This window comes from Apium graveolens, chromosome 6 (assembly GCF_009905375.1).
Source record: "Apium graveolens cultivar Ventura chromosome 6, ASM990537v1, whole genome shotgun sequence".
In the NCBI taxonomy this organism is placed as follows: Eukaryota; Viridiplantae; Streptophyta; class Magnoliopsida; order Apiales; family Apiaceae; genus Apium; species Apium graveolens.
This window is the reverse complement of record NC_133652.1, coordinates 292,455,038-292,520,823: the sequence shown is the minus strand read 5'-3', so window position 1 is coordinate 292,520,823 and position 65,786 is coordinate 292,455,038. Positions and strand designations below refer to the sequence as shown.

Sequence of the window (65,786 nt, the reverse complement as noted above, 5' to 3'; positions counted from 1 at the left end):
AATAAAGTTTATTTTTTTAATTAAAAATGACCAAATTAAAATAACAACTACTATTAAGTATTTCATTATTTATTATATGAATTTGTAACTTTTGTTTATTTCTGCAATTTTTAAAAACGTGTGTGTGAATTTTAGAAAAAAAAAAAGAAAAACATGACATTCATTGAATAGTCACACCTGTTAGATACCGTGTATTGGTGAACGAACAGACAGACCATTGCATGTGTTACAACTGGACTATTCATCTACCTCAATACCTCTATTAAAGCAAACTGCATTAGACTGAAAACTGTTCATTCATCATCTCCTCTCACTCAAATTTCTTCTTCTCTTCCAAAACATCCATCAACAGAGCAATCATAGCAATGACATCCGCTTCTAAGAACAGGTGAATATCTTGACTTGTGCGTGTATATACATATGTAAATAATCATGTTTTCCTGAACTTTTAGTCCATTTATATGTTTATTTAGCGTTTGCAACATGTTTTATGATTTGGTTTCCATGTCTTCTTCTTACTTCTTTGCCTGTCTTGTACACCCTTTGCCATCCTCTTCACTTATGCATGTTGATAAATATATAACTTTTCCAATTCCTCTGAACTTTTAGTCCATTTGTATGGTTATTACAATTTTGATTCATGTCTTGTAAGTGCTAAATCGGTTGGTAAAAGTCCGTAGTTTTACATTGTTCGGTTCTTTTTCAATACATGTCATATGCTTCATTTCCCTATTCTTTGAAATGACTTTTGGCCTTCTAATCATTTCATTTCCTGGTGTGACATTATTGTTGCACTTAGTTTTTTCTTTATTTTACTCCTATGATATTGCCTAACCTAATGTCTCCTCCAGTGCTAGCAGTTCGGATGAGTGCCAAAGTGCAAGATGTGAGAACCGCAGTTTTGTGAGATCGGAGAATATGGAAAAGAGCATGACCGATCTCAATGTTAACCTAGCTGCTGTCTCGAGGATGGTTGAGGCGCAGGGGGAGAGGCACATGCAGTTCAGTGAGCACATGACAGTGAAGCAGAAAGAGTTTAACGCGGTGTTCAAGGCACAACAGCAGCTTCTGCTTGAGAAGATTAGGCTACTGAGGATTGAGCATGGTGAGATTCGCAGGAAGATGAATCAGTGGTTCTGAATGGCTAACAGTTGGGATGGTTTGAAGTCAGTTTATGTTTAATTATGTTCTAATTTTGTTTAATATATTAATGAACAATGGGGTTTTATTTGCATGTTAAGAATGTTTCCCTTATGTAAGGAAGTTTCATGGTTATTATGCTGCTTACATTTCTGTTTTTTTAATGTGAATTTTGTTATTTTTTTCAATTTCTCTGCCAAGTGATTCAATCGTCTATTACCACCATAAAAGTTATGCTTACTTGACTATGATTACAGTAAACGGAACTTTAAAAAACTGTAAATGGAAACAGAGTTTGTACAGCCGTGTCAGTGTGCATGTAACTATCAGTAAGGGGAAGTCCAACACAGTGACGTAAGAAGTAATTGTACTTGGTAGGTAAAGATACTCAAGGTTCTGTACTCTGCATGATTTATTTCTTCATTAAAACTTACCAGTTGTGCTAAAGATACATGATGTGAATAGGCCATTAATACTCTGCAGCATCGAGCCACTCAAAGGAATGATGGTTGATGTACTGCTAAACGCGCTTGACGTCTCGGTACTCTTCTGCAGCTGCTGCTTCTGAAACTGCTGTTGTCTTCCACTCACAACTCAACCTTCAAGATGATGTATATATATTTTTTGTTATACATGTACTTGTATACATATATTTGTTAAAAACTTAGTTTGGGAGTTAAAAAAAAAATTAAAATGAAATACTAAGGTCATATTACATCTAACAATTCAGTACTCTTATTCATCTATTTAGTTTCCTTGAAATATTGTTTATGAAGTACAATTCTAACATGAAATTGTAACTTTTGAAAAAAAAATTAAGTTCTGCCATAAATGGCCTCATTTTTTTTCTCTTTTTAATTTCATACTAAATTGTATTTGATTTTCTTTTTTAGTTGAATTTATAATATTTAGCAAACTTACACATTTTATTTAGTACATCAAAATTAAAAAATTTGAGGAACGAATATGTATTTTAGACACCGTTATTCAAATATAGGCAATTTAGTTTATCCATGATGAATGTTACATTAATAAATTAGTGGTTCTGTCACTTTAGATGACAATATATTACACCCACTTAATTTTATATGATTACATTTTTTTTAATTATTATCTTAATGTATTTATAATAAAAGGGATGGGTTAATGAACTAAGTTGTAGGACCAAATGGCCAAAATCCAATTTCGATAACTTATTACATATATGTCATCATCATAAATTAATAACTTCTCACGAAATATATATTCTTTACATTTTTTGCTAAATGTTATTATGTATATGATATATTTTTTTAACAAATTAAAATTTAGTTTTCACCTAAATATGATACAGTTCTTTAAGAAAACTATTTTCTAAATTCAAATGAATAATATGTTTGGCTAAAGATTAACATATGATGTGAGTGCTCAAGTTGAAGAGCTAGTCAAAATTCGTAAGGCCAAAGTTTAGACACGTGAAATTACATGCGTAACAATTTCTATGGTTACATTTCCTTTTACTCCCTCCATCCCTATTTAGTTGTCACATTTCCTTTTATAGAAGTCAAATTGTCCAATTTTTTACCGAAGATTAAACATTACTCTTATATTACTTAAAAAACTATAAATTATATATTAACGTAGATTAAATCTACTTTTTGGTGATGTAATTTTTTCAATTTTGTTCAATTATAAAATATTAATAAATTTCAGTCAAACTTTAGTCAATTTGACTTGGTCAAAGTCAAATGTGACAACTAAATAGGGACATAGGGAGTATTTATTATCTTGATGTATTTAAAATAAAAGGGTGGGTTAGTGAAGTAAGTTGTAGGACCAATTGTCCAAAACCAAAATTTGATAAGTTAATAGATATATTTAATCATCATAAAATAATAACTTCTCAGTAAATATATTTTGTTTATATTTTTTATTAAATGTAATTATATATATAAAATAGTTTTTTAACAGATCTAATTTTTGAGTTCGAATGAATAATATGTTTGGCTGCACATTAACATATGTCAGTGCTCCATATTAATGACAGTACTCCATATGAACAATTTATTTGAATATATTAAAAATTTAAATTATTGACAAACTTATTTTGCCCTTTAAGATGCATTAACCGACCTTCTTTGGGATAAAAATACTAATTCAAAGTAGTTCAAAAATTGTCAAATAATTGAATATTTTTTAGCGGGTTACAGTTCGAGATTCTTATAATATGATATATTGTTAGGTTTTTATTTAATATAAATAGGTAAATGAATTAGTATCAACGAATTATAATAACATTATATTATTTATCGAAATAATATAAATTGATATAAGATTTGGGACGTAGATTTAGACCAAATGGAAGGTCATCTCGAGGATTGGCCTATTGGCCTAAATTTGGACCGATTTCGGTCCAAATCTACCCAGATGTGGCCTATTTCCCTGTTCCAATTTAGGCCAATGAATAGTGTCGTCCTAAATTTAGGGCGGTACTATTCACCGGCCTAAATCTTTTTAATAATAAAATATTATCTTTTTATGTTTATATATTCGTTAGTTTGTTGATTGAATGTAATTATATATATATATATTAAATAGTTTTTAATTATATTTTTTAATTTTCAGTTCTATATATAATAGTTACTTAATAAAAATATATAATACAATATTATAATTATAGAATTTTAGAATCTAGTATTTGCGGTAAAAAAATTATACACTCCTTCAAATCGATATGATGAGGGATTGAAATAATGTCTGGCCGAATATATGAGTTAGTTAAATTCAATAAGTGCATAACATAATTTATAGTTATAAAAGAGCTCTACATTTTAATTAAAAAAAAGTTGAACTGAACCACATACGACCCAATTACAGTTGCAAGTTACAGTTATTGAACACGCATGGGGAGAGCCGAGGGAAAGGGGTTGTAGAGTATTTCACAAACTGAGAAAGGGGATTCTTAGGTTCTGATTGGTTCATTGCACATTGTTAGAGGTAAGAAGTTCTTTTCTTCAATCTTCAGTATTTGTTCATGTCTGCAATATATATCATCAATTAAACTATTAGACATATATGTACTAATGGTGGCTAACTATGACGCAGGAGGAGTGTGTTATTCAGAATGAAAGGAATGCAATTGCTATGTCCTATTTTTGTAGAAGCATATAACAAAGGAGAGCTGGTATGTTATTTACTACAAATCTTTATATTATGGCATGTACTTGTACTTCAGTTCTATTCAAATTTGCTTAGTCAGTACAATTAATCTATTTATATTTTCCCGAATCAGCCTTTGTCTGATGAGTTTATAAAAAATGTGGGTAATCAATTGACCGGAACAGTGTATCTCCGGGTTAGAAATGGTGATGCATGGCAATGTTCATTGTATAGTTCCAATGCATGCATAGGAAATGTTAGGAAAATTATAGATTTCTATGCAATGAAACCATACCGTGTCTTCCTTCTTGATTACAAAGACCATGGACGTTTTCATGTTCAAATATTTGATGGCAATACAGTAGAGATTGATTACCCACTAAGGCCTATTCAGTATCATAAAGTGTGTGGTACAGGATATGATCGAGAAATTTTTACTCCGGCTGAAATTGAGAAACTGGCAGCAAGGTTCTTCTACAATGCAATGGGTGACAGCCGCCTAAGTGACAGAGTTTACATTGACAAAAAACACCTTCAACAAAATGCTTACACTCAGGTTACATTTTTCTCAATCGAATGTCAGTTTTGCTTGCTATTTCTACTATTAAGTTCAATTTTAATTCTGTATTGGTTAGGTGCTGCCCAATGATGTAATCGCCCGATTAAATGTACATGAACAAATGACCTGGGTTCAGTTATGCCTGAACAAAAGTACTTGGATTATAAACTTGAAATGGGAGAATGGGAATTTGCTCTTTAACAAAGAGTGGACAAAATTATAAAAATATGTGAACTTGAAAGAAGGGGATGTTTGTGTGTTTTCGCGTACAGAGCATTCGCAGAGGTTGAATATAAGTATCATTGACAATGATAATGACAATGAATAAAAAACTGAAGGTATATTTGCAGATCTTTATCAGACCTCAAAAAACTTTAACTGTATATGACAAAATTGTTAACCATGTTGTATTCTTCCCGGGAAGTTCATGGAAGTGGAATTTCAGCCAAAAAATGTTTCAAAATGGTTAGTCATGACATGCTGCATGACGGGAATCTGGTAACGTAATTGCATAACTTACATTTATTGCAACAATTTTAGGGAGTGGCTAATACATTTATGTTCTTCACATCTATATTTGTACTATATAGGAATTACCATCAAAGTTTATAGACACTTATGGTTCAATGCTGGGTGACAAAGTTAGGCTGTCATTTGGTGACGGGTGGCAATACATTGCTAAGTTCTCTGAGCTCAATAAAAGTTTGTTCGATTTGGATGAAGTTTTCAACAATTATTCTGTGAGGGAGAGTTTTTGGATTTTCTTCGATTGTGTTGGTCCATCAAGTCTATACTTAACAATATTTAGCACAAATTGTATGGATATTCTTAATTCTGCACCGGCTAAAGTGTCTTTGAAAGAGCTGGGGAAAATACTGTGTTTTGAGGTTACTGATATGTCTACGTCAGATTCAGATTCTTCAGGTACTTTTCAATTCAGTATGTAGTATATTACCAAAGAACCATACAGAATAACCAATTTTGTTTGCTTTATAACAGATGCTCATTTGGAGAGATCGCCAGGCCAAACAACAGGTACAACAGTACTCTGTCCATTTAGGTAGGGATATTTGTTGGCCTGTATGCATAATTAATAGTAATTATTTTTATTCCAGGATTGGTTAATCACATTTCATAAGGAGGAAGTCAATTACCTGTGATTTTGCATGATACGGCTGAGGCAAATGTCGAGGAAGGTACCTTTGAATTGATGCCTTAATGACTTGTTATAGTTTCATACGTATGTGTATATTTTGTGCGGGTGATTGTTGGGATGTATACAATATTATAACTAATTATCTGTATTCTATGATTGGTTAATGAGATATCATCGGGAGGAAGTCAAATACATGGGATTTTGCATGATGCGGCTCAGGCAAATGTGGACGAAGGTACATTTCAATTGATGGGTTAATGACTTGTTATAGTTACATAAGTAATTGTAAAATTTCATGCCGCTTCAGGAGCCACCCAAGCAAATCCAGAAGTATATTTTGGTGAAGAAGAAAATACCCTTTTCTTCACAGTAACTCTGTTGCCGTCACATGTTGATCAAAGAGGACACGGAGTGGTAAGATTACCTGTACCCAGTCCTTGTAAAAATTTGATCATGCTTAATCCGTACTTGTCCTCTTAACTTTTTTTTATCTTCCATATAGTATTTCCCAAGACACATGCTCCAAGTATTTCGAACATGGACCAAATCTACTCTCATCAGACTTCTATTTGGAGATGGTACTTGGTATGTCGCTGTTCAGCGAAAGAGGAAAACATGCCGATTTGGATTGTGTTGGAACGATTTCACCTACGATAATAACTTTGTTGCAGGCAACAGACTACGATTCAGAGTTGTTCTCCTTACTTAATTGCACTTCCAATCTGGCATGAAGGTTATTTGTACTTTAATTCGGTACTTATTTGTACTTTTGAAGTTTGTTACGTTTGATCAACTATTCACATTTTAATTAAACCCCCTTTTTTCACCTATTTCTACGGTCATAGGCGTAATTCTTCTTTATTATGTTACATGTAAGATGAAACAATTCAGAATACATTTGTAGAAGAATAAACTACTACCAATTCGTAACATAATTTATAATATATAATGGTTAAGAGCAAAGTATTTAACACAGTAAAACATTTTCCCATAATCAGATTTACAGAATTACTTAATAACAATAATGTATTCCTACACATTTATAAATTCAAACAAACTAAGCTTCTGGAAGGCCGTAAAAAACTTCTTTGTACACAACGTTCTGGGTGATATTTGTAGCTGCACCAGACTCATCATCAACAAATATAGTGAGGCCAGTGGGTGAGGTTACTCGACTAATAGCAACATAATACTGTCCATGAGTGAACACTGACTTAGGTAAGTATAGCCTAACTGTCTTCAGGAATTGACTTTGAGATTTGTTGATTGTCATGGCATAGCATATCTGTAAAGGCATTTGTTTCCGTACCAATTTGAATGACATCTTTGTATCTGAGGGAGAAAGCTCCATACGTGGAATGAAATGATTCGAACCAACAAACGTACCACAGATTACTTCACACTCCACACAGAATCTCAGGCATTTGGTCACAATCATCCTTGTACCATTACACAAACCTAGGGTTTGGTTCAAATTACGCATTAGCATAACAACAACCCCAACCTTCAGTTTCAGATCATGAGGTGGCATCCCAGCTACATTTAAGGAGTTCAAATACTCTATTGGGAAGGCTTCATTCAGATTCTCATCTGTCCCACCAAATTCCTCTGCAGCATCAACACTAAAATAGGACACAGATTCTCCGGGGAGCTTGTCTACAATAAGCGAATTGAGGTGGCCCACAGTCTGGTTGGTAGGGGTCAAAATAGCTCTCTCGCTCAAGTACTGTGTACTGTGCCCTTTGTGAGCAAAATTAGGATACGTGCTACAAATCATATTATCAACTGTGTTTTCAGTTTGTACGTCACAGAACTGAGACGGAATCAAAATTTGATTTTCAGTGACTGGCAAATTGCAGACTCGAGGTGGACTGACCGGGCCATTACCAATGTCAAGTACCCATTTTGTAAACTTTTTAAGCTTTTCACTTTCACTATCACTCTCACCTTGTTTCAAGCGCATGTTTTCTGTCAGCAAGAATACTTGGCAAATGGACCACAGCCATGACCTAGTGATACAGGCAGCTACAATATCAGCACGATCTGCATACGTAATTACTGGGAGGATTTGACGGAAATCACCACCCAGAACTACAGTAATACCGCCAAACGGCATGGTGTAACGTTCTGGATCAACAGCTTTTATGATATCCTTCAACGATCGGTCTAGGCATTCAAATGCGTACCTGTGCTGCATAGGCGCCTCGTCCCATATTATTAGTTGTGTCTGTTTTATGAGTTGCACAACATCTGAATCATGGGCAATATTACATGTTGAACATTCATCAAGAACTATTGGAATTTTAAATCTGGAGTGCGCAGTCCGACCACCGAACATTAATGTGGCAGCAATTGCTGAAGAAGCAACTGGAAGCACAATTTTACCTTGTGAACGTAACTTACATATAAGAGTTCTCCATAAGAATGTCTTTCCACAACCACCACTACCATAAACGAAGAAAATCCCTCCAACATTAGTGTCAATAGATTGTATTACTGCATCATATATTTTCCTCTGCTCCTCTGTACAGTCATGTAGTAGCTTGGCAGTTTCATACTCCGTCTTCCTGGTGTCATAGCTTGTCTCTTCAATTATCAAATTGTTTGTTCCATTGTTCAAATAGCTGCGAGGAGGTTGAGGCAACTGATCAAATTTCTTCAAGGATTTACCAACTGACCGGATCAACTCATCTATTTCTGTAATATTTGATATCTAAAACTATTTAACAGCATTCACCCAATTATAGAAAAAATGACGAACAATTAATGGACTGCATTTCCAGCCCACAAAAAATTTAAAATTTGTCTTACATTGTAATGTAAAAAGGTGTCATACCTCCTAAAGCATAGAACTGCAGTTGCATATCATTAAGAGTGAATAAGGTATTTGGACAACTTTGACGTCGTCTGAGTAAAATGTCATCAACCATGCTCTTCCAATGTGTACTCCATAAAGTCTTCAAATCAGTGACTTTACAATTGACAATAATATGGACAAAAAGCTGTCAAACCTGGGGAGGTAATCCACCTGCAGAAGCTTGAGTCAACACTTCATGCCATTCTTTATCATCGTCAAGTAAACCATACTCTTTACAGGCATCGCGAAATATACTGTAACATACTCCATTAACGGTACGTAAAGACTTAAAGGAGGTGGCACCATGTACCTTCGTAAGCAATAAACGAAGAAAACCAAGGCTCACCCGTACTGTGATGCACATAACATAATCTACCTATTTGAAACCCATGCTTCCTCATGGTCCATTTCCTCTCACCATCATTCCACACATAAAACCGTAGAATTTCATCATAAGTGTACTCCCGTGCATTAACATCAACAGAGTTTAAATAAAAAAAGGCTTCCAGTTTACTGAACTTGTTCTTCTTCCTGACATCAACTTTCCCTAGCGCTTCATTGGCATGGAAGGTGCAGTTTTTGTCACATGGTAAGTGAAATTGAAGTCTCTCAACAGATATACTTCTATGATAGATAGGGAAGCCAAAAATCCTATATGCTGATTCAGCACCACATAAATATCTTCCATCAAAATATGCATTTATCTCATCTATTCCCCCCTCATCAGTATCATTCGCTTGCCTTTTTCTCTTTCTCTGGACATGAACCGTAACACGATCATGGCCTTTCAAACAGTTATTAAATAAATACTTAAGACTGCGTGCATGACAACATATTTCCACATTCATATGGCATTGATACTTGACTAAAAGATCCCGGTTGTATGGTACTACCCACTGGTTGTCCAGCTGAGCCTTCCTTATTTCAACAGTAATGTTTGTCCTGCGTCGCATATACATCGGGAAGCCACTGTCATCAAAAGTAGTTCGAGCACAGTACCTGAAACCATTCAATTATTACAAAGTTTAGGTATTAGGGTAACTTACGGGATTCTAAAATGACACAAAAAGGGTATGCCTATATCTTACTTTTTCGTAAAATGACGTATGCAACGTAAATCTTTCATGCATGGAGACTTTACATTTTGCAAACCACATGGACCGTGGATCATAAATTCCTTCACGGCTGCATAACCAACCGGATCTAATAAATGATCTGGGATTTCTGCGGATACAAAATTATCCACATTCTGCTTGAGGTTTTTTTTGAATCAGCATCAAGCCATATTAATATATGTACATGTGGAAGGCCTCTTTTCTGAAACTCGACGACATACATAACTGCAAAACGGGAAAATTTAGATTATATTGGCAATATGCAAAACAAAAATCTAATTAGAAATTAAACTACGAAAGTCCTGGTAAACAATCTTACCTCGAATACAAACACCAAAGTTTTTTTTGTCCTTAATATCTACCATTAACTGATCAAGTTCTAGCCTAAACACCCTTGATATGATGTCGGGACAGTTTGGAGCAATGCAACCAGGCACATACTCCATCATCTTCTGAATTTCATCCCAAAGAGAATTACAGGTCATAGTCAGGAATATGTCAGGATGTCCGATGTAATAGCATACGGCCAGCGCATCTTGAAAATTTTGTTGCATGTATCGCTTCGAACCAATATAGCCAGCTGGCAGAACTATACCTTTACCGGTATTTGAACTGTCCACGTCACCTATGCTAGTAGATCTACAAATATTGTTGTATAATTCATTCCGTAAAGTTGTTTGGCGGATCCACCATAGTCGTGTTTATTCAATGGTAGAAAAAGCATCTACCATATATTGTTGAAATAGTCTTCCACCTAGCCGAGGAGTCAAACCTACAATACAACTTTCATTATTTATTTCTGGGGAACATAAAAAAACATATATTAATTTCTAAATATACCTTACCATCAGACTCTCTAATTTGGAAAGTATATGAGTAGTAATTCTCCAGAGATAAAAAGCCACGTGGTTTGCAAGAACTATCCGCAGTCTTTTGAAATTTAATCTTTGGGTGAAATCCATCTTCTCCACGTGGAAAGAGTAAAGGGTACTGTAAAGCCATCAACTTCGGATGAACATAAGAAACACGGACTAAACCTTTACCTTTTTCCTTAACAACTATATCACGGTCGCCACATGTTTCTTCAGTGTCACCAACCATAATGCCAACAACTTCATCAGTGCTAGAAATATGACATTCTCTTCCACTCTCAGATCTGATAACTTTTAGTGTAATCTGCAGCTCAACTATTTCATCGCTTTCATACAATTCAAGATGCTGCCTAAACTCACCAACCAATTGATTTGTTATCTAACATTATTATAAGACCTCGTACAACCTCTTTATCAACACTTTCTCGGTCATGAACACTAACCCACCGAAGACGATTATCAACTTCGTTAATGGTGTCATAAATGTAAAGTTGACAAAATTTGGGGGTTTCATTGTCATTCGGTATTAAAGATCCAAAAACATGGTGGTTCTGACCATTTAATTTGTATACATAAGGCGCCCTTCCATTGTTAATTGAATGATCTATGTTACCACCGGTAGAAGTAAAGGAAAAAATTGCATTGTAGAGCCGTATCAATCTATGAAAAGTAGGACCTCTTTTCTTGTCATTGTATAAATCCAGCAAATACTCAGGGGTAGGAGGGATTGGAGGCAATCTCACAGCACCTTTCATGCAACAAAGAGAAAATATAGGACAACCTTTAGTCACATTTTTATTTACCCTTTCTTCCTTCAACATCCGAGCATGACATTTCGAACATATGGCAGTAGGACCACCCAAAGAAGCATACTCCTCAGGAACGACACGTCGCGGTACATGTCTGCTCTGCATCAAATTACAATCCGAATTCATCCCATCAACAATGACTTCATCATCACCATCAAGCGACCAACTAAGACAATCTGCATCATCTGCATTTTTTTATTTTAGTTTGACAAAATTAATTGTGGATACTTTTTTAGGAGTACATCTTTGTTTTTCTTACCACTTGATTCACAATCACTTGCTTCATAATCTGATCCTTCAGAATCATCAGACAAAAATAAAGGAGCAACTACATTCGGACCTGCAAGAAAATATTAAATGGTAAATCATAATTACGTAAGACATAACAAAAACGCAATATCACATACATTTTACCTTCATTAAAGTCATTACTTTCTTCCTCATCATCACTAACAATCTCATCTGCGAATAATTCTCTACCAAATCCAAGATAATTTTCCTTCCCTTTCCGGTTCAAAGGTTCACGTTCATTTAAGGAAATATCATTAATATTTGATCGCGTTTCCTCTGTTTCATAATTAAAATAACTATTATTTAGTTATTCCTGTTACCTTAAGGATAGACAGACAAAAGCTTAACAATGCTAGAATCTAATATTTACCTCTCAACATATTTCTAGAAAATGAGGCGCTACCTGAATTTGTTACATCTGATAAAGGAGTTCTGTCCTGACTACCTTCAAGAGGAATTCATGTAGTTTACTCTGCTATTTGATCGGGGAGTAACAATAGGACTACTACATTCTACCAACCAAATATTAAACACATTATTGCTTCATAAACATAAAATAACAGTTGCTTTGCAAGAAAAACACAGAGTAAATTAAGAAAACAAACAGTACTTGCAGCTGTTTCATTCAAGTGGCCTGACCTAGGCAAGTCACCAAGTTTCCTCCTCTTTCCCACCAACCTAACAATATTTGACGTGGATTCCGTCAACATACCTGCATTACAGACAAAACAATGGGTAGTCAGAACATAAGCCTAAGTATGTTTGCGGTTTAAGTTTTGTAAGAATTAGAATTCGTACTTGTAGGTGTTTTCTTTTGGCTCCCACTACTAACTATTGTTGGGGTGAACAGAGGTGATCGGTTCGTCTTGGTTGACGGAGTATGAATGTTGGCCATTGATCCTGTTAACACGGGTGTTGAACAAACACAAACAAAAGTCTTACTTATATTCACACATACGAAGAGAAGGTATTCAATAACAACTTACTTACATTGTGGTCGTACTCCTTACCTGTGGAAGAAGATAAAGCACAACGATCAGCAACAGCAGAGTCGACAACCTACATTCTCTTTGTTACGATTCAATTGTTTTGTTCTTCTGTACTTCCGACCATAATCTGCATTCAAATCTTCCAGGTTAAAGAACTTGTCACCTTCTTCACCACCCATACCTTGCACAATGAATCAACCCGTAGTCAAATTAACAACATGAATTTGTATACACAATCTTCAAGTGGGTGAAGACACTATTCAAAAGAGGGGGAGAAGTCACTAATTAACCTAAAGAAACTAATTAGAATTTGAATTTCAAATTCAGAAGTGTATAGGGACACATTCTTACCTTCCAAGAGAAGCTTAAGAAGCTTTCAACATAAGCTTTCTTCTCATCCAATATAATCTTTATTCTCATCCAATATATAATTTTAAAAAACTAATCAGTGGCAACTTTAGTAATTTTTTACAACTTGGTGGGTACAATGCTAAAAAGGGGTTAAAGTTACTATTCAAAAGGGACAGTAGGAACTGTTATATACATAGATTGTCCGTCATACCTACCTACTATAAACATGTATACTATTAGCCATATAGCCTACATGTTTGGTTTATGGTTTAACGATTAGTATTGGATACGATTATCAGAATTACATACAACTGCAAACTCACATCACAAGTTTTTAGTTTATAACTCTGTTTAATACTAATTATTTAAATAAATAAATAGTATTAATATTAACCTAAACATATACAACTACAGGCCTAAACATATATTAACTTATAATATTTACCTAAACAAATAATCAAATAAGGTACTCATGATAACATAATAACTTATAAACTCTAAAGTCTATTATGGTCAAAGATAGATTGGGGAAGGCTTGTTCTGGAACCTAGACAAACCAGAGCATGAGAAGGGAATACTCCACAGTCCACATATACTCAAGAAAATCACTATGAGAGTCCTTGACTACCTCTGATCAATCGAATACAGGGCATATTTTATGTGTATACAGGGTAATATTAATATATAAACACAAATAAATCATATTTCAACTAATTACATATCATCGATAGTAGTCATAATTTACAAACCTATATGAGCATGAGCAGGGCATACTCCACATATACTATAATTTGAGGTCACAACATTGAAAGGATTATCCTCTTAATCCTAAATCTCATTAACAGCCGCAATGCATCCAACTCAAAATTAAAAAAATCACTAGACACAGACTTGACTTTGTCTTTACTAATTACAAAAATCCATCCAACTCAAAATTACAACTGAAAATTAAAAATACTCAGAAAACCAGAACATGCAAACATCGAAAAAACTCAAAATTATAACTGAAAAAACTCAGAATGACTCAAAAAACCTCAAAAACTTTACAAAATATTTTAACCCAAAATACTCATGAGTCTCATTCATCAAAATCATATACACATCAAAATATACAACATCGAAAGCATTCATATATAAAATCATATAAGCCCTAATTTCACATGAAAACCAGAACATGTAAACAGAAAAACAGAGAGAAACCACATATGCATATAAAATAAGAGAGAGGAGCATACCTAATTTCAGATTCAAGACTCGATTGAAACCCTAATTGAAGACTTGATTGAGAGTCCACACCTAATTATAGCCCCGATTGAGAGTTCGAGAGAGTGGTGAGAGGTGAGATTGACTGGGATATTTTGAGTGGTGAGGGGTGGTGAGGTGAGGTGAGAGTTCGATTTGAGAGAAATGAATGTGAGAGTGAGAGGGAGTTTCAGTGAGTGAGTGAGAAATGAATGTGAGTGTGTAATAATTCCCCCTTCTGTTTTTAATTACTTCTTCCACTCCCGCTCCTCTTTTTCATTAAAGCCGCGCCCAACATTTCAGGTTTTAGTTACACTTTTTTAAAAGCAACGGTAACACCAAATTTAGTATAACCATAGATGCCTCATTATACCTATGATTACACCAAATTATACCAATGGTTACACTAAAAAAATGTGTAGGCATATGTAGGCTAAATTTTTTTTAAAGCACGTATGGTAACACTTTACCTTGTAACACTAAAAACAAATATTACAATAGGTCATATATGGTGTAGTGTTACTACAACTGATAATCAATTATCTTCCAAATGGATGATTTTAGGTTAAATAAGAGTTATCTTAATTACACAAAAGAAAAATGGCACTCCCCTAATACATCCTAATAATGAATCAAGAACCGCGTGTTTATAATTTATTTAAGGGTTATTTATCTATTATACTCTGGCTTGTGGTCTGTAAAGCAAATAACACAAACAGATAGTTGGACTACAAAGGAAACTGGTACTAAAATGGGTCGGGCCTATATAGTAGAACCGAGTTGGGTTGGGGTAAAGTTTTATTTATTAAAACTTTGACCCAACCCATAATAAACGGTCCAATTAAAAAACAACACAATTAACCCACGATCCTGAATGGGTCGATTTGGTTGACCAAATTAAGGGTTGGGTTGGTTCGGTTTGAACGAGTTGGACAACCCATGAGCAGCCCTATCACTAGGGTATCCAAAAACCCTTAGATAACGGGTTTGAGGTACGAGTTTAAAATAAAAAAAATCAACCAAATACTAGGTATGAATTTAAAATAAATAAAACTCATATCTAAACTAAACAACCATTGATAAGTTACTTTTTAATTTAAGAAATATTCGAGTAAACACTATCTCTCTCATGCAAAATTTGAGAGTCTACTCCCAGATTCCATCGGTCACTTCTCTCCACCTTCGACCTCTGCATCCCCTCCTCCTTCGCTTTTTCATACTCGTTTATATTTAATTATTTTTCTAAATAAAACTGGGATTTTTTTTGGATGAGTTCTTGTTGAGTATTTTTATACTAAAATTGCTAGTCGTGCATAATTTTTTTGGAATGTTAACCTGTTATATTTTGATGTGTTTGTGTGTATTGTTAAGGAATTCAGAAATTTTTCTAAGAATGGTTTATGTGATATTTTGGGAAATCTGTAAGATTCGCACCGAATCTGGGACGGTGGTAGATATCGCAAGAGCTCACATTTTACAATAATTTTTTCATAGTTCTGAACATTGAGTTATAAATAATATTTATGTGAAGTTTAATATGATGCTACTAGTTTCAAAATATGTGTAGTTTGGATTACTCCAAATGTCATTATGATACTTTTTAGTTTAACTTTTTTGGATAGTTTATGTGTTAAGTAGTCTGAAAACAAAATAGCTATTTATCCACTTTATTTTTTGTTTCAAAATTAGATTGTAGTTGACAGTTGGAAGTTTGTTATGGGTGTATTAATATTTTTATAATTTTTTTGCTTGTTTGTAAAAAGTGATAAGTTTAATTTTAGAAAGTATTTTACTTAAACAAAATCAATATTTTGAATGTATCGGTTTTTTGTCAAATTATATACTTCAATTTAAACAAGAATGAGTATGTATAATTCTTAATTTATTTATTTAATAAGGTGTTCATCAAACTCCAAAATTGATATACATTACATCACATCGCATATATGGGTTTCTTGTTTGGAAAAAAATGATCAAATTGTATATGCCGAGTGATTTACGAGTTTAGTAAAAATATTCGCACTGCGGAGCATATAGTAGTGTTGGTATATTGAGAAAATAAATTTTAAGTAACCTACTATGTCATATGATAAATTTTCAATTTAATTGTGTATTTGTATATACGCGATGTCTCATTTGATTATACAAAGTTACCAATTACTAATTTTACTAGTCATTTAGGGGAACTTTTAAGATAATTTCTATTTTTTTGTATTTTTCTTCAATTTATATTAGTGATAAATTTAATGTAAATCCATTAAATTCTTAAAAATAAAGTTAATATCAAGAACGAAGACGATACAACATATTTCGTAAAAATACCTTATATTTTATTAAGGAGTCTGTCATGTTTGATAGTCAACGAGTGAGTAAATTTATAAGACGCAAGAAAACTGATTGGCGGAATTCCCATGTAAACACATCACCGACTAACCTTAATTTAATGAGGAGGTTCAAGTATGATCATTCTTATCAGAATCAGAAAGATAATGAAATATGTCTTGACGGGGCGAAGTCAGAGAAAATTCTAATATGGCCCCCAACGATACTAACATGCAAATTGTTCATCTGGCTGGGGCATTCTCTCTAAAGTTTGCCTCAAGATAGTTAGAGTCTGAATGCGAGTTCTATCTTGGAATTTTAAAAATTATAAATTTAAGGGTTTTAACAAATGTGTTGCTGTTAGATATTGAATGCTAAGAATATAGTACATGGGGTGAATGTGTTTCTTGAATTTTTCTTTGTTTTAAACTTTTTGGATTTTAATTTGAACAAAGCAGTTATAAAATTGTAGAGATATTGCAGCATAAATAACACAAACACACAATATCAAAAACTCACTTAATTGTATTAATTAAGTTTGTCTTGCTACAAATTATGTGTTCTTAAGAAAATAAGAATTCAGTTTCCATCTTAAGATAATACAAGAAATTCTAGAGCTGTTTGTTACCTATGAACTAAGGACCTGTGCATGCTTTATAGACAAGCATCACGGGTTTACAAGACATGTACTAAAATGATTTAAGCTCTTTTCCCAAGCAATCTTTTTTAATTTCCATTTCTAGCTTAACAAATCTGTGCAGAATTTTGCAGGTCTGTGACCACCTTTTATCCAGTTAATCTTTGCCCTTGATATTATATTATTCCAGTTACTTTGTAGACTTTTCAATATAGAGCATTGACATCTCGATAAGTATGTCGAGATTTTCAGCTTCTTCTATAGAGAATCGACATCTCAATAATTATAATGACTTATCAAGATCTCTGAGTTCTCTATAGGTATACTTGACTTGTCGAGTTCTCTGGATCCTTACATGTGAAATGACTTATCGATATGTATGAGATCTCTACATGTGGAGATGACTTGTCGATATCTCTGAGATCTCTATATACACAATTTGACTTGTCGATATCTCTGAGATCTCTTTATGAGAAATTGACTTGTCGACATCTCCAATTCTTCACATCATCATTTGACTTGTCGATATCTCGGAGTTCTCTACATGCATAAATAACTTGTCGATATCTCCAGTTCTCTACATCTTCATTTTACTTGTCGATATCTTTGAGACTTCTCTATTAACCATTTTGGACCTCTCTTCATGTCATTCTAAACTTCTCGAATGACTTCTCGATATAACTTGATTTGTGACTTGTCGATATCTTGACTTAGAACATTTTTCATAGAACAACTTTATTCAACTCCAAACTTTTACATCTTTTCTCTGAGACATGATCATGGCTTGATCTTCTTCCAGAATTTATTCCTTAACTTGAATCTGTTCACAGAAAAACCCCAGTCTAATCTTCTAAACATTTTTACAGACTCAATAAATACAATATAGAATACAAGTTTAGATTATCATACAACTTAATCTTAGAGTTGTCAATGTGACTAATTATTGTTATCGTACATACATGTCTTGAACAAAAGTTTATGTTTTGCAGCCATATTTATATCTTAAATTAAAAAACGGAAATGAACACAAATCAACTTTGAAAATCGGTAATTTTAAATTATTTTTGTTCACGTTCTAAGTCATTTAATAAGTTATATTGATTAAATCAAATGATGCATTTAAAAATTAATTCCATTATATAATTCAAAATTATGATAAAAATAGGTTTCATTTGATTAGTTACGATTACAAAATATACTTGTACATATTTTCAAAGATAATAAATAAAGTGGCAAAAACGATAATTCAACATAATTATATTTTTGATAATAACCCCAAATTTGAGATTAAGCCCATTTGGGTAATTTCTCTCCATATCACAATTTGAAAATAAAAATCCAAAATCTCACACCATGGCCATTTTTATCACTAAAAACGTATTTTTACATGTTTTTAGAAAATACATTTATATTTCGAGTTTTTATTAATTTTAAAAATCTATTTTTCTAAAAAAGTAAAAAAGAATAATAAAATATTTGAAAATGTATATTTAACCTTAAGCGTAAAACAAAAATGCGTTTAATTTCAAAATCTTGAGACCCATCTTTAAGACCCGATTAGAAAAGACTTTTTTAAACATGTTAATATTACGTTTTAAATGATATAAAGGGCCATATTTCGGTACGTGCGAAATTTTGGGCTTTTTTTTTTCTCAATTTTTAGCCGAATTTTACCGGGTTAATCTGGATTTCCAAACTCTGCCAACTCACTCTTCATTCCGACCATGCCGGCAAAAACCACCCGCCGGAAAAACAAACGCAAGCTCTCAAAAGGTACCAACAACATCTATTACACTTCCATTTCATCAATTTTATTACTTTTTATTATTTATTTTTACCTCCCCATTTAATATTTCACACTTACTTTTATTTAAAATCATTTGACACAGTAAAATTGAAGATTAAAAAGAAGGCTAAACAAAAGTCATCAGGAGTGACCCAATTAGTTCATAAGTATTGGATTCAGAGATATGATTTGTTTTCGAGATTTGATGAGGGGATTGAGTTAGATGAGGAGGGATGGTATTCTGTTACACCTGAATGTATTGCGGTTCGACACGCGGAGAGGTGTAATGCTGGGGTGGTTGTTGATTGTTTTACGGGTTGCGGTGGCAATGCCATTCAGTTTGCTGCAATGTAAGGGTTTTCGTAGATTTTAGTGGTTGTTAGGGTTTATGTTGTTATGTTTATGTAGGTGTTTGTTGATTGCTAATTAATTATTTTATGCGTATTGAGTATGAAGTAATGTCATATGACTCGTGATTTGTATTAAGGTGATAACACTTGAATTGTAGTTGAGTATGAGTAGTTGAGGATGATCCTAGATGTAGTATAGCTTTCAATTCAAAAGTTTTGTATGAAGATATATTAACAAGCAATTAGAAGGGAATTTAAGTAAAAATTTGGGTTTTTAGGGTTTTAGTAATTACTGTGGTTGTTAGAGTTTATTTGATGATGTTTATGTAGGTGTGTTTGTTGGATTGCTAATTAATTTAGCGTATTGAGTACCAAGTAATGATTAATTTATTATTGGAATGTAGGATTTGTAGTGATATAATATGACTGACAACATGTGAATTGTAGTTGAGTATGAAAACTGAGAACGTGGAAGAACTAAATTTTTTGTTATCTTTAATTTGAAGTTATATATTAAGAAATATTAATATGCACTTAAAGGGAATTTAAGTAGAACTTTGGTTATAAGGATTCGTATAGCTAAGTGGTATTTTGTCGGTTTGAGTGCATATGGCTCCAATTTCTCCTCTTATTACTGGGTAAAAGTTACTTATCTCCCTCCTATAAGACAAAGAAATGCGAAACCAAACTTACTCAAACATAAGATTCGAGGTCTTTTTCAGGATTTGTACAAGTTGTCTTACAAGCATGTATGATTGATGTATGAATGTAGTGCTTGATATTATAGTCTTTATATAAAATTGTGTTGTAGAAACAAGTGATTAGAATTTAATTTGTTTTGAACAATACTATTCGGTTCATTATTTTCCTACAATTTACTACACTTTATTATATATTGTTTGTTAAAGTATGATCCGAGGAGATGTTTTAACTTCAATCATTCCGCCTCTAGGGGTAATCATGTTATTGCCATTGATATCGATCCTTTTAAAGTTGCACTCGCATATAATAACGCGGTGATATATGGTGTGGAGGATTATATTGAATTTATTGTAGGAGACTTTTTTCAACTAGCGCCATCTCTAAAGGTATATATTTCACCATTGACATGATTTATATGATTTAGCTTATATATATATGTTTATATGTTTTCTAAAACCCTTAGAGCAACTCCAACAACTCCCTTATAGCCTTCTAAGTTTTTTAGGATTATGACATGAAAATTGTCTCCAACAATCTCCTAAATTCTCCTCCAAAGTTTAGGAGCTCTATATCCGTCCTCATTAGAGAGGAGCACTTAACCCTTCCTCATTCAATTTGTAATAATAAATATAGCATGTTCATGTACTTAAATGTTTCCATGTAGGTTGTAGCATCTTTACCCAATTGAGATAATAAATAAAAATATATAAAGAGAGTGAGTTGAGAGGATTGTTGGAGAGATAGTGTAATTCTCTCTTAAATAGTTAAGAGGCTATTTAATTATATTATTTGTTGTTGGAGTTGCTCTTAAAGGCCCATACTTTAATATTGAATCCTTTACATTTTCATAGTCACTTGGTATATTGTTAGTGCAAGCTTTGTCATGGTATTATAGAATGATTTAACATGTGTGATTGATTCTGAATATTGATGGGTAGAAAAATGCTATAGCGAGCAAATTCAATAACATATACTGTGACATTATACATTATATTTCCCACCCATTTATTGTTTATCAAGAAGATTTTTTCAAATTATCTTTACTAAAGTTTGACATGAGTAGAGCTATATATTGTTATGTGTCTTTTCACATGTTTAACTCTTTGAATTATCTTGCCAAGAATGTCTGAAACACTCTTTTGATAGTATTCAAGATTTTTTTGAGGGCACCAAATTTATAACTGTATGTATTACAGGTGCTGAGAAAAATACGGATGATGTCTCTGTCTTTTTATCTTGATTTTTAAAAGAACTCTGTTGATTCAATTTGTCTCTCACCTTTGTAGTCTGTTTAATTGTTTGTTTTGAGAAAACATGTTTAAATTTTCACATTCTTGTTTTCCATCTCTTCACTCTTGTGTTATTTGGTTATATTTAGGGTGATGTAGTATTTCTGTCACCACCATGGGGAGGTCCATCATACATTCAGAGTCAGATATTTATGCTTGAAATGTTGAAGCCAAAAGATGGGTATGTGATACTGACACTCTATATCATTTGCTGAACTGAATGAACAATATACCTGTGTTACAAATGATGCATGTTGTATTCTGGATGAATGATACATGATACCCTGAAACATTTTTGCTTTCACAAGCAGCCAAGTGTGAAGATAAAATAGACAGAACATTACGTTCTCTCTGTACGAGGATCTCGCAGAGTGTCTTAAATCAAATTTGTGCAAATGTATTTTATGACACAACCAGTACCTCCAACTTTCATCTGTTGTGTTTTGACAACATTGGTGGTTGTCCCTCTGGCACTCGTTCCATCTGTCAGGTGAATGGAAATTGTGTAGTATTTTGCTTGTCATTTGAGCATAATGGCTAAGTTTTGAAGATAATTAGACCGAACATTATATATTCTGTCTTTACGAGGATCTCCCTGACTTTCTGGATCAAATTTATGCATATGTATTTTGTAATGCAACCAGTATCTCCAAGTTTCATCTGTTATGTTTTGACATCAGTGGTGGCTTGTAGTCTCTGGCTCGCATTCAATCTGTCAGGTGAATGGAATTTGTATAGTATTTTTCTTGACATGTTGAGCATATTACCCCCTCTTCGGGTTCTTCAAAATTTGCCATGTTTCTGTTTTTCCTTGTCCCATGGGTTTATCCATTTCTCCGTCCACTCTACACCCTTTTCAGACATCATCTTCTTGGCACACTTCATGATCTCCTCTATCTTCTCCATATGCTGTATTGCTTCATTTGCACAAGTTCTCCCAGACGCAACATTACTTTTGAAGCTGTTGTTTGATATAAGGACTTGGATTTTGTTATAAATGTGCCTAATGTTATTGGTGAGTACTTGATACATTAGCAAATGCTGATGTACCGTTTCAAACCTGTATGTTTAGGTGGTCTCTGTTTCAAGCTGCTCAAAGAATAACACCTAACATTATCATGTTCTTACCTCGAAACGTGGATATAGACCAAGTAGCTCAACTTTCTTGGCTGTCTTCTCCTCCTCTAGATGTTGAGGTACTGGTTTCTACTGTTAACAACTTATTCTTCTTCCTTAGTGGAGGTTTTTATCATTCATGTCTCTTCATTGTGACCCTGTTTCCTTTAATTCTGATATAGTTATTAGTAATAGTATTATTATTACTATGGTAAATGCAGATTGAAGAAAATTACATAGGGGAAAAAGCAAAGGCCATAACTGCTTATTTTGGTGAAGCTACTAGCTAAACTCGGATTATCGCTTACAGGGCAGGGGAATTTTTGTGGGCTTAGGCATGTCATATGCGTTGCACCGTACAAATGGCTATACTGGCTTAAGGTATCTGGTATTGACTCAATATATATGCTTTTAAATCCTATAAATTCTGCACAGCCCCACATTATTATTCATGTCCCTTAATCCTTAACATTTATTTTAAACCTTTGCTGGTAAACTATTATTTCGTGTTATTTGTAAGTTGTAACACTAGCATTCCATGTCTTGTTCGGTTGTTCCATATCCCGGGCCTCTGACCCAGTTCGTATATCTGATATGATCCTTTCTTTTTCTTTTTTCTGGTTTGGTAGTGACTTGATTGCATGTTATTAAGAGTCCATATTATAGCTTTTTTTGATGTAATTGCCTCATTGCCTTGGCATCTCATCAGCATCCATGTATAGCAATTAACAACAGTGTTAGGGAAATACATAATGTTCTGTTTGGGAACCTGGATTTCATTTAAAATTTTGAATGTGATCAAATAACATGTTCGGAAATTTGGATTTGTATTTGGATTTCATTTGAAATTCCAAGACAATTCAAATATTAGTATAAAATGAGAATTTGAATTAAATGGTGTTTTATATAATCGAATCACAAACGACTGGCTTGAAAAAACTGTAGCTCTTTGCCCATGAAAATACGGATTGCTAGTTTCATGCGTCAAATTACAAGTTGGTACAGGAATGGATAAAATTGAATCGTATATCGATTATTTTTGAACTACTATTGTTTGTTGAACTGTTTAAGAGTTTCTTTTAAGATTTTAAATGAACCGGCTTATGCTAGTTTTGAACATGGCCAAATTAAAGGAACACGAACATAGGCTGAACCCTCTCCGACATAAAAAAATTTAGTATAGAATTTTAATTAAATCCCAATTTTTTTTTAAAATATATTAATTTTTTTTATTAAACCCGATCAGAATAAAAAGATTTACGATATTTTATTTTAGTTCTTACTGGCGTTGATCATATAATATATTGTGAGCTATATAGAATCACAATAACACTTATAAATTGGTTATATTTTCATATGCATCTCAACTTTATTTAGGAATATACGTGTATATTTTACTTATAAACTACTAATAACAAAAAAATTAATTTTGTTTTAAAACTAAGCTAAGCCGACACTAGTATGGTTTGCAAACTTAATCCGAATATTGAAATAATTTGTTTAATACCTTATCCAATAAGTCAAAAAAACATTTTTAAAAATGTCATTTAGCACATATAGGTGATTGAAAATCAACTGTTCGTGTTCCCTACTTTTTTAATTTTCGAACATAATAAATTATTTCTAAATAATATTAAAATATTTTAATAATATTTACTTTTTAAATAATATTTTAATATTAAAATATCTTTATTCAATAGGAGTATAATATTAAAATATTTAATAATATTTATTACTTTATAATTAAATATAAGTTAAGAGCAAGAGAGAGAAGAGAGAGGAGACTCTTAAAGTTTTAAAGAGTATCTAAGACTAAGAGTCTCTTGGAGCTCCAATTTTGTTAATACTCTTTATTTTTTTATTTTTCCCTTGAGGAGCTTAGTTTGTTGGAGATACTCTTAAAAGTATACTAGATTAGTTCATTGGCCATGTCCGGTTAAATTACGAGTATTATTGTTAAATATTTTATAACGTTAGTATTAAATGATGAATTAATAATTATAATATGTTTAATAATTTATTTTAGTATCACTTGAATAATTGTAGGTTGCTTAGCCTTAAGTGATGAGGGTCACTTGGTATCTAAAATTTAAATTTGTTAGATTTTTTTGAAATATATTGAAAAAAGTTTTCAAATTGAAAAAGGAGGAGAGTAAATTAGTGGAAAATATTAATAAAAAGGTTTTAAAATTGAAAAAGAAGGAAGAATGAGAATTAGTAGGATTAGAGAAAAATGTTAACATGTCAACTAAATTGTAAAAATGACAAGTATCCTCTTTTACAAAAAGAGTGATACTTGACATAACTTATACTTTGTTGAGTACCGGGTAAAACCGTAAAAGGGAGCGTAGGTGGTTAATCCTAATGAGAATGAAATGAAACTTAATCACCCAGGCAAAACATTTTCTTATTTCACCCCACTAAATTATTAAGCGACCATTATTAACCATGAAACGGACGTTCTCATATCACATTATTTAACTTACACCAAAACAATCGGTATATTTTCCTTTTGTTATGTAATATATATTATAAAAGTAGAAAGAATAAGAAAGAATTTAAGATTTCATTATTATTGATATCACAAGATAATGTACATGCAAGCCTTTTATAAACTTCTAAATCCATATGTTACTTGAGAAGTGAAAAAACCAAGAGTTTGTGTCAATTAATGGAATAAAGGTGAAAGGTCAAATGACATCTAGAAAGTTAAGAGTCATACAATAATATCATAACACCCTCCTTGGATGACTCGTACAACTACATGGCTCGTTAAAACCTTACTACGAAAAATCCTGTGGGAAAAACCCTATTGAAGGAAAAAGAGTACATGTGTTGCACGTGTAATAATGAGTGCAATATATCTTCCTCTCATTTTGACATGACTATGAATATCAACATAGATCTCGAAATTTGCGCAATTCCAATTTTGTGCACCAATTTCTCGAACGAAGATGTAGGAAGTGATTTTGTAAACAAATCTGCTGGATTTTCACATGAACGAATCTGACAAACATCAATCTCTTCCCCTTTGCTGAAGTTCATGGGTGAAGAAGAATTTTGGATCAATGTGCTTTGTCCGATCTCCTTTAATGTAGTTGAATGATGCAAGCTTCATTGTCTTCATACAAAGTGGTAGGAATTCTTTTGTTGACTGAAAGACCACATGAATCTCGAATATGGTGAACAAGAGACCTCAGCCATACACATTCTCGACTTGCTTCATGAAGGTTCAACAATTCAGCATGATTTGAAGAAGTTGCTGCAAGAGTATATTTTGTTGAGTGCCAAGATATTGCAGTATCTCCATACGTGAATATATAACCTGTTTGTGACCTTCCTTTATGAGGATCATACCGATATCCAGCATCTGTATAACCAACTAATTCCACTTGTGGGTCTTTAGAATAAAACAAACCCATATCCATTGTTCCTCGAAGATATCTAAATATTTGTTTCACACCAGTCCAATGTCTTCGAGTTGGAGCAGAACTATTTCTTGCCAATAGATTAACATAAAATGCAATATTATGACGTGTGCAATTGGCAAGATACATTAGTGCACCAATGGCACTAAGATATGGTACTTCTGGACCAAGAAGTTCTTCTCCCTTTTCTCTTGGACGGAATGGATCCTTGTTCTTTTCTAGTGAATGTACAACCATAGGTGTACTTACAGGATATGCTTTATCCATTATAATTCGCTTAAGGATCTTTTCAAGATAAGCTGACTAATGGACAAAGATTCCTTTAGATAAATGTTCAACCTGAAAACCAACACAAATTTCCGTTTTACCCAAGTCTTTCATTTCAAATTCTCTTTTCAAATATTCAATCATCTCATGAAGTTCATTTGGATTCCCAATGATGTTTAGATCATCAATATAGATAACAATGACAGTAAACCCCACTTTTGTCCTATTAATAAAACACATTGACAAATAACATTATTATTATAACCATCTTTCAAAAGGTATTCACTAAGACGATTATACCACATGCGACCTGATTGTTTCAACCCATAAAATGATCTTCGTAATTTAATTGAGTAAATCTCTCGGGGTCATGAACTGTATGCTTCAGGCATTTTTAATCTGTTAGGGATTTTCATGTATATGTCATTATCAAGTGACCCATATAAGTAAGCAGTCACAACATCCATTAAATTCATGTAGAGCCTTTCTAGAATGGATAAACTTAGTTAAAATCTAAATGTTGTCGCATCCATTACTGGTGAATAAGTTTGTTCAAAATCAATTCCCGGTCTTTCTGAGAAACCTTGTGCAACAAGATGTGCCTTGTATCTCACAAATTCATTTTTCTCATTTTTTTTGCGCACAAAACCCCACCTATATCCGACGGGTTTTACACCTGCAGGTGTTTGGACAATAGGTCCAAAAACTTGACATTTTTCAAGTGACTTCAACTCTGCCTCTATAGCATCTTTCCATTTTGGCCAATCATCTTTTCTTTTACATTCATAGATCGATCTAGGTTTATGATTCTCAATTTCTTCAGAAATGTCAAAAGCAACTGCATATGAAAAAATTTCATCAATGACAATTTCTTTTCTATTCCACCTTTTACCTGAAATGATATAATTTATCGAGATCTCTTCATTTTCGTCAATTTCAGGTATTTGATCATCCTTTGAAGACTGTCTCTTTGGTGATCATGTCCATTTCTTTAAAAATGATGTCATTTGATGTACCAACTTGCTTATCTAGTTTCCTTGATTTTCTAGGATTTTTATCTTTGGATCCAACAGGCCTGCCACGCTTCTGGCGGGCTTTAGACTCGTTTGCTAGCAAAATTTTATTCTCTTCATCTGAAATTTTGATATTGCAAGGAATATTTACAGCCGGTATATGTGACTTTATCACTGTCTTGACATCAGTAAATGAGTCGGGCAATGTATTTGCAATTTCTTGTAGGTGGATTATCTTTTGAACTTCAAGTTCACATTGATTTATATGAGAATCATAATGAGACATAGTGACTGCATTCCACAAAATTTCTTGTCTCTCTTTTTTCAATTTTGTCTTATCTCCCCCTAATGCAGGAAAAACTGTCTCATCGAATTTACAGTCGGTAAATCTTGCCTTGAATAAATTACCAGTCATGGGCTCTAAATATTTTATAATTGAGGGAGAGTCAAACCCAACATATACCCCTAATCTTCTTTGGGGGCCCATTTTTGTTCGTTAGGGGAGGAGATATCGGAACGTAAACCACACATCCAAAAACTCTTAAGTGAGAAATATTTGGTTCTTGATAATTCACAAGCTGCAATGGGAAAAATTTATGATAGGCAGTCGGCCTTAAGCGAACTGATGATGCAGCATGTAATATTGCATGTCCCCAAGAAGTATTTGGCGAATTTGTTCTCATGAGTAAAGGTCTAGCAATCAGCTGTAGCCTCTTAATAAACGATTCAGCAAAATCATTTTGGGTATGCGTGTGAGGAACCAGATATTCTACTTCAATCCCAATTGACATGTAATAAATATTAAAATATTGGGATGTAAATTCTCCAGCATTATTATTGTGTATATGTTGTGTACTTGATGATTTCATTAACAAAACACCTTGGTAGATTTTACTTAGTGAAAAATGTAGCACTCGACGTATAAGGATTATAGTCCCGACGGATGACTCAATATATTCTCGACGGATGATGATTTATTATCCATCGAGTGAGTAACTTATGTAACAATAAGTCTGTAGCACATTTCTGCATACACATTGTTTAGATTCTGTAAGTAGTATTCAAGTCATGTTGACGTTAACTAGATATGCAGAATAGGTTGATTAACTGTATATAAATGATGTCTTGTAATTCTGCATAAATGAAATGAAGTCAAGTGCCAAATAACTACCAACGGATGATCAACAAAGCTATCGACGGATGACCAATATAGCTGTCGACGGATGATCAATGACGGATGATCATGTAATCAATGGATAATCAATTCAAACATCCGTTGACAGTGACAATACAGTCACATGCGTCGAGTGTATGCAAATGGAATGTGGAAGCCTATCCAACTGGGTATTAGAGAACAAAGAAGTATTGCCATTTCCATGCTATTATGAAGATATTCAAAGATGCTGGAATAGAGTAATGAAGTAGCATAGTATTAGACTTGATAGTTTTTGTTTTATTATTTTGTCTTATTACTTTGTAATCTTGATGATATATAAACCAAGAAGCAGCAAATAGAACAATAAACTAAGCAACCAAAAGAGAAACATTAGCAAGCTGTATTCTCAGTATTTCTCTGTATTCTTAGTTGTTCATTTATAAGCAGTTGTGAGCTAATTGCTACACAGAGTTCTCTTGATATATTATATATCTCTAATGGATACATTCAAATCCACCAGAAAGTTTTTAAAGACTTGTGTTTTTTATTATTTGTGTTTTGATTCATTTCAAGTTATTATTCTGCACTCTGCAAATCAATTCACACAGATATATATATTTAAGATAGAACAATTTTATTTGTGAAAAGTTTCAAGAATTCCATTCAACCCCCCTTCTGTAATTCTTGTTGCATTTTTAAGGTACTAATAATTGGTATCAGAGCAAGCTCTTGATAAACAAAGAGTTTAAAGATCAACAAAACAGCATGATGAACAAGAAGGATGTTGGAGTCAAGATTCCTTTTCTGAATAAAGATAATTACCGTCACTGGAAGGTAAAGATGCATCTTCATTTACTTTCTCAAGATGAGGCCTATGTAGATTGCATAGAAAGAGGTCCTCATGTACCAATGAGAGCTTGCAACTGGAAATGAGCCATCAGTCCCCAAGCCAAGGTATGAATGGTCTGATCCTGATATTGAACAAGTCAGGAAAGATAAGAAGGCCATGAACATCCTGTTCAATGGAGTTGATGGTGATATGTTTGACAACATCATCAATTGCAAAACTGCCAAGGATGTTTGGGATACTATACAGGATTATCTGTGATGGTACTGAGCAAGTTAGAGAAAACAAGATGCAAGCTACTGATTCAGCAATATGAGCATTTTCATAGTGAAGAAAGTGAGTCTCTCACTGACATTTTTAGTAGGTTTCAAAAACTACTAAATGCTATAAAGCTGCATGGAAGGGTCTATCAGACAAAAGACTCCAATCTGAAATTCCTTAGATCTCTTCCAAAGGAATGGAAACCAATGACAGTCTCATTAAGAAACTCTCAAGATTGTAAGGAGTTTACTTTGAAGAGACTGTATGGCATCCTGAAGACTTATGAGCTTGAAATAGAGTAAGATGAGAGGATGTGGAGAGGAAAGAAGAAAGGAGGGTCCATTGCACTAGTTGCTGAGTTAGAGAAAGAAAAGCAGATGAAGATGGAAGCTGTTGAATCAACTTCAAGGGTCTGTGAAAACAAGGGTAAGGGGATGATAGCTGAAAATGAAGATTCTTTGAGTCAAGATGACATGGAGGATATTGATGAACATCTAGCATTTCTTTCCAGAAGATTTGCCAAGCTCAAGTTCAAGAAGAACTTTGGAGAAGCCAAGCCAAATAGAAACATGGTGGATAAATCAAAATTCAAATGTTTCAAATGGGGCTTGGCAGGGCACTTTGCCAGTGAGTGTAGAAAGTCATATTCCAACAAAAAGAAGTTTGAGCCTGTGGATTATAAACAGAAATACTTTGAATTGCTCAAACAAAAGGAAAGGGCTTTCATTACACAGGATAATGACTGGGCTGCAGATGGTCTGGATGAAGATGTGGATGTCAACTATGTCAATCTAGCCCTAATGGCCAAGTCTGATGAAACAGAGACAAGTTCTTCAAGTAATCAGGTAATTACTATAAGCCTTGCACATTTATCTAAAGCTGAGTGTAATGATGCTATAAATGACATGTCTACAGAGTTATATCACTTGCGTGTTACACTTAAGTCTCTTACTAAAGAAAATGCTAAAATCAAAGAAAACAATCTGTTTTTAAGTGAGAGGAATAATGTGCTAGAGTCTCGGTTCATTGATTTTGAAGAATTAAGAATTGAGTGTAAGATTGCCAAGGAGGAATTAACTGAGTCCTTGAAGAAAGAAGAAATTTTGAAAAAGCAGCTTGAACGTGAACATGAGGTGATTAAGGCATGGAAAACATCTAGAGATGTTCATGCTCAAATCACCAAAGTTCAAGGAATCGAGTCATTTTGTGATGCAGCCTGGAAGAAGAACAAGGAGAAGCTAGAACCAAATTTGATGGAAGGAGTACTAACATATGTAGACTCGACGGATGATGATGATCATCCGTCAGATAACAAAAAGGGTTATCCATCGAGTGATGTAAATCCTCATCCGTCGACTGTGAGCAAGCCTATCAGTAAAGCCAAACTTGTTAAGTTAAATGAAAAGTATGGATCAGTTTCCAAGAATTTTATTCCAGGAGAATCGAGTCAAGTTAAGAAAATGAAAAAGGCTAATGTTGGTCATATGACTGTCAAGCAATTGAGTGACAGACTTGAGAAGATTGATGTTAAAACAGAGGCTAAAAGGAAAAATAATAGAAATGGTAAATTAGGGATTAACAAACATAATAACTACACACCTGATAAATATGCTCCAAGAAAAATCTGTGTCAAGTGTGGTAGTGTAAATCACTTATCTGTTAATTTCAAATCTGCCATGCCTACTTCCACTGTGCCACCTCACTTTCCCAACATGAATGTCATGCCTCCTATGCCTATAAATGCTATGTCTACACTGAATATGAATTCACAGTTTGCTAATATGCCATTTGCACCTAATCCCTATTATGCTGCATTTAGTATGCTGCATTTAGTATGCCACAAATGCCATTTAGCATGCCCTACTGGAATAACATGTTCACTAGTAGCATGCCATTCCCTGTTAATCAAAGTATGCATGATAATTCTTTTATGATGAATGGTTTCAAAGGCACAACTCAAATGACTAAGGATGAATCTGATATCCTCAAGTCAAATGAGATAAAGCCTAAGAAATAGAAAAAGAAAGCTAACAAGTCAAGACCCAAGGAAACTTGGGTACCAAAATCAACTTGATTTGATTTTGACGTGTGCAGGGAAACAGAAAGAATCTATGGTACTTGGATAGTGGTTGTTCAAGATACATTACTGGTGATTCTACCCTGCTCACAAAGTTCAAGGAGAGAGCTGACCCAAGTATTACTTTTGGAGATGACAGCAAGGGTTATATAGTGGGATGGTCTCAAGCACAATTTGGCTTGATTTCAAAAGACAATGTCATCATTGAGGAGGTTGCCTTAGTGGATGGTCTCAAGCACAATTTGTTGAGTATCAGCCAACTTTGTGATAAAGGCAATTCAGTAACCTTCACCTCAGAAGCCTGTGTTGTGACTAACAAGAGGAGCAACAAAGTGGTTCTCACTGGTGTGAGAAAAGAAAATGTGTACCTAGCTGACTTCAATTCATCTAATGCAGAATCTGTTACTTGTCTTCTCAGCAAAGCAAGTCAGGATGAAAGTTGGTTATGGCACAAAAAGCTATCTCATCTAAACTTCAAGACCATGAATGAGCTAGTAAAGAAAGAACTGGTTAGAGACATTCCTCTAATAGAGTTTTCTAAGGATGGATTGTGTGATGCCTGCCAAAAGGGAAAGCAGATTAAAGCATCATTCAGAAAGAAACTTGATTCAACAATTGAAGAACCTTTGCAACTGCTTCACATGGATCTGTTTGGACCAGTCAATGTGTTGTCCATCTCAAGGAGAAGATTTTGCCTAGTAATTGTAGATGATTTTTCAAAGTTCTCTTCGACATATTTCCTAAAGTCTAAAGATGAGGCTAGTGAAATCATAATCAATCACATAAGGCAAGTCAATAACCATCCTGATTTCAAAGTTAGAAGAATCAGGAGTGACAATGGAACTGAGTTCAAGAATTCTGTCATGAGAGTATTTTGTGAAGAAAATGGAATTTTGCATGAGTTTTCAGCAGCAAGAACACCACAACAGAATGGAGTAGTGGAAAGGAAGAATAGATCACTTATTGAAGCTGCAAGAACAATGCTTGAAGAATTTAAATTGCCAACATATTTCTGGGATGAAGCTGTAAATATTGCATGCTACACTCAGAATATTTCTCTGATCAATCAAGCAAAATGCATGACTCCCTATCAATTGTTCAAGAACAAGAAGCTAACTCTAAATTTTCTTCATGTCTTTGGCTGTAAGTGTTATATCTTGAGAAATCAAACTGATCAGAATGGGAAGTTTGATGCTAAAGCAGATGAAGGAATTTTTGTTGGATATGCTGTTGGTAAAGCATATAGAGTCTACAATCTAAGGACCAACATTATTATGGAATCAATACATGTTGTGTTTGATGATAAAAAGATTGAAGGACTGCAAGATGGAGACTACCATGAAAGCCTCAAATTTGACAATGTGGAGATAGTTAGTGATGATAGTGATGATGAAAGTGATCAAGAAATAGTATCAAAGGATAATGCATAAAAATCCACTACCAATGAAGCACAAAATTCAACATCTGTCGAGTTGCAAAATGCTTCATCCGTCGGGAGGCAATCTGCGTTATCCGTCGGTAGACAACCAGCTTCATCTGTCGGAACTCAAAATTCACCATCCGTCGGGTTATCAAAAGAAGCTAGAAATCAGAATAGATCACCTATAGAAAGTTCCCCTTTCTCAAATCAAAGATCCATAAACTTAGGGGGAGTTTCTAACAATCAAAACTCAATCACACATCAAGACAACAATGAGGCCTCTTCATCTAGAGCTAATCTACCTCAACAAAGAAAATGGACAAAAGATCACCCCTTTGAGCTCATCATTGGTGATGTTTCTTCTAGAGTCCAAACCAGGAGAGCAACTCAGGAAGAATGTCTATACAAGCAGCTTTTCTTACCAAGGAAGAACCAAAGAAGGTAGAAGAAGCTTTGTTGGATCCTGATTGGATTTTAGCTATGCAGGAGGAGCTAAATCAATTTGAGAGGAATAATGTATGGAAGCTGGTGCCCAAGCCTGAAGGAAAGAATCCAATAGACACCAAATGGGTATTCGGAAACAAGATGGATGAAAATGGTATAGTAGTCAGGAACAAAGTTAGATTGGTTGATAAGGGCTATTGTCAACAAGAAGGAATAGATTTTGATGAAACATTTGCTCCTGTTGCAAGACTTGAAGCCATCAGAATCTTCTTAGCCTATGCATCCCATGCCAATTTCAAGGTCTATCAAATGGATGTCAAAAGTGCCTTTCTGAATGGAGATTTGGAGGAGGAAGTATATGTCAGTCAACCTCCTGGTTTTGAAGATCCAAATTTTCTAGAACATGTCTATTATCTTTTGAAAGCACTTTATGGACTAAAGCAAGCACTTAGAGCCTGGTATGACACTTTATCAAAGTTCCTTTTGGAAAATTACTTCACAAGAGGTACTGTAGATAAAACTTTATTCTTTAGAAATGTTAATAGCTCTAGCATACTTGTTCAAATTTATGTAGATGATATTATTTTTGGCTCTACAGATGAGAAACTTTGTAAAAAGTTTGCCAAATTGATGCAAAGTAAGTATGAAATGAGTATGATGGGAGAACTAACTTACTTTCTTGGTTTGCAAGTTAAGCAAGTTAGTGATGGAATATTCATTAGTCAAACTAAATACATTTTTGATCTTTTAAAGAAGTTTGATCCAATGGATTGCACATCTGCAAAAACTCCCATGGCTATTGCAACTAAGCTTGAATTAAACGCTACTGAAAAGTCTGTGGATATTTCAAATTATAGGGGTATGGTTGGCTCACTTCTGTACTTAACAGCAAGTAGGCCAGATATAATATTTGCTACATGTTTGTGTGCTAGATTTCAGGCTGACCCTAGAGAATCTCACCTAGTAGCTATTGAGAGAATTTTCTGATATCTCAAGGGAACACCAAAACTTGGCATTTGGTACCCTAGAGATTCTGGTTTTGATCTAACTGGTTATTCAGATGCAGATTATGCAGGTTGTAGAATTGATAGAAAAAGTATAACAAGAACCTGTCAATTTCTAGGAAACAAACTTGTGTCCTGGTTCAGTAAAACGCAAATTTCAGTCTCTACTTATACAGCTGAAGCTGAGTATATTGCTGCTGGCAGTTGTTGTGAACAGATTTTGTGGATGAAAAATCAATTGCTAGACTATGGTTTGCAAGTTGAAGGGATTCCTATTTTCTGTGATAACACAAGTGCAATTGCCATCACTGAAAATCCAGTACAACATTCAAGGACAAAGCACATAGACATCAAGTACCACTTCATTAGGGAACATGTAATGAATAGTACTGTGGAACTATATTTTGTTCCAAGTGAGAAGCAGCTTGTAGATATTTTTACCAAACCACTGGATAAATCCACCTTTTCAAGGTTGGTAAGTGAGTTAGGTATGCTCAATTATTCTTAAATCATTATGAGATATTCTGCAAGTTGTAATGCAACCAGAAATTTAAATTGATTTTTCAGTCATGGATGAAATTTTGGCTAAGTCAAAATTTACATCTCGACAGATGATCTTTATCCATCGAGTTTGATCATCCTTCGGAATACAATTTGCTAATAAAAAAAATCAATTACTTTTCTGGAAATTTTATGACTCGACGGATAACAGTTTATCCTCATCCGTCGAATTGTCTTAATCTTAGCCGTTGATTTCCTGAACATTATCCATCAAGTATACTTACAGTTTGTAAGCATAACATGACGGATAATGGGTGGAATTTTTACAGTTTATTTTTTTTAAAAAGGCTATTTTAGGCAATTTTAATTGGCTACTTTATTTTACTTTATTTTTTTTGGTAGTTATTTTCTGAGATAGTATAAAAGCTTATTTCATTTCCATTGCTTTTCTTTTATCATTCTCAAATTATCTGCTCCAATTTCTTTCTCTTTCAAAGCACTTACTCTCTCTCTCTCTGCAAGCTCTTATTCTCTAACAATGGCGCCTGTTGTCAAGATTATGTCTCAAACTGGGTTCATTTATGAGAAGAATAACTTCACAGCCTTAGTGAACAAAGGAATTCAGCATTCTGGTGACTACCACAAAATGATGGATTTTGTGAAGAACTGCAAGCTTAGCTATGCCATGTTGGAATCACCCACCATCTTTTGTGAAGTTGTTGAAGAGATGTGGACCACTGCTACATAAAACTCAACTGATAAAACCATCACACTCAATATCAAAGGTAATGAATTATGTATTAATAGTGATGTTATTAAAGCATGTTTCAAGATTCCTGATAATAATGTGACTTCACCACACACAGACACTGATATAATTAATATGCTTAATTCCATGAACTATGCTCTTTCTACTTCTAAGTTGAGTGACATTAGGAGATTGGGTCTTAGGAAGGAATGGAGTTTCATGTGTGATTTAGTGACCAAGGTCTTTTCTGGTAAAGTCAGTAATTTTGATTCTGTCAATATTTCCATGCTTAACATGCTCTACATGCTAGTTACATATAAGTACTTTAACTTTAGTGACCTTGTTTTGTTTGAGTTGGGTTTTAAATTAGGAAAGTTAAATAAGAGGGGTAAAAATGTTTATTATGTTAGATTTTTCATGATGTTAGCTAATCACCTCTCTGAGGAAATTGTGCTTGAGAACCCAAACAACAAATTAGATTGTTGGGTTTAAAATGGAAGAATCATTGCAGATTTGAACAGGGCAAATCATCATAGAGAAGTGTCATTTTTCTATTACCCTGTAATGGAAGCACCTCAGGTAAGTGAGGTAAATTCATCTATCCCTACTACTATTCCAACCTCACTAGTTTCTTTGAGTTCTAGTGTAGCTATGGCAACTGAGTCAATGACCCAACAGTTGCCTACCCAAGCTACCAAACCAACAAAAATTTCAAAATCCAAATCAAAGAAAGCCCCCTCTGATATCTCTCAAAAGATGCCAGTTGCAAAATCCACCAAAATCAAAGAGGGGAGTGTGAAGGTGGGCAAGGTAGGTGACGGAAAGGGTGAACATAAAAGAAACCCTAAGGATAAGGATGGAGAGTTGAGTGGTTCCCAGCCTAGCCACACTGCAGTTTCCCAACAAACTGCAGTGCTTAAAAAGGATAAAAGCTCATTTCTAGTTGCATCCTCCCAAAAGGATGTAACTATTGAACAAAGCTCTCAACCAAGAGCACAGTCCAAGAGGGTAAGGGACACTAGCTCACCCCAAACTTATGCCAGAAAAAAGAAATCCAAAACCCTTGGAGATGCACAGGGTACACACACTGTGCAAACTGGTGCTAAAGACACAGTCACTGCACCTTTACAAATTCAGCTTGATGTGGCTCCAATAAATGTGGAGTCACAGCCAAAATCTCTAGTAATAGAAGCACCTAAAACACCAAATTCTCCTACAAATTCTCAGGATGTGGAAATGATCAACACATCAATTCCTGATTCCCCTTTTTTAACTCTGTTGGGGAAGTCAAAATCCAATGCAAGTGAGCATCATCTTTTAGATGATTTGTTGGCTCACTTGCCAATTCTTTCAGGAACTGTTGAATCATCGGTGCCCAAAATATCATCAATCAGCATAGAGTCCACAATAGTTTCTATTCCAAGTTCATTCATTTCTACTCTCTCGATGGATATTGCTCATCCGTCGAGTAGTGATTGTATCCCGACGGATAAGCTTAACAGCAGTTATCCGTCGGATAGAAAAACCACTAATCCGATGGATATTACTCATCCGTCGAGTGTCTCTGCACAGCTTCTGTTATAGGGAGAATTTCGTATAACAGTGTTATGGAGGTTAATGGGCGAAACAAGGATCAACGGCGGTGTTTGAGAGCGGAGGAAGGTTATGTATGATGGTGGCTGAGCTTGTATGTGACTCCTCAAGAGAGAATAGGGTTTATTATTCTCTATCAAGTGTCGACTCATGTCTCATACAAGTGCCTACGTACCCTATTTATAGGGATCAAGCCTCACGTAGTTCTTGGGGAACAAGTCACGTAGGCTAGGGTTAGGGTTCTCCAACCCGTGCAGCCCAAGCCCACGATAAAGTCAGGCCTTCAGCCAATTAGTCACGTAAATCTCGACCGGCTCCACACGCTTCCTATAATCTCACGGCATCTCCGTATCTCTTCCCATAATTATAGCAATAACCCGTGTCGGCCCCGAAATTTACGAGCAACTTAGTCATCTATGAGCCACTTTCCATGTCGAACACAAAGTCCTCTAATGCGGGCCGGCTTGGCGGCCTCGGCCCGCACCGCCTTCCTTTTTAACCAATAAATACAATGTTACCTTTGATTTCATAAGATGTGGGATCATGGGCCCAGCCCGCGTGTGGGCACCTGAGCCCAGCCCGCGTGTGGGCAACCGAGCCCAGCTCGTGTGTGGGTAACCGAGCCCAGCTCGCGTGAAGTCATTTGAGCCCACCTCGCGTGTGGACACCTAAGCCCACCTCGCGTGCTATCATCTGAGCCCAGCTCGTGTGAAGTCATCTGAGCCCACCTCGCGTGTGGACACCTCAGCCCACCTCGCGTATGGACACCTAAGCCCACCTCGCGTGCTATCATCTGAGCCCACCTCGCGTGTGGACAACCGAACCCAGCTCGCATATGAGAGCCCAGATGGCAAATGTGAGCCCAGCTCGCATATGAGAGCCCAGATGGCAAATGTGAACCCAGCTCGCATGTGTGAGCCTAGCTCGTATGTGTGAGCCCAGCTCGCATATGTGATCCCAGATGGAAAATGTGAACCCAGCTCGCATGTGTGAGCCTAGCTCGCATGTGTGAGCCCAGCTCACTTGTCATGAGCCCAGCTCGCATGTGGTCACGTGAGCCCAGCCCGCATGTGGTCACGTGAGCCCAACTCGTATGTCACGAGCCCAGCTCGCATGTCACGAGCCCAGCTCGCATGTCACGAGCCCAGCTCGCGTGTCACGAGCCCAGCCCATATGTGCTGGCCCAAGTCTTATTAATCCATGGTTCTAGCCCACACATGAGAGTCCAGCTTCTCAATGCACCTATAGGGACCTGTTTAGGGCCCATGGCCGAAAGCGGGCATAACAGCTTCAAACTTCATTTATTTCTAGTGCAGAATAATTAGTGGTTGTACAGTCACTCTTAGGATTGAGGGAAGAGTGTGTTATGAGTGAGAGTCTGGGTTGCTCCTAGGAAAAAAGAGAGGAAAAGAGTGAAACTATGCAATGCATTTCTTCAGGATTGGAAAAAGAAAGTGAGAGGAGTCCCACCTTAGATGGTGAAGGTGAGGGTGTGAGGGTGGGGAGCCAGAGTGAGACTCTGATACAACAAAAGAGAGAACATGAGAGAAATTCAGGTATAGGAGCTATAAGGATGGATGTCATTTCTAGTGAGTTAATGAATATCCAGGATGTAGACAGGGATGGACTATCTCAGCAACCTCAAGCTGTTATAGATTCCACCTCCCTTGATGCTAAGGCATTTACTCACCCTGTTCCATCTTATCAACTTCTAGCTGAAAAGGGCAATGACAATGCAGAAAGGATGCTCAATTTGGTGCATACCACTCAGTCAATGCTAAGAGCTAAGGATGCCATCACAGCTTTGCCTTCTACAACTGGTGATGTGGATCATGAGACTGGTGGATCAGCAGATTTCTTTGGTGATAAAGGTGGAGATAGTGAAGAAGAGGCATTGAACATAGGGGGAGAAGTAGGTTCAAGTTCAAGATCAGGAATGTCATCATGGGCATTTTCAAAGCACTGTGATGAGCACTACTTCAAGACAACCCTGATTCAACTAATCAATCAGACAAATACTGCTCTTCAAACCACTACAAATGCCAACACCAAAAAGCTCCTTCAAGCACATCTTGCTTCTCTGCAACTAAAACAGATTCAAGGCTTCCAACATGCTAGGGATGTTAACACCATCAAGGGTGATATTGATGAAATGAAGAAGGCCATTACAGACAAAATGGATTCTAAGCTTCCAGAAACTACAATGCTTGACATCAAAAGGCAACTAAGGAAAAATTCTGATCTTGCAACAAAGATAGATGCTTTGGATACAAGAATGTCAGCTATGGAAGCATCTATAACAGCCATTCATCTTCATCAAGCCCAACAGACAGATTACTTCAGAATTTGGTGGCTGCTCAAACCTCCTCCTCTACTCAACTTGATGATAACAAAAAGGGGGAGAAAGGACCAAGTGAGGGGGAAAAGCTTCAAATTCAAATCAGTAAAGTAATTGTGCCCACAATTGCTTTCACCAAGCCACCAGTAACAAATAGTATAGATCTGATCAAAGCAGCAGCAACCAATTTAAGAGAAGCTGAAAAGGAGCAGATGAAGCCAATCAACTGGAAGAAAATTGATGAGGACATACAAAGGAAATTTGGGCTAGTAAAGGAGCCAGTGAAGTCAGCCATTTATCACTCTGAAGTCAAACAGATCTCTGTGAATGAAATGAGCATGAACTATCTGGAAAGAGGACAACCATCCTGCATCAAATCTCCAAAGGCTGAAATTATTCTGAAGCCAAGGGTGAACTATCCAAAATCATCATTTAAGAACCCTTTCGATACAATGTATGAGACACCTAAACCTAATGAGAAGAAGCTTCTGTCAAGGTCAATTGCTTTCTACAATGATCCAGCTGATTCAGCTTTAAAAAAAGGATTGCTAAAGTTTTCAGGAATGGGAAAGAAATTTGTGTGGTGGCTGGACATCCTCAATTTGCTCAAGCAAAGAGAAAAGAAAAGGCAAGAATGAAGCAGGAAAAGAAGCAAGCTATTCTAGATGCCAAAAAGACTAAGAAAAAAAAAGAACAAGCTACTATCTTGGCCAAACTACAAGCTGTGAAACCAACACAACAGATTCCTTCTCAGCCATCTGGAATCACTGAATCTCAGGATCCACAGAAGCAAGTTCAATCAAAATAGAAGAAATCTCCAAGATACAAGGAATTGGCCAAAAAAACCAAAAGGAAACTGGATTTTGTTAATAAGGAATTGGAGGATCAGTTTTCCAAGGAATCCACTCCAACTACAACTCAAGAATCAAAACCTTCTGTGGTATTTGAAGACATCAAGGTGGTGGATCCTTGCAGGAACATTCATGGTGAACCTATTGTGCCTAAGGATGAACCAATAGACTGGGAGAGCCTACCAATTCCTGACTTCAATTTGCCAATCCTTAGCAAGCCAAAAAAAAAGAACAAAGTCAAGGGCAGTCAAGAAAGTGAAGTTGACACCTCTCAAATCCAAATCTCTAGTCCAAGCTCAATCTAAAGTCAACAAGGGAGATTACATGTACTTGTGTGATATCAAGGAATTCTCTGATCTAAATCTCTATCTGGATGAACTAGAAGAAGTGAGAGGAATTGATGCATACATAAATCTACCTGAAAGGTTGGTTTTGAAGTACAAGGGAGGAAAGGAGATTCAATGGCCACTTCATAGGATTCTTCAAGAAAGCCAAGCTGTACTGATTAAGGTTTATTCATCTTTCAAGAAGAACTTTGGGTTCAATGTAACTGCAAGAAGATTGGTTCTAAAAAAGATTGAAGAACTGAGGAGTTTTAGAGCTAAAGATGCACTCCAAAAGACTCTAATCATCCCTTACACAGGGATAAAAGTGCATCTAAGGCCCTACTGGCTGATGGAGTTCATGGATGACAAAGGAGTGAGAAGATTTTTCAGATTAGAAGACCAATTGAGCATCTCTAGCAATGAGACTCTCTTGGAGATGCAAGAAAAGCTAAATCTCTCAGAATCCGATGAACTGAAATTCCACAGACAGCTCCAAAATCAGATAGAAGAAAACAACAGAAAGCTTGGAAAGAGATCCAGACCTTCAAGGAACTAGATAAATCTGCTCAGGCTAGAGGAGCACCTTGAAAATGACTGTGAGCTAAAACTTTGTACATTTTGTTAATTGAAGCACTTTACAGTTTTATCTATCTACTTTCAAAGTTGTATTTTTAGGGTGTTTTGTTATCATCAAGTTTCTCTTAATTTATGGCTACAATTCCAGTAGACATAAATTGGGGGAGATTGTTGTGTATATGTTGTGTACTTGATGATTTCATTAACAAAACACCTTGGTAGATTTTACTTAGTGAAAAATGTAGCACTCGACGGATAAGGATTATAGTCCCGACGGATGACTCAATATAGTCTCGACGGATGATGATTTATTATCCATCGAGTGAGTAGCTTATGTAACAATAAGTCTGTAGCACATTTCTGCATACACATTGTTTAGATTCTGTAAGTAGTACTCAAGTCATGTTGACTTTAACTAGATATGCAGAATAGGTTGATTAACTGTACATAAATGATGTCTTGTAATTCTGCATAAATGAAATGAAGTCAAGTGCCAAATAGCTACCAACGGATGATCAACAAAGCTATCGACGGATGACCAATATAGATGTCGACGGATGATCAATATAGCTGTCGACGGATGATCAACAAAGCTGTCGACGGATGATCATGTAATCAACGGATAATCAATTCAAACATCCGTTGACAGTGACAACACAGTCACATGCGTCAAGTGTATGCAAATGGAATGTGGAAGCCTATTCAACTGGGTTTTAGAGAACAAAGAAGCATTGCCATTTCCATGCTATTATGAAGATATTCAAAGATGCTGGAATAGAGTAATGAAGTAGCATAGTATTAGACTTGATAGTTTTTATTTTATTATCTTGTCTTATTACTTTGTAATCTTGGTGATATATAAACCAAGAAGCAGCAAATAGAACAATGAACTAAGCAACCAAAAGAGAAACATTAGCAAGTTGTATTCTCAGTATTTTTCTGTATTCTTAGTTGTTCATTTGTAAGTAGTTGTGAGCTAATTGCTACACAGAGTTCTCTTGATATGTTATATATCTCTGGTGGATACATTCAAATCCACCAGAAAGTTTTTAAAGACTTGTGTTTTTAATTACTTGTGTTTTGATTCATTTCAAGTTATTATTCCGCACTCTGCAAATCAATTCACACAGATATATATATTTAAGTTAGAACAATTTTATTTGTGAAAAAGTTTCAAGAATTCTATTCAACCCCCCTTCTGTAATTCTTGTTGCATTGTTAAGGGACTAACAATTATCCATTCAAATTTTCTTAATTGCATGATCCAGAAATTGTGTCCTCAACCGAATTATTTAAGCAAGGAGTCTGGAGAATGCCATATTACGAGTGGACAGTAAACTAACATGTGACCATCGCGTCGATGCATCTATAAGTACCATAAAGTACTAAAAAGGTCCACTTGATGGGGTAATAGGTCCACATATATCTCCTTGAATTTGTTTCAAAAATGATAGACATTTAATCGCAACTTTAAGATGCGATGGTTTTGTTATTAATTTTCCTTGAAACAAGCAACACAAGAAAAATCCTTGGACAATGGAACAATCTTATTCTCTAAAGTATGCCCATTTGAATTTTCTATTATTCTTCGCATTATTGTTGAACCCATATGGCCTAAACGATCATGCCATTTTAGAAAATCTGTCGGGTCTAACAATTTTTGGTTTATTACCATGTGTGATTCAACTGGATTTATAAAAAATAATATAATCCAGAATTATAAGATGAGAGTTTTTCTAGAATTTGCTTCATCCCTGAGGCTATAGACGTGATACATAGATATTCATCATCATTTTCATTATCTGTCTCAATATGTTAGCCGTTATGGCGTATATCTTTTAAGCTCAAAAGATTTTTTTTTGATCAGATGGAAAATATTGCATTCTCGATAAGTAAATGTGTACCATTGGGTAACACTATAATTGCTCTTTCGGAGCCTTCAATAAGATCTGACACACCCGATATTGTGTTTACATTTGCATTAGCTAATATGAGATGCGAAAAATATTCTTTATTTTTTAAAATTGTATGTGTTGTTGCACTATCCGCCAAACAAAATGATTCATATTCTTTTGTAGCACATATTGAGAGGCTTCTGGCCATATTACTTTACAAAACAAAATGTATAAATAGATTTTAGAAACATAATATATCAAAACATTTCATTCACGATAGAAAAAGATTACATTGCATGCGTAAAGTAAAATAAGACCGTCTTAGAGTTCAAACAAAAACTTAACAAGCAAAACAAGGTCTTATCACATATTTAATTATTATGGCCTTTGTCACAATCAAATGCGGTTATGTCGATATTTTCATCCTCAAAAAAATCACCGACTTTCATGTGAGTAAGGCCCGAAGGACCCACTTGATCTCCACCTCCAAGATGTGCTTCTAGATGGGCAATTCCCAATGGGTCATTTTTTCGGTGAAATTAGTTTCAACATTCTTCAAATAGGCCTTATAAAGGTCAACAAGATGTTGAGCGATACGACAGGTACGACTCCAATGACCTTTCATTCCACAACGGTTACAAATACTTTCAATCCTTTTCTCCATCGTATTCCCTTTAGCTTGTCCCTCATTTTTTGTCCACTTCTGGCGGTGAGGCTTCCTTTTAAAGTTTGAGTAAGTTTGGTGAGTAGGACCTCGACCATGTCCAAAACTACGTCCACGGGAACGCCCTCGTCCAAATCCATATCCACGCCCACGCCCACGTCCACGCCCAAATTGATTATTTTGTCCAAATTCATTACTAGTCACCATATTCGCTTTAGGGAATGGTGTTGAACCAGTTGGACGAGCTTGATGATTTTTCATCAAAAGTTCATTATTTTGCTCGGCAAGAAGCAATACAGACATAAGCTCATAATATTTTATGAATCCCCGTTCACGATATTGCTGCTGCAGGAGCATATTATTGTCATGGAAAGTGGAGTAGGTTTTTTCCAACGTATCATTATCAGATATATTTTCACCACAAAATTTCAGCTGAGAAGTAATCTTAAACATTGCAGAGTTATACTCGCTTAAACTTTTAAAATCTTGCAACCACAAGTGTAGCCAATCATAGAGAGCCTTAGGAATTATGATAGTTTTCTAGTGATCATATCTTTCTTTCAGGTTTTTCCAAAGGGTTGTTGAATCTTTAATAATAAAATATTATATTTTCAATCCTTCATCAAGATGATGACGGAGAAATATCATGGCCTTTGCTTTATCTTGCTCGAAGGCCTTATTTCCTTCCTTTATTGTGTCACCGAGGCCAATAGCACTAAGGTGAATTTTCACATCCAAAATTCATGTCAAGTATTTTTTCCGGTGACATCAAGTGCGGTGAACTCAAGTTTTGTAAGGTTTGACATTATCACTATATAATAATCACAAATAAATTAAGCATATATATAATCAAAGAAACTAATATTTAGATCAAATAAAGTCATGTATATACGTTAGAGTTCACAAAATTTTTTAAAATCATATCAAGTTGCACAAATTAGCACTAAAAATGATTAACATGGATATAATTCTAATCTATTCTATAACTACTTTAAGGATCTCGACTTCAACATATAAGTGAAATATTAAAGATAGAACAAAATCATGCATGACTGTTAAATCACATATATTTCGAGATCATATAGGACAGAAGAATAAAAGAAAAGTATATTGTACTAAAGCTCAAGTGTCGATATTATTGTATAAATGATTTTTATGTTATTGTTAAATAAATCCAATTGAATTATAACAAATATTTCAATAAAAACACAGAAGTCACAAAATTAAATATTGACACAAAAAGAAAAGTTTGTAAAAATCAAACATAAAACTCGAAGGCCTTATTTCCTTCCTTTATTGTGTCACCGAGGCCAATAGCACTAAGGTGAATTTTCACATCCAAAATTCATGTCAAGTATTTTTTCCGGTGACATCAAGTGCGGTGAACTCAAGTTTTGTAAGGTTTGACATTATCACTATAAAATAATCACAAATAAATTAAGCATATATATAATCAAAGAAACTAATATTTAGATCAAATAAAGTCATGGTATATACGTTAGAGTTCACAAATTTTTTTTAAAATCATAACAAGTTGCACAAATTAGCACTAAAAATGATTAACATGGATATAATTCTAATCTATTCTATAACTACTTTAAGGATCTCGACTTCAACATATAAGTGAAATATTAAAGATAGAACAAAATCATGCATGACTGTTAAATCACATATATTTCGAGATCATATAGGAAAGAAGAATAAAGGAAAAGTATATTGTACTAAAGCTCAAGTGTTGATATTATTGTATAAATAATTTTTATGTTATTGTTAAATAAATCCAATTGAATTATAACAAATATTTCAATAAAAACACAGAAGTCACAAAATTCAATATTGACACAAAAAGAAAAGTTTGTAAAAATCAAACATAAAACTTATAAAAACTAAATTACCTAAAGTAACCCAGTTGAAATGTATAAGCAAATAAATTAACAAGGCCACAAACATATCATACAACTACCTTATGCAAGTCTTATGACCAAAAGTAATTTTAGTCTCTTCATATTTTATCACAATACTACGAGTATAAAGAACAAGTGATTATCAAAATTGATAAACATGAATTTATATTATCCCCATATTAATCAGGTCATGCAACACTTGGTTAATTATTATCAATACAAAATTAACGAAAGTTTCAACTATTTTAATCCTATTATTTTATACAAAACAAGGCAATTAAAGCTGTCTAAAAGAGTAACATATACGTAATAGTAGCAATCCCTTTTTAATACTAGGTCTCGAGCATATATCACAAAAAGAGAAAAAAAATATTTTGCAAAAACATATAATTGTAAAATAATGAAATTGATAAGTCGAGTGAGGCAAGGCAATAAAGTTATCAACTAGACATAAAATTTGTAGCATGTATAATCAGTTTGATTGGTGTAAAGAGTACAAGCATATAATCACAACATACAAAATTGACATAAAAATATTTTTAATTATCATGCATGTAATATGATATAAAGATAAAGTTGACTAATAAGGCAGTACAAAACAACTTAAAACAAAGTGTAAAGACAACATAAGCATAAATAAGTATTGAGAGTAGTTTATGTACCTTAATTCTTAAGGAAAAAGGGTACAACGAGAGTGTTGCTATTTGAAATAAAATGACTTCTTTTGTATCTTTCTTGCCACAAACACACGACTTATTTTCCTTTTTGACAAGATAACGAAAAGGTATGACATCCACTTAAAGTACTTTCGTGCTGATAACGTGTTATGTAATATATAATATAAAAGTAGAGAGAATAAGAAAGAACTTAAGATTTCATTATTTTTGATGTCATAAGATAATATACATGCAAGCCTTTTGTAGGCTTCTAAAACATAGGTAACTTGAGAAGTGAATAGCCAAGAGTTTGTGTCAATTAATGGGATAAAGGTGAAAGGCCAAAGGACATCTAGAAAGTTAAGAGTCATACAATAATATCATAACACCTTTCTATTTTTATGAAATTTTTAACATTTTATTTTAATAATCTAAAATTATTAGATAAAAAACAAATGCTAAATATCAAATAATCGACTTTTCAAATTCAAAATGCATCCTATTGTAAACTACATTATCCTCCAATTCTCAATCAATTAGCACCAAATTCTTTTTGTTATGAATAAAATATATGGATTTATTTATTGTGCGTATTTAACGTTAGGGTTTGATAATGAGTTTTAATGGTTGCGCTTGTATTTCGTGGCTTGAATCTGCCCTCACAAGATGCCTACGTACCTTAGTGTATGCCAAGGATCAATCCAAAATGTAGTCTTTGGTGATACTTTCCCTCGGGGCTCTAGCGGCGAGAGCTCACCAAGGACGTAGTGACTTTCATGTCCTTCGAGGACTGAGTCTAAAACGTCATTTTACGTAATGTCCTCGTAGCTTGTAGGATGTCTTCACGGCTTTGTGACGTGTCGAGCTCTTGTACAAAACGTTCCCTCGAAATTAAGGGGGTAAGACCCTTTATATAGACGTTGAGAGTTTAGGAATTATGATAGAATTGGGTGACTTGGTGGGCAAGTCTCCACCTCTGACCGGACTTTGGAGTCCAAGAAAGCAGGAATTAATTTCCTTCTGATTGGAGGCTACTTCTTGTAGGAGTAGTTACTTATTTGAACATATTTATTGGGTTGTTTGATTAACTCCTTTATTAATTACAAAATTAATAAATAATTAGTGGTTTGGGCCTTATTAATTGGGCTTTTCCCTTGGACCAAATTAAGTCTAATTAATGCGATATTAGCTCCGCAATTAGGGTTATTTTTATTCTCTGTCATTGGCCCCCAATTTCTGGGAAACACATTCGATGTTTTGTAGAAGTTGAGTTATCTCTTAACTTATCAAGGGTATCGTTTTTTAGCGTAAAGTGTGGAGCGACCTACACATTTACAACGATTTGCCTTATCCGAGAATACAGGATATTTTCTAGAATTTTCATAAATTTCCATACTCATTTTCTTACCTTATTCCTACTTTTAGGATTTTTCTGGTATTTTTTCCTTAATTTTTAGGGATTATCTCGTACTCACATTTATTGTTTTTTATTTTTTCCTAATATTTTACGGATTTTTCCGTACCTCCATGTATTTTTCGTAATTTTTCCTAATATTTTAGGAAATTTTTGGTAATTTCTCCTAATAATTTTAGATTTTTTTCGTACCTACGAATATTTTTTATAATTTTTCCTAATATTTCAGGGATATTTCTATACCTCCAGGTTTTTTCCATACTTTTTCCTAATTTTTTTTTGTAATTTTCTAATATTTTAGGAATTTTCTATATATTCAGGTTTTTTTCATAATTTTTCTTAATACTTTATAAAAAAATTCGTACCTTCGGGTATTTTTCGGTAATTTTTTCTTATATTTTAGGAATTTTTCCGTACCTCCGGGTATTTTTCTAATATTTTAGAATTTCTCCGTACCTCTGGTATTTTTCGTAATTTTTCCTAATATTTTAGGAATTCTTTCGTACCTCCGGGTATTTTTCCATAAATTTTCTTTATATTCTAGGAATTTTTTCATACCTCCGGATATTTTTCGTATTTTCCTAATATTTTAGGAATTTGTCCGTACCTCCGGGTATTTTTCGTAATTTTTCCTAATATTTTAGGAATTTTTCCGTAACTCCAGATATTTTTTCTAATATTTTAAAAAATTTCCTGTACCTCCGGATTTATTTTTTAATATTTTAGGATTTTTTCCATACCTTTAGGTATTTTTCATAATTTTACGGGGACTTATTCGTAAATTTTCAGAATTTTAGGATTGAATCTTCAACTTATAAAATTTCAGGATAAAATTTGTCAATTCTCAAACTTTAGGGTCAAATTGGTATCTTTAGAAACTTAAGGGGCCTAGTTGTCAGGTGAGCAAAAGTTGAGGTACCAAATGGCAGTTTGCCATATAATCCTCCACTTCGATCTAGAGGTCATTTCGACCAGACCTGACCGATTTATGCTCCTATAGTGCTCTGGTCGTGATGATTTTGACCAGGCTCACTCACGACTAGTCGATTTTTTTTCACTTTAATTTTTATAAAAAATATTATTATTGAAAAATAATAATACTAATTTTATTCAATATTTTGAATAATACGCGTCCCATGTTAGGAGTGTCCAACCAGGATACAATTTTATACGGTCTATCTGAATAAAATATTTTTCGAATAAAAGCCCAAACTGGGTTAAAAATTCTCGAATATAATTCAACTTGGATAAAAAATTTCGAATAATAGCCCAAACTGGGTTAAAAAATTTCGAATAAAATTTTCCTAATAATATCCCAAACTGGGTTAAAAAATCTCGAATAAAATTCAAGTCGGATAAAAAGTTCGAATAATAGCCCAAACAGGGTTAAAAAAATCTCGAATAAAATTCAACTCGAATACAATTTTCCAACTAATAGCCCAAAATGGGTTAAAAAATCTCGAATAAAATTCAACTCAGATAATTTTTTTTGAATAATAGCCCAAACCGGGTTAAAAAATCTCGAATAAAATTCGACTCAGATTAAATTTTCCGAATAATAGCCCAAACCGGGTTAAAAAATCTCCAATAAAATTTGACTCGGATAAATTTTTCGAATCATAGCCCAAACTGGGTTAAAAAAATCTCGAATTAACTTAAATTCGGATATTATTGTTTTCGGAAATCCCTTTCTGACCGAGGATCCTAACCGAACTATGGACTGATTTGTCCTGGTCGTGAGATTTGTGACCAGGATTCCATTCGGTCAGGATCCGAGTCCCAATTCACAATTTAGATCAGGAATCCTGACCTCTTAGAACCGAATTTTGTACCTTTAGATCGGGAATCCTGACCTCTTGGATCAGGATTCTGAACCCTGGTCGAACAATTCACAATTTAGATCAGGAATCCTGACTCCTTGGACCAGGAATCTGACCCTTGGTTGAACAATTCACAATTTAGATCAGGATCCACTTCTGACCAGGAATGCTGACCGAATTATGAACTGATTTGTCCTGGTCATGGGATTTTCGACCAGGATTCCATTCGGTCAGGATCCCGGTCGAACAATTCACAATTTAGATCAGAAATCATGACCCCTTGGACCAGAATTCTGATCCCTTAGACCCCGAATCCTAAATCTTTAGATGATGAATCCCAAATTACGAGTTGTAAGCATTTCAACAGCCATAACTTTTTACTCGTTGTCCAGATTTGAGCTTATAATATATCAAATTGAAGCTTATTCTGGGCTCTAACTTATTATAGCATTCTTCTCTTGCCACTTGAAATTCTTGATCCTTTAATTGGATGGAATCATGGCTCTACGATCGTTTTCTTGAAAGAAACGTGCCTTCTCCTTGCCTTCAATTGGATGGAACTTGGCCTCTACGAGCCTTTTTTTTCTAGTTCGTCTGACTAAGTCCGATGTGGATGTTCGATTTAGTTAAATCTTCAGGTTTAAAGTGTGTTAACTCTAAATACCTCCTTTTCTTTAATGTTTCCAAGCTTGTAGGAGCCTCATCCTAATTATGTTCTTGACCAGATGCGGCCCTTCAAAACATGGGATTCGACTTTCCTTTCTACCCAACTCCGGGTGCATTAATCTCTTCTAGGGAGTAATGCCCATTGTCAACAAAATCATTCATTTACTTCTTGCATTATAAGAAACTCATTTCTGATCCTCAGCAATCCCGGTGTTGGCTTAGTCAAATTTAGAGCATGTGTCATGTCTTATTCGTTCATCTCGAACTCAAAGGCCTCAGTCCTTGGGATGGAGTGATTCCAAAGGGAATCCAAACCTTAGCTTTGTAGGTTAACAAGAATGATGTAATGATATTGGAAGTAGATTTTCCGTCAAAACATTTCTCGAATATTCGGTCCTCTTCTTCAGTCCATCAAGGACTATTGACTTGGCCATCTCGGCTTGTTTATTCAATTTGTAAAAGCATGAAGTAGAAATCATGACTATTCTCCTCATAATTGTTTGTTTGTTTTTTTATCCCTGTTGTTGAGCTGATGTTCATCATCCGTCACTGGGATTCGCGGAAGTCCATATTCGTGTATCACACTTTCTCATGGAAATTATGTACTTCCTTCAAGGCCAACTATGTTTTTCGGGGTTTCGACCATTTCAAGTAAAGAATAACAAACTATTTCTTGCATAAAGTCCTTGCAATCATATTGAAACTTCAAAGCTTTTTCAGCATTTTTCATGCTCCCATGGCATCGACTAGTTTCAGATTGAGTCTCCTAGGCAACAAGTCCTCACACATATCATTACTATCAGTTTTTTTATTAGTTTTGGTATTCAAGAATTATAAGTAAAAAATTCCCATGTAACTTTCTAGGAAATAGCCTTTATGATTTCCTCCCTCGGGATGTAGCTCATTAAATTAAGTCATGACTTCACAAGTCTCACATATTTTGTTGTTGTACCATGCTTTGTTTGAATTCCCCATTTACTTTGAGAAATCACCAACATCGATTCTCCGCAAAACTTTGAGGTTCTTGACCCTTGGGGTTTCAGCTAAGACAATTCTGACCACCAAGACCTTATATTTGTGTTTATTGTCCGTCATTTGAGAAATCCAATGTCAAGCCCAATTCTATCATAGATCCATCATGATCTTGCACTACTTATTTTTATTTTTGATGATCCATCAAAATAGAGAACTGAATATCACTTGAGTATCATCTTTTTCCCTTGTTGACATGTTTCCTTGCCCTCATATGGTATCTCTTCTTGCCCCCGACTTCTGGTTGTTAATGGGGAATTCAACCATGAAGTCAGTCAAATCTTGAACCTTAAATACGGTACATGTTTATACAAAATTCTCCAGGCTCAGTTTTCCACTTAAACAACCCTCCACTAACCTCGGGGCTGTGCATTGTGCCCTCGGGGGGCTAGTTTTTAATATTGCACACTTAGAAATACAGTTTAATTTCCTTGCACCGTGATCATGGCTAATGCAAACTTCTCAATACTGAAGTTATTCACACAAAACTTCACTATCTTAGTAGGTGAGTTGCTGAACCTCTATGTCTTTTTTCACGGGGATAAACCTCAATTACGCAATTGAGTTTTTCATGTATAGATTCAGTACTTTTTCGGGTGTTCCGGTCATCTGCTTCTTCAAGATTACCTGGTTTTTATCAGTCCATCAAGAGTCGTTTACTTTCTTCAGTGTTGTAAAGAAGGGAAAACTTGTCATTGGATTTAGAGATGAACCTCTCCTAAATTACACTCTTTAGTTTCTCTATGTTCTTAATGAAAGATGAAGGTTACATAACCAGGAATCTTATCAACATTGGCCTCGATTCCCCACTCAGAGACGTGGCCCAAGAATTTTCAGATCCTACCTCAAAGGCACGCCTTGTAGGATTTAACATCATCTTGTGGTGTTTTGGCATTTCAAATACCTCTCGAAGGTGTTTCATGTATTCTGCATTGTCTAGACTCTTAAATCTATTATACCGCAGACTCTCATTGTCTTTCAATAAAGATGTTCAAAAACTTTTACTTTCTAACCTTTGGTAGGTGACATCTGCTTTCTCAAAATAAAAGCAGCAAAAGTATACATAATATTACAAAGTTAGTGATGAGTGGTACCTAAGGAATGTCGTCCTTATAATCAACTTATTGTTTTATGGTTTCTCACCTGCCAAGGGCGAAAATTCCTCTTCGTTTTCCTCACCATACTTCAGTTACCAATATTAAGTTCATATGTAACCAACTTAAGATCAAATCTAGGCTAATCATCTGACATTTATGCAAACACATTGCTACTTTTTCGTAAGAAAGCAATAAATTTCTCCCTCAAGGGTTCTTGAAGTGAGGCTCAAAGAAGAGTAACCTTATTTGGTTTTTTCATATTTCAAAAGGATAAGAATCATATTCGCTGTTGGATTTCCTCATTGCTCGTCAGTCTTTCGGAATTTCATGTCTTCTATTGGGAGGACCTGCCCCCGATTCAATTGGGCCTTTAATCGTGGAAACGTTTATAAAATGAAAGTCAGGAATCAGCGATTCCCATTTTCCAATAAACTTTCAAAATTTCATATCATAGTGTGACGATCATCGGGTCTTCATGGAGGAATTTCAACCCTTCCGAATCGAAATCATCAAAATTAGTGGCAATTTCCACTGTCGCTCCTTATAGTGTACTACCTTTCAGGCATAAGCTTTCATTGAGCTTTTTGAAGTCCCAACGGTCGTTAATCTTATAAAGATCATATTGATAAGTGGCCCTCGAGACTGCGTGTTTTCCTGGAGTATATTGATTTCCCCTCTTATTCTTTATGAAATTTGATTCTATTACTTTCTTCACTATCTTGGTGAACCTGTTCGGTATTCCTTTATGGATTAGGAAATCAATTTTATTTTTTAGCTGACGGTAATCGTCGATGTCCTTTTCATGAAATTTTGAATACAAATTATTGTTCCTCCTTTCATGGTTTACGCGTAGTGGCTTTAGCCATCAACCATCTTCATCTTTTCATGTTTATCAAGATTCGGCTTCTTGGAGCATTAAAATGTGCATACTTGGTGAACTTTGGTTCTCTGTTGTTTTTTCTAGGGGTAGAGTCTCCATTAGGGATACTTATCCTTAGCATCATACTTTTGATCCTCATTTTATTTCTAGTTATTATCTCCATCGCCTCCTATCAGGGGTCAAATTCTTCTTCATGTTGTTTATTTTTACCTTCCCACTGTTGCAACTTGTGTATACTTTTCATATTGGTTTCGGCCAATGATAACTTAAAAGTTAACATCTCAGGCTCCTTGATGGACTATCATTGACATCATATCATTCAAGTATATGGTGATCAGGGATTTTCTTTGAATCGATCTAGGTCATACAAGGATTATTTTTATCCTTCTTTCATGTTCTTGGGGGATGCAAAATAGCTCATGCACTTTTGCACCATTATCGAGTCATGCCCCCCCCCCCCGGGGTTTAAGAAAACGTTATGCACTTTATAAAATCGTGCATCGGCTGTTGTAGTTAAGAGTTTGAAAACTTTCTTGCGTGGTTATCTGGATTAATGAATCCATTATACGCGGGGTACCTTCAGCTTCTCTGAAATATAGGTTTTCATAGTTTCTCTCGTAGAGAGATATGTTGGATCATTCAGAACCTCACGGGGCATCAAATCTTTGGGATCACCCCTTGAAATTTCGGTCTTCCTTCTTCATTGAAGGCCGTTAAAACCAACTAAATTGGGGAATCGACCCCCGGGGCTCCATGCTTTCCAAAATTTGCAAGTAGTCGAGTTTGTTGTTACCTTTTCAGGTTTCTTTTCCTCCATTAAATCACGAGTTTGATGAGATGAAAATTCTCTCTTCATCATTCTAAGATTTTAGCCCTTGAGGCCCTCGAGGCTTGGGACATCTTCCTTCGGTCAGTCACTTCCTGGACGTCACCTTTTTGGAGTGGCATCCTTATCATTTCAGATTTCGTCATCCTCTGTATAGGGACTGGAATAATCACAAATTTGGTCATTGATGAGTTTCAATCCTTTAATATAAGGGGGTGTATAGACTTTGCACGGTTAATGTGGAATTTCGCTTCCTTGGTTATAATCTTTGAATCCATATCCTGGATCATTCATAGTTCGGGAAAGGAGAACATTGGCAGAAAAATGTGAGCCTTGAGGCATGCTGGAGATAAAGGCTCAACTACTATATGAAGTTGGGGATTTGACCCTTGAACTTGAGGATTCTATCTTTTGAATTTGGGGATCTTAAATTGTCCCTTCGGGTTACGATCGAGTTTTTACCTTACGCATCTCCAAACTTGTTAAATATTGTTTATGTGCTCCTCAGGAGCTCAAATTCTTTTTCGAACTGGTTTGAGGAATCAGCCCTTCGTGCCCTCGAGATTGAGAACATATTCTGACATCGGGCTATTTGCTTAGTCGTCTCCTTCTTGGCTCAGTATCCTTACCAGATGGACGATCACTATCCCAGGTATTGGGGCAAAAGAAATTTCAGACTCTTTTACGAATGGGGCTCAACTCTTGCAAATACCGGGACTCGTACCCTTAGTGCGGTTTACTCCAATCAAGTGGGTTAGCATTCCTCCTAGACGAAAAATAATTATTACCATCTGAAATACGATTGGGGATTCTTCCCTTGGTTTTACATTCCTTGAGACTGGAGATCGGTCCATAGAATTAGCTTTCGGGTCACAGGGAATCCCATTATTATGGGACCAGCTTCTTGGTTTTGTGATTGAGAGTTGTGGTACTTCAATGGTGGAAGCGACAACTTGAGTTGTGGCTGGTAGATCTTGATCGCTTTATGATTCAAGATCTTTTTTGGGGTTTCGGGATGTGTGCTTCATGAGCACAGATCCTCTTATTTATAATTTGGGTATTCGCCTCTTCACATCTTTGGGGCTAAAAATACCCTTTGGCAACAGGTTTCTTGCTCGGCTTCATATAACTTACTTAGGGCTGTCAGTTTGACTTAGTCTTCGTCCCTGAGAGATTAGTCCCTCATATATTGAGGTTTGACTGTGGTGGAATCTCAATGTTGGATGCGATGTTGCGCATCGCAACTGGCGGTTTTCTCGGTGCTTCTTCGTGCTTTCATGGTTGTCGTCCCTTTCCCAAAGATGGCGTCAAATGTTATAAATAAAAAATATGGATTTCTTTATTATGCGTATTTAATGTTAGGGTTTGATAAGTTTCGAAGTTTAATGGCTGCGCTTGTGTTTCGTGGCTTGAATCTACCCTCACAAGATGCATTCGTACCTTGGTGTATGCCAATGATCAAGCCAAAACGTAGTTCTTGGTGATACTTACCCTCGGGATATGGTGGCGAGAGCTCACCAAGGGCGTATTGACTTTCATGTCCTTCGAGGACTGAGTCTAAAACGTCATTCTACGTAATGGCCTCGTGACTTGTAGGATGCCTTCACGACTTTGTGACTTGTGGAGCTCTTGTCCAAAACGTTTCCTCGAAATTGAGGGGGTAAGACCCTTTATATAGACGTTGAGAGTTGAGGAATTAGGATATAATTGGGTGACTTGGTGGGCAAGTCTTCACCTCTGACTGGACTTTGGAGTCTCAGAAAGCAAGAATTAGTTTCCTTCTGAATTCAGGTTGCTTGGAGGCTACTTCTTGTATGAGTAGTTATTTATTTGAATACATTTATTGAGCTGTTTAATTAACTCATTTATTAATTACGAAATTAATAAATAATTATGGGTTTGAGCCTCATTAATTGTGTTTTTCCCTTTGACCAAATCAAATCTAATTAATGTGACATTAACTCGTAATTAGGGTCATTTTTATTTTCTATCATTGATAAAAAAACACTCTTTAGACTTTTTTCGTTGATTTTACATGGACTTGGCTATTATTTTATATCATTGTTATTCCCAAAATCTCACGTGACCTCGATTTGAGGTCATAAAAACATTAGGTTCAATGGACATAAATTATGACATGTTTGACTCAAGGATTCAAGATTTTAAAGGTACTCACACTAAGATGCGGAGTCCTCCGTGGAGCAGTAGCTGACTATAGGTTCAACAGCTTGTTAATGGACATTTATGGTCATGCAGGTGCTGTTAGATATCGGCAGGAGTCCTGGATGTGAAATATTGTTGTTCTCGTCCGTCTGTTTTGTCCTAATTTCAAATAATTTTAGAGAAAATAATATAGTTTTGCAACCGTTCACTATAAACGGGCCCTCAAACCTTTGAAATATCATGGTTTCGAAAAATGTGCCATGTGATTTAAAGTTTCAATCAGTTATGATTTCTCTTTCTAAAAATCACCGATTTTATCAATTATTTATCCAATTAATTATTCCAAAACCTATGTCGATTCATTTTTATAATCCGATTAATTATAACACTTTTTGCTTAAATTAATATATTTAATTTAATAAATTAATTATTTCTTTATTTTATTAAAAAATCCGATTAATCACCGATAATCCAATTAATCATTGAAAGGTTACTTTACCGAACAATGCCGATTTCTGTTTTTTAAAAAATGGCTACAGCATGTATTCAAAATTTTAATATTTTAAAATGACACATGATGTGACTTTATTTGTGAGACTCATATTTATACATGAGAGGTCTATATCATTCATAAGAAAATAATCAATATTATAATAATAACTTCAAATTTTAAAACCGTTTTGAAATATTTTTGGGACCCTATCATTTCTTTTCCGAAACATGCCCACGCCACGTTATCCTTTTTTATCTCAAAATTTTATACTTTTTTTTATAGTTATCTCAAAAAAATTCTATTTCTACATAATTTTTTATAGAAATTTTCTATTTCTATAAATAAATGTTCAAGTTACTTGATTACTAATATTAATTTAAGGAATTAAAAAGCCGAAAATAGCATAAAACGTCATAGTAGAGAATGCATATACTATGGTATACAACTACAAAAAGTATATGTAAGATTGTGATCAAAATCAGCATCGGGTTTCGTCTTTCTTAATTGGATTTTAATTAGAATAGTATCTCGAATTTGTAATTTTGGAAAATTACAGAGATCATGAATATTTTCTCCAAAATTTTCATCAAAGGCTGATGTATTAAGCCGATAACTAAGTTTCTTAATAATAGAATGGACCAAACATGCATACATATATGCGTACCTAAATTAAAACCTATCACGTATATTACATATCATTTAATAAAAAAAATGAGAAATAAATTTGGAATATCTATTGCTACTCCCGATTTTTTTCTTAAAAATATGGTAAAATTTATGACATATTTTAATTCATAGGAGAATGCATATACAATTAAATCTCGATTAAGTAATAATCGTTAAAGTTATAATCTCATTAAAATAATATTTTTCTCCGGTCCCAACATAATAAACACAATATATTTCAATAATCTTGCAAAAATAATATTTTTTTCTCGTTACCAAACCCTATTATTTTAAAAATACGTGAGTTCCTATCTTATTGTTAAACAAAAATATACGCAACGATTTTGGAAACGATCTAATGGCCTGTTTGGGAACGCGGATTTCATTTGAAATTCTGGATTTGATCAAATATTCTGTTTGGAAATTTGGATTTAGATTTTATTTGAAATTCAAAATATTCAAATATTAGTATAAACATGAGGATTTGAAATGACAATTCAAATCCCGTAATTTGAAATCAATCATTTGGAATGTAATGCAGCTTTCCAAACGGCCACTAATATTATTCTTTTAATTATAATTTCATGCCCGACAAATGGATACGCATCAGCATCTAATCACAGGATTAACAAGGCAACAACTATTGACCTGTAAAAGAAGATCGACGTCGCAAAACGCTACTGTCGTGGTCCTCTTCTAGACTGTTCCTATAAATTGTAACTAGTCTACTACGACTACAACAATTTATTATTATGTTTTTGTTCTTTTTTATTTAGAATTACTAAAATTGTACATACGAAAAATTGACATCTTTTGGTTCCATTTATCAAATATCATTTTAGTGAGCATCTTAACATTTTGACAAATTTGATTTACTTGGTGAATATTTTATAAAAAAACATGATTTGTCCTATTTGTCCATATAATATTGATGCTTGTTATTAAATATTCAATAATCAGGAATACTTGATAAGCACTTATATATTGTTTTGTTTCGCCCTTGATGGAGATTTATTAAAATATATACTAGCTAGATTAGTTCTCGGCCAGATTTTCGGTTATATTTTAATAATTTTTTGAAAAAATATTTTAAAGTAGCGTAATTTGAATATATATTAATACAATATTTTTAAAACATAATAATGAGAATAAAAAAAATTATAAATATAGAAATTTAGAAAATAATATTATCCAAAGTACAAATATTAAATATTAACTTTTTATTAAATATAAAAACATAATAATTAATATCTGTGTAAATAAAATTAATTTGAAAATTTACCAAAAATACTATTTTTTTTGTAAAATTATTTGCGATTTTACTAACTTCTGAAAAGATTTGCAAAAACAGTATATTATAATGAAAATATTTACAAAAATACGATAATACATAATAGGTTGCAATTTAGTGTAAATTGTGTAACTGTTTTATGTTGCATTTCGGGTTGCGTTTTATGTTGTATCTTAGGTTGCAAATATGTTTGCAATTTACAGAATGTATTTTTACATTTTTTTATAATTTCTAATTGGAAACGGGGTTGCAAAAATGGTTGCACGTATTTTTGCAAATATTTTTAAAAAGTGATAGTCTTTTCACAAAAATTTTGTAAAACCTGGGTATTTATGAAAAAAATTCCAATTAATTTTGAATAAGATCAAATTAGTGAAGGAAAGGGAATAATTGAAAAGTATCAATTTAAGAATATAAAAACGAGGAATAAAGAGAATGTGAAATGATTAACAAAGAGAATTAGTGGAGGTAATAAACGAAGAGAGAGAGATTTGAAAAAAGTAAATTAGGAGGAGAGGATTGTTAGTTGATGATGACATCATCAAATTAATGAGAGTTTGGCACGTGGGATTTGGTGATGTAAGTTCTTAAAGGAGAGTTTGACACATTAGCTATAACGATGTAAGTTGTACTTTATTTTTAGTATAGCATAGATTTGTAATATGACTCTATTATTTGAAAAAGAAAATTCTATACCTTGTAAGACATGATATAATATAACTGGACTGTTGAAAAGTATAATATCCTGTTGGGGTCTTCCCTTACCGTCTTAAGGTTTTAGATTGACTGATTACTTAACATGATATCAGAGCTCTATTTAGGGAGAGACATGAGTTCAATTCCTCCCACACTCCATTTATTTAATCGTAAGATACGTTTCACTACGATTGACAATGACAAATACAAGTTGAACAATATAAGATTCCATTGGGTCCTTCCTCTACCACCTTAAGATTTTATAATGACCGGTTACTTAACCAACCGAGAACTGTAATCCCATCTCATCCAAATTTTTAAAATTTTCCTTTTACGTATGTATCTCTTAATTCTTTAATTTTCAAAATTTTAGGGAAAATAAATATTAAAAGATAAAAATTGACCATATATATTCTACTTTTTGACACCATCTTCACATCTTATCTAAGTAATTGGATCGGACGAAGGTAATAGCGTAGGAGAAAAATTATGCATCACTTGCTCATGCTTCAGTAATTGGTGCTTTGTTTATGGGGTTGTTTGGTATGTCATTTATATTACGGGTTAAATATCAAAGTAGTCATTGAAGTGGAGTCAATATATCAATATTTTCATCAAAGTTAACGCGTCTCAATCGCACCACTTTAGTACTGAGTAACGGCTATCCTGTTAGTTTGACTCTTTGGCTGGACGAAAAACGTCACAGTGCTGCATTGGATGTTGTTTACATTGGATGTTGTTTGACAGCTGAGTTGGGGAGACGTGGCATGCCACATGAATATGGATCTCATATAACAAAGAAATAAGAAAACATAATGCACAGATTTCAAATAACATCAACCGATTTGGGGATGCAAAACCCTAACCCTCAAGGCGTTTACTCAGTTCATCTAATCGGCCGCTTCATAGGCACGAAATTCATAGTTGCTACCTCTAATTAGCTAAGATTCGTCATTAACTAATAGGTACACACTCGTACCTTTCTCTATTAACACACACACACATATATATATATATATATATATGTTGTGCAAGACATGCCTGTATTATAACAAGACTAAGTCACATTGACAACCCAAAAATTTAGTTGTATGATAGTCTAAATCTGTATTTTTTATTGTATTACTTGAGTCTGTAAAAATGTTAAAGATCAGACTGGAGTATTTTTTTTATGAACAGTCTCAAGCCTAAGAATAAACCCTGAAAGAAGATCAACAAGATCATGCCTCAGAGAAAAGGTGAAGAAGTTTGGAGTTGAATAAATCTGTTTTAGAAAAAATGTTCTAAGTCAAGATATCTACAAGTCACAGATCAAGTCATATAGATAAGTCATTCGAGAACTCCAGAATGACTTATCGAGAAGTCAAAAATGACTTATAGAGAAGTCTCATAGATATCGACAAGTCAAATGAAGATATGAAGATTGGAGTTATCGACAAGTCAATTTCTCATTAGAGATCTCAGATATATCGACAAGTCAAAATTCATATAGAGATCTCAGAGATATCGACAAGTCATTTTTGCATATAGAGAACTTAGAGATATCGACAAGTCAAATGAAGATATGAAGATTGGAGATATCGACAAGTCAATTTATCATTAGAGATTTCAGAGACATCGATAAGTCAATTTCTCATTAGAGATCTCAGATATTACGACAAGTCAAAATGCATATAGAGATCTCAGATATATCAACAAGTCATTTCTACATGCAAATTTTTGGAGATCTCGACAAGCCAAGTTCACTTATAGAGAACTCAGAGACCTCGACAAGTCAAAGACACTTATAGAGAACTCAGAGATCTCGATAAACCATTATACTTATCGAGATGTCAGTTCTCTATAGAACAAACTGGAGATCTCGATATGAACCTCAAGTACAGAATGCAGACAAGTTAAAGATTCAAGATTACTAATCAACAAACGATCTAATCACTTAGATTGAAAAGTCTACAAAAGCAGTTTGAAGAGTGCAATATCAAGGGCCAAGATTAACTGACAAAGGAAGGTCACAGACCTACAAGATTCACAAGGATTCACTAAGCCAGAATTGGAAAGCCTTAGAGATAACTTAAAGTGGGGTTTAGTACATCTTATTGCATGCTGTGTAAACCCGTGGTTACTACTCTATAAAGTAAACACTGGTCCTTTGTTTTTAAGCGTAACAAACATATCTAGATTTTCTTGTACTCTCTCAAGATATAAGCTGAGTTCTTTACTTACAAAGAACCTAAGATTTGTAGTAAGACAACTTGATTTTAATACAAAATTAAGTGAGTTTTAAAATATTGTGTTTGCTGTCTTATTTCTGCTAACATAATATAATTGCATTTCTTATCTGCTTTATTCACACATCCATAAAAGTTTGAAATGGCTAACAATATCCAACACACATTCACCCCCTGTGTTGTATTCAATATCTAACAATATATAAATATATATATATATCAATATATATATATATATATGTGTGTGTGTGTGTGTGTGTTTGATTGGTGTGTTCTTTGAAGAGTCATTTAACCTAAATATTTTTATATTTATGCACCTTTGTTCGTATATGTTTAGTTAATATATTTGTTGATTTTAAGCTACAGTATGAAGTCATTCGTAACTATTTATGGGTACCACCACCGTTATTTGATTCATTTTTCTAAAGTAAAATATGAAGATGGACCAGTTAAGGTAATACCGAATTGTGACACTGATATATTTTGGTTTAGAGATTTGGATAATTTTGCTAAGGATTATGAATATGACCCCTTTGACTTGGTGTATTTTCAAGATGGTATGTTTATTGAGGAGGGTGCAAAATTAGTGTATGATGATAACAATGTAAGGGAAATGGTAGACATTCACATGTCCTTCAATATAATTGATTTATATGTTGACCACTACTCGTTAGATGAGGTAATTAACTCACCACAAAAGGGTAATTTGAATGTGAGTAAAAACGTTGAGGTAGGTAGGGAAGATGATTAAATAGGCGGGAAATATTATGAGTTTAATGATGATCCAAATAATAGTATTGAAACTGAGACTGAGAGTAAAGGTTCTGAGAAGGCTGATGACGATGACATCTTTGTTGATAGTGACGAGGAATTTGTAGAATATAGGGAGAATGAAATGAGAGTTATAAAAAAGATGTGTAAGCGTGCGAATGTTGGAAGTGAAGAAAACCCTTTAGGGTTTACGCTTAGTGATGAGTCAAATTTTGGTTCAACAAAATTGAGGTCTAAGTACGCATCAAGTGAAGATGAGAATAATAAGATTAGGTATATAGGTCCTCCAAATCCTAAAAAAATGAAGGAGAAGTGCAGGGTTGAAGCATGGGGAGGACAATAATGGTATTAACTGGCAAGTTGCGATAAAATTTGCTAGCAGTAAAGAATTTAGGGACACGGCTAGGGAGTATTAAGTCAAAGAGAGAAGAAGGGTTTCAATTTGTCACAAATGACCTCAAAGATGTCAAGCGTGTTATGAGGCAGGGTGCAAGTTTTATATATAGTGCAACAAAGATAATAATAGTAAGAATTGCACAATCAAAACTGTTTCTTGAACATAACTGCACAAATCCATATACAAATAAGCTTGCTATTGTGACTAACCTGTGTGAAGTGTATGGTGATATGATTAGAAAAAATCCACAGTGGAGAGTTAAGGACATGGATGAGACAATTAATAAGGAATTGGATATTGAGGTGCCAATAAATAAGGTCCCTAGGATTAGAAATGCAGCTTTAGAGGGTGTGGCTGAAGCCCTTAAGAAGCATTATCCAGGTTAAGAGATTTTGCACATGAGATCTTAAAAAGCAACAAAAAATAGAGTTCCGAATTATAATAACAAGTTTGAATGATAATGACTCAAATAAATTCAAGAGGATATATGTATGTTATCATGCTATGAAGGACAGGTGAAAGGATGGTTGCAGACCTATTATAGGCCTTGTTGATTGTTTCTTTAAAAAAGTATGTGGGGAAATTGTTGTCTACTGTTGGAAGGGATGGGAACAGATGTTCCCCATTGTATATGTAGTGGTAGAAAGTGAGAATACAGACTTATGGAGGTGGTTTACTGAGTAGCTTAGTGAGGATCTGAACTTTGGGAATTGTGCAGGGTTCACTGTGATTAGTGATCAACAGAAAGGCCAACTGATATATCCAAGGATAAAAAGAGGTTGGATTTGTTGGTTACTAAGTCAAGGAATTGGAGTGGTTCATAGGATGGTCAACGGAAGTATGGAGTTAAACAAGGAACTAGAGTTGTGATAGTTGATCTTGAGGCCAAGTCATGCTGCTGCAGGGTGTTTGACCTCACTGTAGTTCCTTGTCAGTATGCAATTGTTGTAATATATGACATGATGCGCCAAGTAAATGACTATGTCTCAGATTTTTATAAGAGAAGCAAGTACTTGGCCTCTTATCAGCATTCATTGGAGGCCATTAATGAAAAAGAGGCCATTAATGGCTCGAGAAGTGGTAGTCCACGAAGGAGGCGCGATACGGGGGCATCATCAAGCCATGGCCAAAGCGAGGGAAAGTCTAAGGACTATTTGTTGAAGAAGGGATGCTACGTGTGTAAGGGTTCACACATGATGGTGAAGTTTCTAAAGTTGGGGTCACTGAGTGTGATGATCCAACGGGAGGAGGAAGAGCTAAGGAGGTTGTCGACCTTGGAATGGGCGGAGTCGCCACCTTTAAAACCAAGGGTGGAATACCTTGGGAGTAAGAGGATTGTTGATGATGATTGACCCTCAACAAAGATGGAGCAAGAATGCCAAGCTAATAAGGGGGACAAGGCGGCCAGAGAAGATGCCAAAGGCTATATAACCAAGGGTAATCCAAAGTATCCTAAGGGGAAAAGAGCCAAGGATAAGGGTCATGTGTTGCAGGGCAAAGTGGGGCACCATGCCGATGTTATCGAACCATTTCAACAAAAGTTGGGCACACGAGTTGGGTATGAGTCACCACAAATATCTCATACAAAAGTCGAGGTCGATGCGAAGTGAAGAAAATATTTGGTGAGCGGCTAGTAAAAATCAAGGGATTGACACTAAGTACACAATAATTTGTGAGGTGAAAGGGTGTAGCACCGAGTTAGGCGACGAGGGTGTTGGAGCCAAACTTGGAGCAACACCAAGAGGCGTTGAAGTGTTATTGGGAGGCGACAACGTCGACAAATTCAGTGGGGGAGAGTGTCACGCCCTATCAAAATTTAACCTCTTAATGCGTGGAAGAATCTAGAGAAGATCAGAATGTATGAAAGACTCTAAAATATAGCGAAATATTATAGAGATCTCTAGAAGGCTGTTATAACGGAAGAAAGAAAGATCATAATAAACATAAAGAAAGAACTCATAAAATAGGCAATAGAGAAAAGTTTTATTAATTTTGAGGATACAGATTACAACATACGTTTAGGTTATGAACTAGAGAGTTTATATAGTACTCTTAGACGGTTATAGAAAAGCCCATAAAATAGGCCAAACACATCGATTTAAGGCATATTATAACAAAGGCACTAGGGAATTCATGAAGAATCTAGAAGATAACGGAACGTTGTAGAGTTTCGTGGAATCTTCCGGAACTTTCAAGAGCTTAGGAGCTTTATAGAGATTTTTTATGTGTACTTGTGTATATTCTACTAAAATAATGTATAGATACGTAGCAGAATTATCTAGAATCATGCGAAATGTACATGTTCTAGAATTATCTTCAAGTGGTGGAGGAACCCTATAAAAGGGCGAGACCCCTCACTTGGAGTGGCATATAGGAAATTATGTGAGTGCAAGATAAAGTAAGAGCATTCAAATGTGAGGCATTCGTGATTATCTTGTGAGGGAAGTGCTAAGTTTTATAATACTAGCAAGAGACTAGTGTGGATCAACGGGATCTAACTATTGTAATATTGGGTTACTAATAAAGAAGGATCTTTGTTAGTAAGTTTGTGTTTGTCCAATCTTATCATTTATCTTATATTTGTTGTATAAGTGCTCAGGTGACATTTGGTTTAAGGTTGGTGTAGTAGTTCGTTTGGTGGGCAACAAGTGCTAGA

At 34.6% G+C, this 65,786-nt stretch overlaps 4 protein-coding genes across 6 annotated transcripts; 1 reads left to right on the top strand and 3 right to left on the bottom strand.

Moving 5' to 3' along the window:
* Positions 1-7,050: 7,050 nt before the first annotated feature.
* On the bottom strand, positions 7,051-13,105 carry LOC141666227 (uncharacterized). Its single transcript, XM_074472222.1, has 15 exons — positions 12,997-13,105; positions 12,736-12,837; positions 12,548-12,649; positions 12,308-12,382; positions 12,061-12,213; positions 11,906-11,986; positions 11,285-11,831; positions 10,806-11,187; positions 10,285-10,417; positions 10,150-10,190; positions 9,939-10,099; positions 9,161-9,849; positions 9,005-9,081; positions 8,830-8,845; positions 7,051-8,690 (listed from the first exon to the last, which is right to left on the bottom strand). The coding sequence occupies exons 1-15, from the start codon at positions 13,103-13,105 to the stop codon at positions 7,051-7,053; spliced, it is 4,308 nt and encodes a 1,435-aa protein (XP_074328323.1).
* A 6,008-nt stretch (positions 13,106-19,113) lies between these two features.
* Positions 19,114-35,903, top strand: LOC141667182 (uncharacterized). 3 transcript variants are annotated; one of them, XR_012552525.1, is made up of 7 exons: positions 19,114-19,251; positions 19,368-19,614; positions 20,567-20,702; positions 21,695-21,786; positions 22,678-22,801; positions 22,943-23,102; positions 35,696-35,903. XR_012552525.1 is itself a non-coding variant. In XM_074473576.1 (6 exons), exons 1-6 carry the CDS (start codon positions 19,203-19,205, stop codon positions 23,009-23,011), a joined length of 717 nt encoding a protein of 238 aa, XP_074329677.1. In that variant the 5' UTR covers positions 19,114-19,202; the 3' UTR covers positions 23,012-23,332. The 3 variants fall into 3 exon arrangements, 1 of the variants encoding a protein (XP_074329677.1); XR_012552526.1 differs by lacking the exon at positions 35,696-35,903 and adding an exon at positions 27,357-27,375; XM_074473576.1 differs by lacking the exon at positions 35,696-35,903 and having other exon boundaries at positions 22,943-23,332.
* On the bottom strand, positions 25,811-26,416 carry LOC141666226 (secreted RxLR effector protein 161-like). The gene has a single exon (XM_074472221.1). It carries the CDS (start codon positions 26,414-26,416, stop codon positions 25,811-25,813), a length of 606 nt encoding a protein of 201 aa, XP_074328322.1.
* Positions 35,904-43,965: 8,062 nt separating the features above from the next.
* LOC141666225 (uncharacterized) lies at positions 43,966-44,583 on the bottom strand. The gene has a single exon (XM_074472219.1). The coding sequence runs from the start codon at positions 44,581-44,583 to the stop codon at positions 43,966-43,968; it is 618 nt and encodes a 205-aa protein (XP_074328320.1).
* Between the last annotated feature and the right edge of the window lie 21,203 nt (positions 44,584-65,786).

What these genes read in the sequence shown, in the direction of transcription:
- LOC141666227 (XM_074472222.1), bottom strand. Translation starts at nt 13,105, where the DNA reads ATGGGTGGTGAAGAAGGTGACAAGTTCTTTAACCTGGAAGATTTGAAT. An exon ending in CTTGAATGAAACAGCTGCAA is followed by an intron (nt 12,383 to 12,547) that starts GTACTGTTTGTT and finishes TTCCTCTTGAAG; the next exon opens with GTAGTCAGGACAGAACTCCT. An exon ending in CTTTGGTGTTTGTATTCGAG is followed by an intron (nt 10,191 to 10,284) that starts GTAAGATTGTTT and finishes CCCGTTTTGCAG; the next exon opens with TTATGTATGTCGTCGAGTTT.
- LOC141667182 (XM_074473576.1), top strand. Translation starts at nt 19,203, where the DNA reads ATGCCGGCAAAAACCACCCGCCGGAAAAACAAACGCAAGCTCTCAAAA. An exon ending in CAAACGCAAGCTCTCAAAAG is followed by an intron (nt 19,252 to 19,367) that starts GTACCAACAACA and finishes CATTTGACACAG; the next exon opens with TAAAATTGAAGATTAAAAAG. An exon ending in AACTAGCGCCATCTCTAAAG is followed by an intron (nt 20,703 to 21,694) that starts GTATATATTTCA and finishes GGTTATATTTAG; the next exon opens with GGTGATGTAGTATTTCTGTC.
- LOC141666226 (XM_074472221.1), bottom strand. Translation starts at nt 26,416, where the DNA reads ATGGATAAAGCATATCCTGTAAGTACACCTATGGTTGTACATTCACTA.
- LOC141666225 (XM_074472219.1), bottom strand. Translation starts at nt 44,583, where the DNA reads ATGTTTAAGATTACTTCTCAGCTGAAATTTTGTGGTGAAAATATATCT.